Source organism: Oryza glaberrima, chromosome 1 (assembly GCF_000147395.1).
Source record: "Oryza glaberrima chromosome 1, OglaRS2, whole genome shotgun sequence".
NCBI classification, from domain to species: domain Eukaryota; kingdom Viridiplantae; phylum Streptophyta; class Magnoliopsida; order Poales; family Poaceae; genus Oryza; species Oryza glaberrima.
In genome coordinates, this window is record NC_068326.1 from 5,543,403 (window position 1) to 5,611,180 (window position 67,778).

At 43.5% G+C, this 67,778-nt stretch overlaps 7 protein-coding genes across 7 annotated transcripts; 1 reads left to right on the forward strand and 6 right to left on the reverse strand.

Moving 5' to 3' along the window:
• Nucleotides 1-10,488: 10,488 nt before the first annotated feature.
• On the reverse strand, nt 10,489-11,510 carry LOC127755433 (RING-H2 finger protein ATL39-like). The gene has a single exon (XM_052281115.1). The coding sequence runs from the start codon at nt 11,172-11,174 to the stop codon at nt 10,620-10,622; it is 555 nt and encodes a 184-aa protein (XP_052137075.1). The 5' UTR covers nt 11,175-11,510; the 3' UTR covers nt 10,489-10,619.
• Nucleotides 11,511-17,261: 5,751 nt separating this feature from the next.
• On the reverse strand, nt 17,262-18,363 carry LOC127760182 (RING-H2 finger protein ATL39-like). The gene has a single exon (XM_052284402.1). It carries the CDS (start codon nt 18,044-18,046, stop codon nt 17,546-17,548), a length of 501 nt encoding a protein of 166 aa, XP_052140362.1. The 5' UTR covers nt 18,047-18,363; the 3' UTR covers nt 17,262-17,545.
• A 1,314-nt stretch (nt 18,364-19,677) lies between these two features.
• On the reverse strand, nt 19,678-20,766 carry LOC127760470 (RING-H2 finger protein ATL72-like). The gene has a single exon (XM_052284737.1). It carries the CDS (start codon nt 20,739-20,741, stop codon nt 20,040-20,042), a length of 702 nt encoding a protein of 233 aa, XP_052140697.1. The 5' UTR covers nt 20,742-20,766; the 3' UTR covers nt 19,678-20,039.
• Nucleotides 20,767-22,882: 2,116 nt separating this feature from the next.
• On the reverse strand, nt 22,883-23,650 carry LOC127760688 (RING-H2 finger protein ATL39-like). The gene has a single exon (XM_052284986.1). It carries the CDS (start codon nt 23,633-23,635, stop codon nt 22,934-22,936), a length of 702 nt encoding a protein of 233 aa, XP_052140946.1. The 5' UTR covers nt 23,636-23,650; the 3' UTR covers nt 22,883-22,933.
• Nucleotides 23,651-26,345: 2,695 nt separating this feature from the next.
• Nucleotides 26,346-28,160, forward strand: LOC127755287 (formin-like protein 5). The gene has a single exon (XM_052280942.1). It carries the CDS (start codon nt 26,346-26,348, stop codon nt 28,158-28,160), a length of 1,815 nt encoding a protein of 604 aa, XP_052136902.1.
• Nucleotides 28,161-32,950: 4,790 nt separating this feature from the next.
• Nucleotides 32,951-34,187, reverse strand: LOC127759817 (RING-H2 finger protein ATL46-like). Its single transcript, XM_052284040.1, has one exon. The coding sequence runs from the start codon at nt 33,909-33,911 to the stop codon at nt 33,198-33,200; it is 714 nt and encodes a 237-aa protein (XP_052140000.1). The 5' UTR covers nt 33,912-34,187; the 3' UTR covers nt 32,951-33,197.
• A 10,696-nt stretch (nt 34,188-44,883) lies between these two features.
• On the reverse strand, nt 44,884-51,947 carry LOC127756210 (transcription factor PCF5). Its single transcript, XM_052281608.1, has 3 exons — nt 51,612-51,947; nt 49,683-51,498; nt 44,884-49,567 (listed from the first exon to the last, which is right to left on the reverse strand). Exon 2 carries the CDS (start codon nt 51,162-51,164, stop codon nt 49,785-49,787), a length of 1,380 nt encoding a protein of 459 aa, XP_052137568.1. The 5' UTR covers nt 51,165-51,498; nt 51,612-51,947; the 3' UTR covers nt 44,884-49,567; nt 49,683-49,784.
• Between the last annotated feature and the right edge of the window lie 15,831 nt (nt 51,948-67,778).

Here is a 67,778-nt window from a genome sequence, read left to right on the forward strand (position 1 = left end):
CTCTCTCTCTCTCTCAGAAGAGGAGGAAGCCCATTTAATTTGAGGCCTCTCCTTACTGCTCTGAGGGCTAGAGACTGATCTACCACGGCAACGCACCCCGCCGAGACGGTGCACCCACGCGGGCCGCGCAATGAGCAGCCGCCGCGCCGTGCGGCCCAGCCGAGGGACTGCGAAAGCAGCGGCCCAAGCTGCTGCTGCCGCCGCCGCGGTGAAGCGAGCTGCGACTCTGCGAGCCAATGCCAAGACAGTGCGGGTGGTGGCCGGTAAAGTTCAGGATCGCCGCGGTGGTGGCCACTGGCTCGATCGAGTGCTCGACACATCGTACACCAGCACAGGACGTTTTGCACGTCAAAGCACTGTCCGATTACGCAACCGTGCACGAGATGTCTCCTACTAGTACTGGAGTAGGAGTAGATACGTTTGCCCTGGCCGTCTTGGAAAATGCGAGGTCCCGATCGATCGATACAACGTGCTAGGATAAACATCGCCGTTGTGTCGACCATTTTAATGGCAATGGAATTCTTTTCTTTGCCTTTGCAAACCGATCAGTTTGGTTCGTGACAACGGACAAGACATCGATCAACGACTCGACTGAGATCAACTTGCTACAACGGAGGCGAACAGGTTGTGTGCATTTGCTACCCCATTGCACTGTTAGATAGATCCAGATCGAACCGACTTCGATCAGATCACTACAGTAATTTGTTATATTGGTGCTTTTCTTCAGTGCACATTAAAATCAGTCACTTGTTTGCACCACTTAAGCAAACTCAATTTACTGTTGGTTATAGCGATTTTATGCTATAATGCGATATTGCGATCCTCACTAAACTGGATAGGCTAAAGAAAATATCTTGCTGGACCTACAGGCTATAGACGCCTCCTCCTTATCCTCCCTGCCAGGGACTTTAATTTATTTTTCATAAAATGCGCTCTCTCTCTCTCTCTCTCTCTCTCTCTCTCTCTCTCTCTCTCTCTCTCTCTCTCTCTCTCTCTCTCTCTCAGTGTGACGCACGGTTTATTTCGCTACGGTTTTCGTTAATAGCATGTCGGTCCTAGCTAGCTTTTCTAATTCTGCATAACAACCATAGTAATCATATTTCGAGATCCATCGATTGGCACGAGCCAATGAAAAAAACTAAAATTTAAATTTTTAAAATTGATTTTGGAGATGATTCTAAATTATTTTTAACATAATTTCTTTTTAGCGTTGGCTTTTTATTCGATACGAACAAAATATATAATTGTTAGAGAATATGGGTAATTGATGAGGCTCATCACAGAAAATATAAGCATTATGCGATGTGTACTCTGAAGCAGGTTTTACATTACCATCGGTAACCACGCGGTTACCGTGGTTACCGGCCTTACCGTGGGGGTACGATAATAGAAAAACCACGGTAACCTCCTTAAATTCAAATAAATTTTAAAAATAATTTGAATTTTAATAAATTTTGCATGGTTTCGTACGGTTTTTCACGGTTACCGCGTGGTAACCGTGCTTACCTTCGGGACGCGGTAACCCTGGTCCCGGTGGTTTGAGAAATCCTGCAGTGAAGACAAATGGAGGCACCAGGTTGTGTGCTTGTGTTTGCAGATTACGAGAATATGAGATGGATGTAAATATGGAACAGTGCCCCTCTAATAAAAGAAAATGCACCCAGATATAGATGACCCAAAAGAACTCTCATCTCTTCGAGGAAGAAGTAATGGAAAAGAACCAGTTACTTATCCATGTTGAAAACTAAAAGGGGAGAGACCTGCAACACACCAACGAACATGGAACTGGCAGGTGGACTTTTCCACTGTAGCAAGCAACGCAAAAGCGAAGAAGAACACTTTGGAGTTTGTGAGCACAAGCTGCGACCACCACCTCAAAGGAAACAATCTCTCAATTTTACTACAAAAGCGTATCCTCCATTTCTTCGTGTCCCTGTTGTTGGAAGGATCGAATATTCGATCTGCGTACTTCAAGTCATACCTATCCATTTTTATGCTCGACTAGTAGCTAGTTAAAACTTTCGGGGAAAAAAGCGCAGTATTCGAACTTATATATGCCTTTTGGTTGATGAGAGTTTATATTTCGTATTGTCCCTTTTCCTTATTATTATTATTTTTTTTTTGCCATTTGCACCGGTAGATCGATTGGTTGATCCAACTTTTGCACTTTTCCTGTCTTGCATTGTATGACCTCAAGTAAATGAACTTCACCGAGGAACTTCTATATGACGTTTGTAATTAGTAGTACAAAGTTGATGATGGCAACGGAATGCCCGATCTTCTGTCAGGTGAAGATATCTATTAATTTGGTGGAAACTTGACACACACGATTCGGCTTCCGATTAACACGATCCGAACCCTTCAATCGCAGCACTATGTACGTCTCCTCTGGTTATCAACCATGCCGAAACCCGATTGACCTCGCCGAGAAGGCTAATCCCTGCGTATGAATCGAAGAACACAATCAAAAACAAGAAAAACAACAACTCAATTGCAGATGAATGATTATCAAGGACTCGAAGTTGAGGTTTCACAAACCGATCTAGCGGCGAAACTGTGAAGGCAGAAATAATCTAAGCAAAACCCAACCCTAACACAATGACGGCTACTGAATATATAGGTTTTAGTGTCGACCTTAGACCCATGGACGCGACCCTATTAGACTTCGACTCGATACACGGCCCAACGGGCCCAAAGACGGTGACTCAGCACCCGGATAGATTTTGAACGCCTTCTTGTTTCGAAGATTCCTGTTGACTTGGAAGGATTTTTGATGTGGGACCAAATCCATTGGAAAGGTGATTTCGTTAGCTTTCCATGCATGTGTGGAACGTCAAAATCGGAGTCCGGATGAAACCTGAGCAACGAATTTAGTGTAGACTGCTCCTGGAGCCCGAAGTGGACTCGAACTTGATATAAGTTGGATCTCCATCTTAACTTGAACATCCATAATGACTTTTTCCATCTCCTAGCCTCTCTCCAAGTGCTCCATGGCCCTCTCCATAATTCCTAATCATAATTAAATCATTAGGTAGCAATCTATCCTCAAGAGCAAATAAAGAAGCACTTAGGAACGAGCTCACCTGTAAATTTAATTGTCGGGCGTGAGCTCTAGTGATTGGATCTTCCAAAACAACTTGAGGAGTAGCATTATCCAAAGGAGTAATGTACTCGTTAGTTGATCGGGCCCTACGTGCTAGTCCCTCCGATTAAGATTTTTCATGTATAACGATCTCAATGCCCGTGTTTTTGCTTTGAATAAAAGTGAAAAAACATATTATAATAGCATTTAAAATAAATAAAAATATATTTTTCAAAAAATGCGTTACTCACCTTTTTGCTGCAGGGCTTAATTTGATTTTATCTGTGTTATTCATTTATTTTTTATTATTTGTAATATTAAAAAGTTTAAGGGTAATATGCAAAATTTACAATGGATAGTGGGGTGGCAGATTAGTGTCACCATTACTCCCTTCTTTTAAATGAGTATAGGTATTGTTGACTTTTCTACATATGCTTGAGTTATCATCTTATTCAAAATTTTATGTAGATATGAAAAAAAATATAAGTCACGCTTAAAATACATCTGATAAAACAAATCCCAACAAAATATTGTATAATCTTTTTAATAAAATGAATGATCAAACGTATGTTCAAAAGTTAACAATGTCATAAATTAAAAACTGGAGAGTATTTTATTGAGGGAAAAAGTTACATATATGTTATTTTTATGATCTCTCATGTCATTCTCTTCTATCTTATCCCTATCTTATCTATTTCTTTTTCCTTTACAACAGGTGACAGAGTGTGCTATGTTGGCCCTAGCATGGCTATGTGAGGATTTGTATGCACCAGACCACTAGTTATAGACCATTTTAGATGCATATGGGCCACTCTCTTCTTATGTCTCAACTAGAAAAAGAACAAAAAAATATATACTAAGAGAAAGATCACAAATCGGGAGAAGCAGAGACTGCGACTTGACGGCATATAACAAGTGGTTAATAATGGCAGCATGGTTCTATACATAAGATAAAAGAAAGAAAACAAAATATATACAAAGAGGGATCATGGACAGAGATATGTCTTACGGTAACGGGAAGATATTATAAATATCTCAATTCTAAACATCATGAAATATGCACGATCATGGTGCACACGACTCTCTTAAGAAACCATTCGTGAAAATACTTTTTTTGATTTTTTGTAAGTGCAACCCCCCCCCCCTTCCCCCTTCCTCCACCGCGTCCCAAAACCCAAAAAAGTAATTTGTACTCCCCTAAAGTACAACAATTTTTTCACCTACATTTTTGTTCTCAACCAATAATAACATTTCACCGTTCAAATTCTCCACTTATTTCCTCATCTCAAAATATCAACCCAAGCACATTAATTCCACCTACTTACTTAATACTCACGTCTAGCCTAAAAATTCTTATACTTTGGGACGGATATATATATATATATATATATATATATATATATATATATATATATATATATATATATATATATATATATATATATATAATTTTAATAGACATCTATACACGATTACACGTGTGGTATATAGGATCCTAATCCAATTCTTCTCCCTACACGTATAGCCTCTTTACCATCTCACACTTCATGACTGTGTGATGGATGCTAATTTTTTAATTCTCTCTAAAACTTGTAGCGAATATTTAGGCACTGAAATGATCTCAAATGTAAAAAGTTTCAACGATAAAATTTTAGATTTTCTGAACTCTAGAATTTTGATATAGAGAATGTCTCCATTAGAGGTTTTTAAAATACCCATAAATTTGTTTTTTTATATAGATATAGTCAACAAACAATTTCTATATAAGATTTTTCACCATAAAAGAGTTGTAATTTTTCATGAAATAGTATTGCTCTTATTTTCATGGGCAGTTTTTTTTTAAGAGAACCATCTATAAAAATCGACTTTTACTTGCCTTTTCATTAAGGGAACTGCCAAGAACCATCACACTTCACATTTTATTGGAAATAATTTTCTTTAAAAACCACCTCTAAAAAATAGAATTTTCACAAACGGCTCCTTAGAAAAGGGACTCGCAGAAATAGACTTGTTTTCATAGGTGTTTTTCTAAGGCAGTCATGACCCTAACACAGTAACATGACCTCGGCTATCTGTTACATACGGTTTTCCTTCTGAGCAGTCTGTGAAAAGAAAAGACTAGAGCTGCAAAATTGTTTTTTCTAAGTAGTGATAATCAAATTGTTTCATAAATACATTAAATATTTATGAAAAAAAAGGTAGGTCGGAGAGACGAGATATTCTACCGCGCTTAAAAGAGATGCACTTTAGTGTAGTGGCAAGGAGTATATGATTTCAACCCTGAGGTTCTGTGTTCAATCCCAACATGCTTATTATTTCTTCTTAAAAATATATTTGGAGGGACGTCTCTCCCTCCAAGTCTCTTTCTTTTATTACTGCGCTTGAAAAATATTAATTTTTAATTTTAAACAGCTCAGTTCCAAACACCGTAAAATATGGATGGAAGCATGGTTGTGCACGCATGAGAGTGATGTGCCAGTGCTCCCGCCAGCTATAAAGTGCTCAACTGCTCACGGTGGCATGGTACAGGCCACGCTGAAGGAATGTGTTTGACATGCAAGGCCGTAGAATAAAAGCAAAACAATTTAAAAAAAGCTGCCTTATTGTTGCTTTTCTTTTCTGAACCTTTTGCTGTGCCCAGCCTCAGAAAAATAACTGATATGGACTTCTATGTGCCATGTGTGTATGCATACGTAGGATGCGTATGGGCGCTAGAAGAGTGTTTATTATTACCACTGTACTGCCGTCCTATGATCCTACTACAAGAGACAGCAAAAACTAAATAACCTCTCGCTTGCGTAGGATTTATGAATGATTGAATATATATATAGGATCTCAATCCTACTGTCCGTTAAAGTATTGTGTTGTTTCCAAGATCCTAGAAAATCATCTCCATGCATAATCATGATGGCATAGTACGATACAAGCTAAATATGGGATCATCCCAGCAGCTAGTACGACACGACAAATGTGGTGACACGACAAATGTAGATGGGTTTAGCTAGACTTTAGACACTGCATTTCGGAGGTTAATTAATCAGAGTGAATGTGGTTCCAGATCCAGTAATCTGGGGTTGAGTAAATTAGAAAAAACAGAGCTTTAGGCATGTATAAACAATGAGTAAATTTGAGGATGATTAGAGAACTCGATCGAACACTCTAGGACATATTTGAAGGGGAGTCTGTGATGTGCAATAATAGGGGGTTTAGTTTCAAGCTAGGGTCTTGTGACATAAAAGAATATTCTAAGTGAATAATTGTGACCACTCCCACGAATATATGTTTTTTTTCTCACTATTTATATATGTAAAAATAAAAGAGAGGGTTTTGTACGTAAGAGCAAGACCCCGGCCATCCTCCCAAGGATCCAAGGCCATGTTCCTCTTTCTAACATGCAGGATATGGAGTCCTCTTCATCATACAAGCAAGGTTCGAAGACGCTTCAGAGAACCGTGGTCCAAAGATGTTATAGAATGCTAGAGAATCAAGGAGGCTTTGAGGGTTAAGATATTCAAAGACACTTAAGAGGACTCTGAGCATTTCAGCATAATTCGAGAACTCAAATTAACACTCGAAGTCATATTCGATGGAAAGTCTGTGAGGTGCAATAATAGAGGAGTTTTAGTTCAAAGGGTCTTGTGACATCAACAAATATTCCAAGCGAATACTTTCACGAAAAGCGACATAAATCACATGTTACCTTAATATTATGGTCCTAACTACTAAAGAATATATAATAGTACTCTTGGGGCATTCCACACTACAATATTTTTTTAATGTTTAGGCCGATGTAAAGGAAGCTAACGAATAGTGAAAAATACAGAACGATTTACAGATGTTTATTTGTTTTTTTCGATGAACTACAATTAGTCACAGTCACACTCAATACGCGTTATGCATAGTACACTACTAATGTTGGTACCTACATATATGATATATGAGTACATGAGAGTACATGCTTTTTCACACGCTTGAAAACTATGTCGAATAATATAAATACAAGTCCGTATGCAATATGTTTGCTGTAAAAATTTCTTGTAACTCTCTCCAAGTTCTTAACAAAATTTCATCTGTCCTGCAAAAAAAAAATGGAAGTACGTGCATCCTCTATGTAGATTCTATACAGTTAATTACTACAATTCAGCATCTGCAATTACTCCTATAAGAAAAATGTGTCAGGCCACATCATCAAGAAGATTTTTTTAAAAAAAAAAACGAAGCCAGCAAAGCTGGTGTTATATATATTAAGTAGGGGAGAAAAAAAAGTATTTACAAGATCGCAAAAAGGGTGAAAGAGAGAAAGAGAGAGAGGAAAGAAGAAGCTACTAAACAATGAAAACATCCTAGGCGGATAATCTCGCGATATTTGTTGCTCCACATATCTTTCATAGCTTGATTTCATCCTGTATCTTGTCTAGCAGCTGCGGATTTATCCTGATTTCGAAATACTCGTCTGTTCCGCTCACACCATATTTTCCATGCTACCAGTATGTCGACTGATTATTTTTTCTTTGGCTCTGTCTTTTCCACCTCGAGATGTCCTTCTGATCCACCAGTCCAACAGCGGCACATTTTCATCATGTGTCTGGTCAATTTTATTGCAGTTCAGCCTACCTAGGACCCTCTCCCAAATATGTCGCATAAAAGGGCAATCCTTGAAGAGATGTTGAGTTGTTTCTAGATTCCTGTAGCACAGTTGACAGAAATAGTTGTTTGGCCATTGCCTGATATGTAGCCAATCCGCTGTCCAAATTCTATTTTGTAGCAATAGCCAGGCACAGTGTTTGCATTTGGAGGGTGCCTATTGCTTCCAGATTAGTTTTGATGCAGCTGAGCTCATCCTTCCGTTGAATTGCGCTATATAGGCATCAAGAAGATTTGATTTACTATTTTCTTTCATTCTCGTCTACTAGCATTTGCTTAATTGTTTATTTTATGGGTAATTTTACCATTCTTAAAAAATACCGGGAGTTATCATATTTTTCTAGTGCAAATTAAATTTGGTATCTTCATATACTTTTTTAAGGACAATAAAATTTCTTATTTTATTTCATAAAAATCTCTGCAGCAACGCGAGTACTCACTCAACGCATAACCGCGCATCTCACTAGTTTTAAGTTTAGACCATGAAGGACAGTAATGCGCTTCGTGCACACCTGCACGTGCGCTATTTGGTTATGAACCAGAACCAACTTCCGGAAAAGAGGACCTAATGCATGCTACTTGGTGAACCAAATCAATTGGTTGTGATTTCCATTCTTTTTCGATTTTCTTCTTTCCCCGTTTTTTCTTTCTCCATGCCAAATTTTGTCCTGGCGCATTGACGGCATGGACTGTCGGAACTCGGAACTAGCTGCACAGACTACAGATGATACGAATCCGTGGCCATACCGCCTCTGGCCCAAGTTGCAAAGCGAGACTGCTTTGCCATCTCCACCCCTTTGCACCTCAAGGCCCAAACAGAAAGGCCACGGTAGCAGTAGCTAGGCCAGGTCCCCGCGCTAACACCCAACACGCATTGCCTGCAATGTTGCGTAGGCTGGCCAGCTGCCGAGATCGATCAGACGATCAATGCACTCCCTCCAATTAACCTAGAGAAACCGAACAAGCCAAGGAGAGGAGTAGTATATCGAGGCATTGAATTCCCCCCTCCTTTTTGTCCAACAGAAGCAAAGCAAGCACGCACACACGCACGCAGCTCTAGCTACGACCTTTAGCTCATCGTCTCGTCTCGCATCATCAACCAGGCCACAGGCCACACACCAGCTCGGTTCCAGTTGTCCGCGCGCTCAGCTCGTGGCCGCGGCCGGCTGCTTAGCTTAGCTCACGCGGGCACGCAGCCGTTGCCGCCCAAACCATTCGACGGTCGGGAGCCACACACAGGTTTCCGCCTTTCCGGCCGCCCGCGGCAACCGTAAGCTAAAGCATTAGCCCCCATGTCGTCACCGCTTGCAGTTATTGCGTTCTCGCGCTCATCCTTCCTGGCGGACCAAATTAACGAATTGCAGGAGACAGTACAGGCGGCTCTGGTTGGTTCGGTCAGATTCAGATGCGTCTCGCATGTGCAACGACGAGTGCAAAGGTGCGTGCAGCATCGTGGTATGTTCGCACCATATAAAGCATGAGAAAAGAGGCGATCGAACGAGTCGGTACGGTGTGTGTGGCTCATTGAATCGTGTGCTAACTCCAACCTACTCGTTAATTGGCTAGTACAAACTACGTACACCGTACCCACTAGTCTTCCCATCCATCGAGCGTGAAGTACTAGTAGTACGTGTTTTACGCACCCAACTAGTGAACCAATTGATGATGAGATGAGGAGGAGGCGAGTGACCACAGCTGGAGATAAACCGGCAGAGATCATAACTACACAGCGCACAGAGAGAGCAATACGCAACACGCAGAGGCAAGCTAGCTGGAGATGCTAAAGCCACGGGCGAGGAAACAAAACGAAACCGATGGAGGTGGAGAGATCAGAGATAGAAAGGACAAGGAAAGGCTCCGCCACTTTTGCGAAAGCCGCAAATGGGGTCAGCGAGAGAGAGAAGAGAGACGACCCCCTATGTTTCTTCCAGGTTCCCAACCGCTCATAAAACTCGCCTACCAGCACCCGAACCGCACTCGCAGGCAGTAAAAATTGATCTCTCGGAGCGGTGGACACATCTTCTTTTTTTAACACTGATAGACGTACAATAATTTTATTACAAAACTTTTACTAACACATATTTCTCAACAGTTTGATTTAACTAATAAAAATTATAAGAAATTTAGATTTACTAACGGCTTGTCACATCAGAGTTTGTAAGTATTTTGTAAAAAATATCTGTACGTACAGACTTTTTCCTTTTTCTTTTTTTTTCCACGGAAGACGACTACTCCACCAACCTTTCTAGCCGATCGAATCCGTTTTCGCTTTGCCTCTCGGGGCGGTGAAGGAAAGGATCGGGGGAGGCTGCGGCGGACGCGGTTTTCGATCGCTTGGCACTGGCACGCACCATCGGAATCAATGCCGAGTTGATCGGCTCCGCGAAGCGAATTGGCGCCCGGAGACCGAGAGGTATAGCTGACGGCTGACGCTAGCTGGTCGCTGGGGGAGGCGGAACCGTGCAACGGAAACGTTCGTTCGCGACCGCGGAAGTAGCCGCCACGGGACAAAAAGGTGTCAGGACGCTCGCGCCGTTGCGCGCGAGCACACGATTGCTGCTGCCTGCGACGTTTTCATCAGCACTGCTCATCAGCAAGGTGGTTGTGTGGGAAGAGACGGAAATTTTCGGTCATATAGTAGTACCCATCACTATAATAAGGAAAACGGTATGTACACGTACTACGTACAAAGCTACTTGAGCACGAACGAATAAAATCTTGGTTGATTAGGCTGCCTCTCGATCTACGACGTCGATCCTAGCTAGGTTTCACTCTAGTCTCGTCACTGTAGCATGTAGCTTTAGCTACTTCCTCAATCATGCGCTGACGCTTCCCGAGGCGGGCGCGGCGGTCCATCCGGAGGCACGTACGGCGGCGACTGGTAGGCAGCAAGCTAGACAGGTGGCAGTGGCAGTGCCTCTGCCGCCGCAGGTGGTGCTGGTGCCACGACGGGGGGCGTGTCGGTGGCGCCGCCGCCGGAGCTGGCCTTCTTGGCGATGGCGGCCGTGGCGGGGCCTTCGACGGCGGCGCGGCACATGGGGCACGTGGAGTGCGCGCGCAGCCAGGCGTCGACGCACTCGGCGTGGAACAGGTGCCCGCACTTGGGCAGCTGCCGCACCTTCTCGCCGGCGTCCACCTGCCCGAGGCACACGGCGCAATCCAGCGCCGCCGCCGCCGCCGAGGCCTCGTACCCGAACGTCGGGAGCGCGGCGATCGCGGCGGCGCTCATGCCGTGGCTGTTCGCCTCGGGCGCCTCCTGATCCGCGGACGCCGAGCCGCCGCCGCGGAGCTGACGGCTCCGGCGGCGGCGGGTGCAGGTGTACCAGATGGCGAGGTAGACGAGGAAGGAGAGGATGCCGATGGAGAAGGAGAGCCCCATGAACAGCAGCCGCGCCCGCGTGCTGTACTTGGAGTTGTCTGCGAACAGCCACGAGTTGGGCGTGTTCATGGTCCGCCTCTTTCTTGGCTTCTCACCGTCGAAGGCGGCAGCGGCAGCAGCAGCACAGCAACTCCACTCCCCTCGCAATCCAATGAAGTCCTTTGGTTTGGGATTGGAAATGGCAACTCCGGTGAAGTGGACGTGAAGGCGAAGCAGCTGGGTGTGGGGCGCTTGTAATTGGCGGCCGGAGCAAGCTGCGGGGATGGACGTTTGCTTTGTGTTTTGGTTCGCGTTTGCTGGGGCAAAGGGGGGCGCCGGGGCAATATATAAAGGAGGAGGCGGGTCAGTGCTAGCTGGTGGTGGCAGCTTCAGCTGCACGGTGCGCAACTCGCAACAAAAGGTGACGTGAGGTCGGCGGGGCCGTGAGCAAGTGAGCGCGCGCGAGATATTTATGCGACGCCGTCTCGGTGTGGCTGGCTGCTTGCGCGCTGCCCTGGCCTGTGGGAAGATTGCAATTTTCTATCAGAGCAAGTTCAATAGTAGAGTCAACTAGCTGCTATAAATCATCTATAACCAATTTAATAACCAATTAATACAATAGTTGCTTACTATAATATTAATATCTGGTCTCACCTGTCATATACACATTGCGTTTGGAATCCGTACTGCAGCTAGCTACAGATATATAGCCCGATGCTCTTCTCTATCATCTTTATCTTTTTAAAATATATTTATAGCTAGCTAATAATCTGCTATTGTGCTCTGAGGCAAATCGAGAGAATGGGGGCTGTGCCTGTAGCATGTGTGCTCCGCAGTCGATCTTGCAGTCGGAGCCCTGCTTGTTTGGGGCCGTGACTTATAATTCTGCAGTTAATTTTTTTTGTAGTGGTTTAGTTTGAAATGAGGTCGATTTTCTATTTATACCTTATTGAGTAAATTTTGTTTGATTCAAATGCTACTTATTTAGGTCCACACCCATGAAAGTTACCTACATTATTTAGCTTGTGCTATCAAAAAACATTTATCTAACAAATATTGTGAAAAATAACCAATTTTGTAGTTTATAGTGGAAAGATGAATTCCGAGCAAAGTAGATACATAGCTTTTTCCATCGTTTCGATCACTTCAACTCGTTTTATATTTTTAACAAAGAGTACAAAAATAAAAATCTTAAAGATAACATTACTTTGGGACAATCATAAATTTACCACTGATTTAAATCATTATTACAAGACTGTCACTGGAAACAAAATTGTAAAATGTCAGTAGAATTATCATTCGAGTGACATCCTTATAAAATTGAATAAACCAGTGACAATTTTATAATTGCCCCTATTATTTTCCATTGGTTTACTACGTCACGTGTGTAGTATGCTTAACAAGCACCATAAATAATATCTTTTCAAACAGGCTAGCCTCGAAGGGTTTAACTTGTTGACGGTTAATATGAGCGTGTTTGACAGCTTTTGATAACTTCTATTAGGTCTGGTTTAGTCCCTAAAAAAATTTTATTAAAAATATCACATCAAATCTTTAGACACATGTATGAAGCATTAAATATTAATTAAAAAACTAATTGCACAGTTAGAGAAGAAAACGCGAGATGAATCTTTTGAGCCTAATTAGTCCATGATTAGCTATAAATGCTACAGTAACCCACTTATACTAATGACGGATTAATTAGACTAAAAAGATTTGTCTCGCGATTTCCGGCGAGTTATGAAATTAGTTTTTTCATTTGTGTCCGAAAATCTCTTCCGACACCCAGTCAAACATTCAATGTGAAACCCGAATTTTCTTTTCGCGAACCAAACAGGCCCTTAGAATCAAAAGTTTTCCTAAAAGGTATAGCTTTCAATTCATATTTTGAAAAATTATAGTTATAGAATCTAGAAAATGAACTAAAAGTTAGAAGTTGGATTTCTCAATACCTCAGATTCTTAAACTTCTAAAAACTAATTACCAACCAGTTATTTCTCAAAATTAAGTTCTTTAAAGAGAGCCTTCGTATACTCTCGAAGTAGTCCATGCACGTAAACATTATTGTATAATTTTAATCTAAAAACTCAGCAAATTTATATATGTATTTCCTTCGTCTCAAAATAAATTCATTTCTCATTTATCCCACACATACCAATATACTCTATATATATAAAGAAAACTAAATACTCCTACTTTATCAAATCCAAATACAACTATTTCTTACTTTATTTATTACCAATATAATTATTTTCTACTTTCATAAACTCTCAATGCAATAACTATATTTGAAAATAAATTTGTTTTAAGATAAATGTGAGGTGCTAAAATTGAACGGAAGGAAACTTTATGCCAGTAGTTGAGTTGACGTGGCGTTGGGTGTTCAACCCCTTTGGCTTCTTGATGCGCACTTGGCTAACCTTGAATTACTTTGTGTTTTTTTATCACTGAATATCCTTTGCTTGGGTTAGCGGCTTGTCATGACTCATGATGCTTTGCTTGGTCATTTTCTCTATTGCGCATAAGACACGTACGCACGCATAGTACACTCACACAACTGTATGTAAATACACTCTTTAAATAACGTTTAAATAAACAGAGAATAACGATAATTTAATCCCTAACCTTACTAATACACCCATGACTTTACCATTACACCACTAATACTTTTCCATAGCTTTGTCCTTTTTGTTAACTAGCGCTGATCAGCCAGGTTTGCACGTTTATGCACGCCAGCATGAATAATATGATCTCCGTGTCAAACAAGCCGTTGTGAACTCGTGATGCCGTCAAGAAGCTGTCGATAAGTTTGGCGTTCCTCATTGCTTCCTCGGTTTCACAGCGTGAGACTTTCTAGCATTACTCACATTAGCATATATATGAATATGGATAATACTATAAAATCTGATATTGTGAAACGGAGGAAGTAGAAAATTAGCACTTTAGTGGTCATAATTTAACAAGCTGCATTATTTGTTTCATGATAAGAAAGGTTCATTGATTGCATCACTAACCCAGTAGTGGAGGCTGCTCGGCTGCAAATCAATATTCCAGTGCGGTCTCACGTACGCCTTTTGGGCTTTTTAGCCTTTTTAGCACACAGAATTAGCGAGCGGCCATCGCGAGATCGATTTAGGAATCACAAGTCGATTTGAAGTACTAAAATTCTCAATCGTGTTAACAAAAAGGAGCACTAATCTCAACATCGAAATGGTAGAGCAGCATTGCAGTGTAGCATTTTTCACCCTGTTTCCAGTACTGCCGAAGCGTCAAATTCTTGATGGTCATGTGTCAGCTGGTGACTGCAAAATGGACAGTGATTGATTCAGAGGCTGGCTGTTAGGTGCAGCACCTGATTGCCCTGGAATGGCACCACTGACGACACTTAATCATCCGTGTGTCAAAAGGGTTCGGAAAAGTGCACCCAGGTAGTCTTTGAGTTTACATCGACACGGGCAAGAGGCCAAGGAGCTCACGCAGACTTGACAATTGACAGGTTATGGAATGCAGACGAGCAAAACTGACGGCTAGCGTTCGGATGGTTATTCTTTCTTTGGGTTCATGACAGGTCCATGATGCATTTCCTGCTTCTGCTTTTAAGTGATTAAGAATGGTACAGTGATGAACGCATCAGTATCACGCGTTTACTAGTGTCCTTTTCAGACGTTAGTATGGTAAGCATGCTGATGTCGGGTGTACATGTACTGTATTTGTTGAGTTCAGGATTCCTGTGGTTCTAATCAATTCAGCAAGATGCCTCTGTTACTAGAAAAAGAAGAGAATAAACTAGCACGCAGTTTAACCACAAACACGGAAAAAAGAATGGAAATGACCTGATGACCTGAAGGTCCTCACAAGGAGAATTTAGCGACTCCGGACACTATTGCAATATGCGCTATGCTTGGTTCTCGTAGATTCAGATGCTGCACTAGCATCTCTGCCCACAGGAAGATAAGATCTGTACTAAATTCTCTTCCAGCAAAATTAGCCAAACAGAGGCCGGTAAGCCCATGTACTACTACAGTAGTAGGAAAAGATCTCACTATCTTCTTCAAGCTGCAATGATTCGACACGAAAGGTGAGGGTTAAGACCCTCCCCTCTTCTGAACATGTCCCCAAAATGTTTACCTTTTGTCGGTCAAAATCGCTTCTTTTTCTCAAAGAGAAGCAATGGATCGTGCACTCACGTCCCACCCTACCTTTCCGCCCTCAGTTTCTGGTTCCGCCGTTGTGAATGTGACGAAGGTACCGCCGGGATTCGTTGGAGGATTTGCGCACAAGCTGGCCCGGTTTATGCCCTATCAAAGTGGCATGGCGTGGCATGGCATGACATGCTGCCGCTGAATGTTGACGGCACAAGTTGAAATGGCCCTGGGTAGTAGTGGGTACAGTGAGCCTATTGCTCAGGAAAGGAATAAGTTCATCTAGCGTCCCTTAATTTTACACCGAATCCGATTTTCATCCTTAAACCTCAAAACCAGATACAACTTGTCTTTGAACTGTCAAAACCGGTGCAAACAATGTCCCTCGGCGGTCTGAAAGGCGGTTTTGGCTGACGTGGCACCTACGTGGCTGGTTTGACTAGGTCTTCATCTCACGTGGCGCTGACGTGGCAATTATATCTTGGAAAAAATAAAAAAACGGTGGGCCCACATGTCAGCTACACACAAAAAAATAACTACAAAATGGTGGGGCCCACGTAGGCCCCACACATGTCATCCTCACTTCTCCCTTCTTCCTCTCCCCTCTCTTTTCTTCCTCTGCGCCGGCTACATCAGGGACGCGTTCGACGCCGCCATGAACAGGACGAACAGGCCGCTTCCAGCTCCTGTTCTCCGACGTGGACTTCGTCTCCGGGTACGGCAACAAGCCGGAGTAGACGCTGAACAACACCAATGTGGTGGACGCCTTCGTCGCCGGCAGGTTCCGGGAGCACATCGCGGTGTTGCTGAACGCTACCGCGCACGATGGTGTACGCTCTGGTGCAGTGCACCCGCGACATGAATTTTATTTTATTTTTTTCAAATGTTCACCATATGCTGATTAATTTGTTTCTCTTGCTTGGTTGCTGCATGATTTTGGTCGTGGTGCAGAACAATCGGGTTTTGGTGTCCCCTCCAGCGTTGTCCTCCACCTCAGCGTCGCCCTCCGCTCTCGGCTCTGGGAGGCCGTCAGTGATGGGGAAGCGACGACGCCGGCTTTGGTGAAGCGACGGGACAACACGAGCTCGTGGCTCGCCACGGCTTTAGCTCCTTCGTTCCTCTTCCCCTTTCCTATACGCGCGTGCCCCGGGGGGAGTGAGGTGCGGGGACAGCGGCAGCTCCGGGACATGGAGCAGAGGGGCGCGGCGGCGGGCGAGCGGAGTCGTCAACGCCCGCCTCCCCCGCAGCGGCGTCCGGCACCGGCCGAACCTGTCTCTCCTGGCCGACCGTTGCACGACCCCGCGTGAGCTCGCCGTCGTCCACGCCGCCATGCTCGTCTCCGGCCGCCTCGCCGACGACGCCTTCGCGGCGACCCACCTTCTCGCCGCCTACGCCGTGCTCTCCCCTCCCGACGCCGTGCTCCGCCTCTTCGCCACGAGCCACGAGCGGCGGCCGGAATTCCGTGCGGAGCGCCGTCGCAACGAGCTCTGCCGCCTCGTGCTGGCTGCTGCGTCGGCGCAGAGGCAGCGCAGGGGGAGGAGGATGGAGGCGGTGGTCCGGCGAGAGAGGAGCCTGGTAGCTGAGGCGGCGGCGGCGGCGGCGGCGGTGAGGTTGCCGAGGTTGCCGCCTCGCAGCCTCGCTCGCCTACGGGAAGAAGATGAAGAAAAGGGAGAGGGAAGAAAGGGGGTGTGAGGATGACATGTGAGCCCACGGAGTTTATTATTTTTCTGAGATATAATTGTCACGTCTACGTCGCGTCAGCGCCATGTCAATGCCACATGAAACGGAGACCTAGTCAAACCATCCACGTAGGCGCCACGTCAGCCAAAACCGCCTCGTCAGCCAAAACCGCCTTCCAAACCACCGAGGGATCTCGTTTACCCCGGTTTTAACAGTTCAGGGACCGTTTGTATCTAGTTTTGGGGTTTACGGACAAAAATTGGATTCGGTGTAAAATTAAGGGATCTTAGACGAACTTATTCCCTCAAGAAATAGACTAGTAGTCACATATGGGCTTGTTTGTTAGAGCCTTTTGGGCCTTGAGTGTAAAATACAACTAGTTCTATTTTTTTAACGGAACAGGCCCAACAGTCCAAGATAAATGAAATGAAATTAACAAACAATGGCTGAATGAGTTGCGACTCTCTTTCTGTTGACCGATAAAATTACACCAGCGACAAAACGCTTTCTGTACGTACTACGAATGAGAAAGAGAAAGAAAAATCGAACTAGAATTAGAATGAACAATAGAGATCGTCGAGGTGAGATTTCTCACCCGCTCTCGCGTGAATTCGCGTGGGATCAATTTGCGAGCAAACGTCACTCCACTGTGCCACGAGGCACGTGCCTGCGTCGTGCAGCTGTCGGCCTCGCCGGCACCGGCACGTCGGCGCGGCACAGGGGGCACGTCGGCCGCAGGCGCAGCCAGGCGTCGACGCAGCGGGCGTGGAAGGCGTGCGGGCAGCAGGGGAGCGCGCGCACCGTCTCCCCTTCCTCCACGGCGCCCAGGCACACCGCGCACTCCGCCGCCGCCGCCGCCGCACTACCTCCGCGGCGGGGAGGGAGCACGAAGCAGGGCAGCCGCGCAATGGCGGCGGAGTCGAGGCCGCCTCCCGACGACGAGCCGCCGATCCCGGCGCCGACCGCCGCCTGGAGATCGCTCAGGCTGTCGACCAGGTGGTTTGCGTAGAGCACCGCGGCGTACCGCAGGACGACGACGGCGAGGGAGAACACCACGAGCTCCAGCGCCAGCCCGTCGTAGCACTGGCCGATCAGTGCGCTCACAACTTCAACGCCGTCCACGGCGCCCACCGTCGCCATCACGACAAACACGTCTCGCCCCGGCACGCCACCGTGGTGTCTGCAGCTGGGGGGGAGAGAGAACCGAGAAACCGAGGCAGTGCGCTACTGGGAGATTCTTGGAGCGCGCCTACCGGTGGTGAGATGAGAGACGAGAAATATCAACGGTCGCCGCACACGAATTGGGCGGGCGCGCGCTGCTGTTTTTTTTGCTACTTGGCTCGCAGATCGGGCGGCGCCGCCGCAGCGGTTTCGGACTCTATCTTCGAGGCAACCACGCGGCCACGCCGACTAAAATAGGTCCAATAAAATACTACTACTACTACTACTTGAGTTCTGGCGTTAAGCAACGGCAAGGCATGGCAACGTTGACGTGCAAGTGTTGGGCCGTTCGCGAGGTTGGGAAGTCAAGCCATTGCTGCCGTCACGCGCAATGCTACATGGTGGGCGCGCGCGCGCCAGCGTGCGACGGCGCGAGGAGGGTGGGTGGCCGGTGTGCGGCGCGACGACGGTTGGATTGAGGGGGGAGTACGGTGGCGCCGCGCTATCGGACAACGGGCGAGTAATGGTCGCATGAAGAGTGCACAGGACATGACAGTGTGTACAATCCTAGTGGTAGTACTACTTCAGTATGGGTCGTGCCAGCGTACTAGTACATTGGTTAGCGCTGCGTGGGCCTTTGCCAGGGTGAGGGGGAAATGAAAAAGAAAAATCAGGTTCAGGAACCCTGATTAGCCCAAAGCACAACGATACGTGTTGTAGTTCGGCGTTGGCATTCGGCTAAATGGTCCATTACTGCTACTCGCCTACTCCATTAGAGAACTGGGCCCCATAAGCCAAGGTTAGTACTATTACATATCACTAGCTGATAAGATAAAGAGGGTGTCTCCTCAATCATCACGATGAACAAAGCCTTAATTGGACACATGACAGGAATCTTTTTCCAGCTGGTTTGGTTTATTTTGATTTCGGACTACTGGGAACTGGTAAGCTTGGAGCAACAAACTGGGGTTCATATACAGTGAAGTTAGTAATACATCTTATTCCCCGCAATTAATTCCGCAAAAGAAAAGTCATTTTTGGCATATAACCGTAGCTGGAATATCTTTATTAACAAAAATAAGAGGAAAGTTTAATATTAGTATAGGTATTACTTGTATGCTTGAAATTTCCTGTACCATTTGAATTTTGAAGATCTATACATGTACAACATTCGAATCGATCGGTGCCAAATTAGTCTTCGAAAAAGTAGGGGCTAAACCACTTCATTTTGGGCTACAATCGATCTGAGGGCCAGGCTTTTCTCGGCTTTGGGCCGTAAGCACGTAAGCTTAAGGCCCCATTTCATTTTAGATGATAAGTTGAGCTTACTAACCGCACACGAAACAAGGTGGATTATTAAGAGCAAAATTAATCAAGTTTTTAATATAATTATATTTATTTGAAAAATACATTTATTATATATTTTTAAAAAACTTGTATATTTTTAAATAATGAAAATGTTTTACATTATCTAAAACATTTAGTGGTTTGAAAAATGTACCCACAATAATTCAAAGGAATGCTATTAGCCCGAACATCAGAAAATAACGGGGCCTACAGCCTACTTTCATCAAGTCCCTGACATACAAACAATGGGAATGTTCAGAAATCAGAAGCGATGGCTGCCAATTGGTACAGGAAAGCCAACACACATTTTTTCAAACCGGTTGTGCTGCGTAGCTAAATGCATCCACAGCAGCTGATGCCGAACGGAGCAATTACATTTCATCATTGATTCGTTCAAGACTTCAAATTATACACTATGTTTCTTCTTCTTTTTTACATGCAAATTCTAATGAGAATCAATCTATCATTTTCTTATTTTCTAATGACCGCTTGCGTAAAATCAAACGGTGTTAAAAAAATGATCACCTCCGTAATGGGGCGCAAAAACTACACATGTCTACCCAAAGGAAAAGGAAAAGATTGAGAATGAAAACGCAAACGCGCGGTCATGTACTCTGTCACGCTGCTATTGCGCCTCCAAGTCCCTCTCGCCATTCTCCAATCTCGCCGGCTCCAGCGCCGACGCCGGCGGCGCGTCCTCATCCTCCGGCGTCTCCGCGCACCTGCCGTCGTCCTCGTCCGGCGGTTTGTTGACCACCACCTCCGCCCGGCACACGGGGCAGGTGGTGTGCGCGACGAGCCACATGTCGACGCAGCCCCGGTGGAAGAGGTGCATGCACCTGGGCAGCTGCCTGGCCACCTCGCCGTCGGCCACCGCGCAGAGGCATATCGAGCACTCCCACCGGTCGCACTCGTCGCCCGTGCCGCGGTACTCGAACTTGGGCAGCGCGGCGATGGCGTCCTCGCCGAGGCCCGGCGCCGGCCGCTTCTTGTTGGTGACGTTCCCGGCCGCCGCCGCCGCCGCCGCCGACGCGGCTGCCACCGTGACCCGGTTCACCGCGCGCCGCATGCGGTAGCACCGTATGGCGCAGAGCACGAGCACGATGACGAGCAGCGAGGCCAAGGAGATGGCGAGGACCTCGAGGTAGGAGGTGGTGGAGCAGCACGCGCGCGGGTTGCTGCTGCTGCGGCGGCGGTACGACAGCCGGGAGAGCGCGAAGCAGGACTGGTCGACGGGGAGGCAGCCGGTGGTGGTCTGCTCGTGCAGGCCGCCCCTGTTGTTGCTGGTGGCGTCGAGGTGGCCGTCGTTGGCGCCCATGGCGCGCATGCATGCAGACGTTCGGGCGGGGGGAGATCGATCGAGTGTGGGATAAGGGATAAATTAATAGGTTGGGTGTCTTTTTCTGGGGTTTTATGCATGTTTGTGGTGATGGGAGGGAGCAACCTGCGGCGGGAATGAGGGGGGAGGGGAACAGTGTTGTGGTACATGCTGACCCTTGACAGAATTAGCTTGTTTGTGAGTGATACTACTCTGATGGCTACGAGTAAATAGGAACGTGTGAATCGTGCTTTCACTTCGCTTTCATTGTGCCACTGCTATATTATTTCTGCTGCTTTGTGGAGATGGACTGCCTTCAAATCGGCCTCTAGGCAGGATCGCTCGTCCGTTGCAACCACAGCCATCGAATCCACAGCACCCAGCCCATATAAACTTGGAGGTCCGTGACGCCCGCCCAAACCCCCGAAGTCCTTGGGGTGGAAAACTTTGGGCCAGGCGACAAGGCAATGGCTGCCATGGACTCGGTATGATCTGAACCAGTCCAAAGGAATGCACGCCGTCTCTTGTCGATCACCTCAGGAGACAAGACAATCCAATCGTCATGGATGGGTGCACCGGGATAGAAGAAAGAACGGATTGCACGAAAACTAGCCGGCCTGCCAGCCTAGGCCATGAGCTTCCCCTTCCATGACGGCTGCCGATATCTTGTGAACCATATCCACAAGCGGCTGATCCTCTAGTGTGTCTGGATCAGGTTCGAATCCACAGGTGCACATTGTAATGATTTTTATGGATATTTTTTTTAAAAAAATTCACGACTATTTGTGTGGTATTTGAGGAGTGGAGGGATACCTATTTAGCAATTGAAAGAGTAACTTTGTTGATGTGGAGGGTGCCATGGGTTTTATGAATGCAATATGTATACTCAATGACCTTATCTTGAGTACTGTTTGCCAATTTCAGATGAAGATTCACAAATAAAATTAAATAATTGTGTACTACTTATCTTAGGTTGGTAGTTTTTGATTTGTTTCCTCTTCATGATTGGTGTCTTTATATTTATTTGAACTACACTCATTCTGAGTGTTAGGTTATAATAATTGGTTGTAGCTAATTGAGTAAATATCATGATGTTTTATTCTATTATCTTAAAAAAAATACTCGATGACCTTAAATACGATGAAGCGAGGGAAGTGGAGAGGGTAGGAAGATTACATAGCCTGATCCGGTGAATTTTCAAAAAAAAAAAAATCCTACACAGCCTGATCGATGGGCTCTACCATTTCGCTACCATATGTATCAAAAGGGTAAGTGAATAGATTTAATACTACTTCAAGATCTTGCTTTGATTAATTTTGAAATGATTGAAGGGTTGAGAATTATGACAACGACAGCTGAATTCTAAATTCCTTTTTAAAAAACATATTGTTTTGCTTACGGTCAGATTTTCTTTAGCATTTCCTGTATTTTCCTATTATATATTGAGCGAAATCTGTCTCCACCAAAACAACGATATCTTTTTTTTTCTTTTGAAAGTTATATGTTGTACTATGTAAAATGGATTCAAATACTTTGGATGATCATACCCACAGATGAGTTAACAAATTCATTTTGCCAATTCACATTTTGCAGCTTCTAATGCCTGATCAGGGAGGTGCGACATGAATATGATAGCTGTGGATCAATAAAATTTTGCGAGTGGTGCCATAAAGAAAGTTGCATGACTTGGTCTAACAATACAACAGATTACAGACACCATTTATTTACTGGAATTATTGGAGAAAATTTCAAAGGGGGATAAAACAACGTGTACATGTCGTGGTTTCAAGTTAACTGGTTAATTTCATGTTTGCATGGTCAACTATGTCTGAAAACATCTTTACAAAAAACAATGTCCCTAAAAGGGACTAAAGCAACATTTTAACCGCACGTTAGGAAGCTTTTTCTTTCTTTCTTTTTTTTTTGTGTAAATGTACATACGTGCTGCCGTGTCGATCACCTCCTAGCTAGAGTCCTACTGGATCGAATCTCAATCTGAATATCTGGTGGATGATATAATTCAATCGATCAGCTGCATGCACTTCCGCAACGATGCTAAAAACTAGAGAAGAATAATAAGTAAATATGAACAAGAAGCGACTAATGTAAATTTCAAAACATATATACAACATTTCACGCTCCTCAAATTTTGTAAATCCAAAAACAAAGCAGAGTTTACAAGGCTCACCGGAAAACGACTGCTATTTACTCTCCAAGTCCGTTTCCGGGCCAGGCGCTCGCGCATCGAGCTGCTCTGGCGGCGCCGACGCGGCACGCGACGTTGACGACGCGCCCACCATTTCACCCTTCAGCATCTCAACCGGCACGACGACGGACATAGACACGCGTGGCCCGACGAGGTCGGGCGTCACCGCTATGCGCGCGACTATGGCGTCGGCGAGCTCGTCGGCCGGCGCGGCCTTCCCGCGGCACACCGGGCACGAGGCGCGGGACGAGAGCCACATGTCGATGCACTCCCGGTGGAACACGTGCCCGCACGCCGGGAGCTGCCTCACCGTCTCCCCCTCGTCGACGGCGCTGAGGCACACCGCGCACTCCACCGACGACGACGACGCCGAGTCCGAGACCTCGCCGTCGTCACGGGCTCGCACGTACGGGAACGACGGGAGGCGCGCGATGGCGGCGGCGTCTAGGCCGAACCTAGGCGGCGTCGGCCGCCGCTGCTCCTGCTCCATGACCAGGGGACGATCACGCCGGCGACGAGCAACGCGGAGTGCTCGAAGGCAGATGAAGATGGTGATGAGGAAGAAGCTCAGGGCGAACGACGCGGCCAACGCGCCGAACAACGTCGTGGTGCTGCAGCATCCGGAGTTGCCGCCGCCGCCGCCGCCGGCCGCCTCTCCTCCCGGCAAGTATGTCGTCGTGCCATTTGACGACGACATGGTGGTGGTGGTGGAAGGAAGGGACTTTTGTGACTTGTGAGACCGTGAACTTAGTAACGAACCGTATATAATGTTGACCTTCGTTTCTTTTCTGTTTAAACGAGAAGACGACGTGTGTGCTGAGCTGGCGCTTGGATTGCCACGTTGTCGCTTGGTTTGGACCAGCTAGGCCCTTGTTTGTTTGGCCCAAGTTGGCGGCCCGCCTAGCAGTACGGTCCGGCCTGCGTTCGCATGGGCCCGGCCCACAGGTTTCAGTTAGCCCATTTCCCAGTTTCACCTTTTCCTATGATGATGATATCGGTCAGCTCCGTTACAGTATTTTCCGTTCCGTTGACAGTTTTTCGGTACCTTTATTACTGGTGTGAAAGCGAATAAATGTTTGCTATAGTTAGTAAATAGAGATATGGAATGAGGTGAATTTATTTGCTTGCTATTGATTTTACGCGTCTTTTTTTTTTACCGCGTCTGGCTGTTGATTGGTAACGGGCGTTTTCGTCCTCATCCAAGCTCTGTATCTAAAACTGTATACGTACAAGATTATATTATTATATACCCTATAAAAAGGCAAAAGAAAACGTACGCGGTTATCCTCAAAAAAGAGGGGGTTAAAAACGGAGGGGAATTACGGTACAATGCAGACGCTTCTATTGTACGCAATTATCTAGTAACTGCTACAAAAATGTTGACTTGGCGTTGCAAGATTGAAACGGCTTACTGGAAGATAAAAATGAGCTAGTTTGTGCCGGCTAAAATTCGTCTGAAATGCATATGACACGTTGGAATCACACAGGCAGAACGAAATGTGGCCTCCTATTTTGTACAACACGCTGGAAGTATTGCTTGTGGAAAATAATCTTCTATGAAAATTTTGTGTATTGAATGGGGACACTGGTAGGATTTAGGCTGTGTTTGCTAGTCCACGTTCCTAACCGAAACAGTTCGTGCAGAAAACGAAGCGGTCCATTAGCGCGTGATTAATTAAGTATTAGCTAATTTTTTTAAAAAATAGATTAATTTGATTTTTTAAGCAATTTTCGTATAGAAACTTTTTGCAAAAAAGCAACATTAAGCAGTTTGAAAAGCGTGCAAATGGAAAACGAGGGAGAGTGGTTCAGAAAAGGGGTGCCAAAAATAGCCTTAGAGTGCTTGGAAGAGAACTATTATTAGAAAAAAAAAAGAATAACTTTTAGTATTGTGGCAACTTAAATGGAATAACTTTACTACGTACCATGTCTTTACGATGTTGAAGCGCCACATTATATTAACGTGGGACCATAGTTATAGTTCAACTAATCATTATACGAAACCGTTGGCTTTAGACATAACGGACTATTCTTAATAATTAGTTGCACCCACTTCATTCAAATAGTATTATGTCTTTGCCCGGGAAACCCGGCCCGACCTAATGCTGCTAGGTGAACTTAGGGTTTAAGCGGGGAGCTACAATTTTACGTTGATTTCTTCATAGAAAATAGAGTTTTCTTAGCACACTTGGTTGATCCACACTGTGATGAATTTTGAGTGGTTTAGTGTGCTCATAGGGTGAAACATTGTAATGTTTTCTTATTGAACTTATACATAATGCTACTATTCGTTAGAACCAATTTTCACTGACAAATGGACCCACCATACCCATGTAAAAGGAGGACCATCCTGTCAGTGACAATTGGTAGGATTTCTATAGTTTGCATGTTTATCAAAAACACATTGGATAAAATCTTCTTATTATGACACCCCTCATTTCCCTATATAAGAAGGCGGCCTCCCCCTCTTTGTTCTTCATCGAGCTCATTCTTGCTATAGCCACATATACCTCTTAAGAAATCATTTAGTAGTTTCTTCCATCTCCTTTTGGATGCCTGTCTCACCATGACTGGTCTCCAACAAGGTGGCAAGATGTTTGTAGCTCTCGCTTAATGGTTTCCTTCTCCACCAGAGATCTCTGTAATCTCCCTAGCTAAGGTAACATCCTGTTCTCCATTAGAGGAGATGCATGTTTTCTTCGACATGATTCATATCTATGCATAGCTATATGAACGTATTTAATTTTAGATGCAGGTCTTCATTAACACATTTTTTAAAAAGGCGACAAAAGATTTACCGTGTTTGTATTGATAGAGCAGTGGAGCTATATGGACGTAGTTAATTTTAGATGTTCACTAATATTTTTTTAAAGAGGCGACAAAAGTTTTACCATGTTTGTATTAATAGAGCAGTGAACGATTGCGGTAAAAAATATATATATACACAGGCCATCCGCCATCAAGTATCATGCCCGTAAAATGATTAAAAAAAATCAGGAGTTATCTCCTAACGAAGGAAACTCACGGAGCTTCGCAGCTCCAGCTTACCCAAGTAGCCACATCTTCCTTAATTTTGATAATGATGCTCTTCTTTAACATGAATCATATGTATGCTTAGCCATATGACCATAGTTTATTTTTTAACAAAAATGGTAGATGCATCTATATAATTATGTATATACTAGCTATTTGGAACCACTTAACATTAAAAGCAATTAAATCCAGAAACAAGAGTGTAGATCTAGCTATAATTTTTTTCCAGATCTAGCTATGTTTATATTTTTTAGATCTAGCTTATATGTCTATCACTATAAACTAATCTTTTATTAAATTTCCATTTTAGGGTTCGCCTCTCTCACAAAATCTCTTTTTGGTATAAATCTCCATCGATCCCCTCATCGCCGATCATGCCGAGGAGGGCGAGGAGGACCGGCGCGGCGTACGTCGACGACGAGAGGGAGCGCGACATCACCTTCTTCAAGCGGCGGAACGGGCTGTTCAAGTGCGCCAGCGACCTCTCCATCCTCACCGGCGCGAGCGTCGCCGTGGTCATCGAGGACCAGAACCGCAGCAAGTTCCACGCGGTCGGGACGCCGACGGTGCAGGCCGTCGTCGACGCCGCCCTCTCAAGCGACGTGGAGGAGGCGGCGGCTGAGGCGCGGCCGGTCGCCGACGAGCAGCTGATGGAGAGGATCGCGCCGCTGGAGAGGGAGCTGGCTTGGCTGAAGGGTGAAGCTGCCGAGAAGGATGAGACGACGAAAGCATCCAAAGCTCGGTTCAAGATGGCCCAGAAGAAGGAGGAGAACGAAGAGGAGGGTGACACGAAGAAGAAGAAGCTCTTCTTCTCCAAGCCCGACAAGCTCAGCTCCGACGAGATGAATGAACTGTTAGCTGAGATGCTTGAGATCAAGAAGGAACTCAACGTGCGGCTACCCCCGCTACGTCGTCGCGGTGGCAAGCGGCCAATCCAGGGCTCTAGCGTGCCACCTCCACCGCCGCCGCCGCCACCACCGCCGCAGCCGGAGCAACAGCTGCAGCTGCCGCAATGGCCGAATCTGTCCGGTCCTTATAACCAGTTGCTTCCTGTGGCGCCGCCGCCATTTGTCGCTGATCAGCCACCTCCACCTCCACCGCCAGCAGCAGGAGGGTCTCTCTGGATCCCTGAGCTGCCTCCACCTCCGGTGGAGGGGTCGCCATGGGCTGGTCTGCTTCCGCTGCGACCACCACGGTTTGCCGGGATGGAGCCATCCTTTCTTGAATCACAGCAAGCTCCGCCTCCGGCACAGGTCAGCACACAGCTAGCACCACTACCTCTGATACGGGAGGAAGCTCCATTGCTGCAGGAGCCATTTCTGTTTGCTGATCAAGCACCAGTACTTGCTCCTCTGCCGGCGCCATTGCAGATGCCTGTGGCAGAAACTCACTTGCCACTGCAGGCTCCATTGCTGCAGGAGCCATTTCTATTCTCTGATCATGCACCGACGCTTGCTCCTCTGCCATCGCCATTGCAGATGCCTGTGGCTGAAACTCACCTGCCACTGCAAGTGCAGGCTCCGTTCATGCAAGAACCATTTCTGTTTTCTGATCAGGCACCAGTGCTTGCTCCTCCGCCGACGCCATTGCAGATGCCAGTGGAAGCTCACATGCCACTGGAGGCTCCATGGATCCAAGAACCATTTCTCATGCCTGATCAAGCACCGGTCCATGCTCCTCCACCAACGCCATTGCTGATGCCAGTGGGAGCTGATCACTTCCCACTCGAGGCTCCATTGTTCCAAGAATCACTTATAATGGCTGATCAGAAATCTGTGCATGCTCTTCCTCCACCTCCATTGCAGATGCCTTTGGAAGCTCACCTGCCACCTGCAGCACAAGTGTATAACCAAGATCTGGCCGTGCAGCAGCAACCCCAAGAGTATGAAAACTATGACTACATGTTTGAGAACGTGGGGCTCTCACAGGCACAGCCGGTGGCCGCTGGCGCCGGCGACGCAGGCTTTGCAGCTATAGGCAACGACGACAACCCGTTCGGCTACCAACAGTTGGTTGCCTCTCCTCTCTATGATGGACAGATCTACTTCGGCTCCGGGGTTGATAACATGGGCGTTCCTCCTACTGGTGATTTTGGTGGTGTTCCTGAAGCTGCTTTGCCGGAAGTCGAGCATGCGTCTTCGTCCGGTTGGGGAAACAACATTACTGGTGATGCTGGTGCATGGTTCTGAGGAACTAGGAACCGACTGTCTGTCTGTCTGTCTCTTCTTAGATAGCATTTTGGAAAATGCTGATGTGTCTCGATAATTGAGCTTATTTAGTTAGGCCTCTTGGAGGCAAAATAATATTTGTTTGTCGAGGCAATGAGAATAATATATGTGGTTTTATTGATGTTGATGAATTTTAGACTCGTGGCAAAATAATATTTGTTTGTTGAGGCAATGCGAATAATATATGTGGTTTTATTGATGTTGATGAATTTTAGGCTCGTAAAATGTGTGCCTGATAACCTACTTTTTTTCTCTCTTTTTTTTACAATAAGAATGAGCACGCACGCACGTACCACTACGCATGCATGTTACATGCACGTAAATATACCTTGTATAGGGCACGTGTGAACTAAACTTGTCTCGCCTCTAGAACTCCTTTTACTGGGAGGGGTTAGAAAGGTGGGGTCCACATGATGATGCTCTTCATTGAAAACTGCTCATAGTAAACTACTTCCTCCGTATTTTAATGTATAACGTCGTTGATTTTTTGACTAACATTTGACTATTCGTCTTATTCAAAATACGACACAAAGTTCGTGAATATCTCAGATTGGATATTTTAACCAACCACAAAGTTTGTGAAACCACACAATAATTTGTTGATATTTTAATCGACCATGTTCTTAGAAACAATATGTAAATCACACAAAAAGTACGCAAATAATGTAATGGAGAATTAGAGCATCCGATGGCCATGAACTACCGATGCGGTATCAATGTACCTCCAACTAATATTACGACAATTATGTCATTTTTCATCTCTTAAGAAAATTATCCTTTTACCCTTCCTACCTAAGTATCTATAGCAATACTTAAATACCTTTTATATGATACCTTTAATTGTGGAGTGTTGGATCTTTGCTATTTTTGGAATGCTTTGGCACAAGTAACTGACAAAGCGCATGCATTTATTATCATACTTTATTTTTAAGAAAAAATGAAAGATTTTACAGAGGAAACTGCAATAATGAAAAGTTTCAAGAGACTCCATAATTAGTCTTATCCATGCAAGTGGTTGAAGTTCATCAGATAATGTCCTTGAGCCGTTTACCCTTAAGGTTAACAAGGATGAAAACCTTGTACACTCTCTCTACGAGAATTTGTCAAGTTGTTATCTTACTAAAGGAAATATAAAATTATGTGTTCACGTTTGCCCTAAAAAGCTTAGATTTAGCAAATAAACCAGATAAAAAATATATATCACTTATATTAGCATGGGGGACAATTATATATGATGGTTTAGATTAGACAAAGAATATTATTACTTTCATCTTAAAATATAGGTGTGTTTTGTTTCGTTAGGTCAAGAATTTAACCAATGATTACTTTACGATATAATTTTATCACACAAAATTAATTTATTAATATAAAAAAACTAATTGCTTATGATATTCTAATATTTTCTTTATTACACAAATAATATTCTAATAGAGCAACTGTTGATTAAATTATTGTCTTAACAAAATAAAATACGCCTTTTGAAACATATGTAGTAAATCCCTGTTGAAAAATCGATTTAAAAATATCTAATTCCGTATTAAAAATAGAAAAAAAAACTGAAAAATTCGAGCCAAATACTATATACGAGTAAATGAAAATCAGAATAAAATAAAAATTCAGAGGAAATCTAGGTTTTGCCATCGATAAGTTTTAGAATCTATGTTCTATCATCAACAAGTACAAGTTCTACAAAAATAAATACTATCATACAATCGAATCATCTCTTACTATAAAGTTATAACCCACTAACTCCTAAATCTTAACATGCAAAGATGTCACATCATCATCCACTAACAATCATCAAATTTGAACATAATGCAAACAAGCTATATTATCTATTATTTTATAATTATTAAATTTTAGAGCTTTTAAAATGAAAGCATGCTAAATCATCATCCCACATAATTCACATAATATTTCAATTTATATCTTTAATATTTTTTTATAATATGCTATGTACCTATATAGTTCATCCTCACTTCGTCAATGTTATTTCTCTCTTCTCTCATTAAGTCATATCACATCAATTGTTTTTAGTGCTTAAATGATTAATCTATGGTCTAAATTATCTCTCACCTTTTCTTCTCTCATTAATTAAGCCATATCACCTTAACTGTTTTTATCCTTTAGATGATTAATCTACGGTCCAAACTATCTCAATACTTTTCTTCTTTCATAAAGTCATATCACCTTACTTTTACATTTGAATCATCATTCTATATACTATTTAAATTTAAATTATCATAGACCACATTAACTTACGTAATGTTATGTTGTTTAGATATTTTACATATTATTTTTACTTACTGTTATCATACTAAACTCCCACAGCAACACGTGGAGTTTCACCTAGTTTTTCAAAGAAACGCAACAACATGCGGGGTTTCACCTACTTTATCAAAGAAATGCCACCCTGGTCCTCTTTCTTCATGGTATTCCGTTAGCCTATGCAGAAAGACTTTGCCCATGTATGTATGGTTGTTCATGGTTTTTGCAAATTAAACCAATTAACCTGTCAACCCAATCCAAACCAAACCACTGTAAGTGGGTCAAGCCGGTTCATTGGGTTTTAGTTAAAGGTGTAAGAATGCCAATGGGTCAAGTTGAGCTCGAGTAGAACAAGACACCAGACAAAACCAGTCCAATTCGTCCCGATTTGTGCACTCATACATGTGCACTCCTTTTTGGTGGCGACGGTAGAACCGCGTGGAGGTCTCAGTTGTATTGGTGGAAGAGGAAGGTCCTACCTTCCTTCCGATAGCTTCTGAAGTACATCCCTAATTTTACTATTGTCCATTCTCAAATATGTTTGTTCTTAGATATGAACTGATATGGTTGATTAATCTTACTTTTTCTCAGGATAGTTTCATTCGTTTGGTATCTGACAATCTGATGATGTAATAAGAAAAGAGAGGGAGAAAGAGAGAAACAGCATGGAAGCAAAAGTTTAGCTCAAGCCGGTAGCTATGGTGGTGTAGGTTTGCGTGGTGGCTAATCATCAATGTAGGCTGTGATAGGTGGTAACTGGTCAAGGAGAGGTGGGAGCATCTGAGACTATTTATAATATCTATCGATAAATTTTCTCTAAAAAAATTGTCAGATATAAGTGTAGTGCAACCATAATGCAATTATATTGTAGTACGTAACTTGCATGTAACTACAGTATAACTTATACGAAACTTTCAAAAATACCATAGTAACAAGCTACTCTTGTGAAGTGGAGGTTGCATGATCAAATCTCCTCACCCATTTGCACGCGGTGATTTTTTCCTTCCCTTCTTTCATGTATCTCAAAGCAAATCTAATAGTTCAAAATTATGTGAAAGTCACATAGAAATTATGTTGTAGTCACATGCAACTTATATTGTTTTTACTTTACAAATGCATTGTTTACATCTGACAAATGTATTTTTAAGATAATAGATAAAAGAGTGGTCCAAAATGAAACATCGGTAATAAAATGATGGCCTAAAGTGAAATTTACTCTATATAAAATCTAGCCTTTATTTCAACAGAAGCTACAACTACTAATCACATTGTTTTTGATAAAAAGCCAAACATGAAAGTATCTAACAAATAATGATGAGAAGACAAATTTGACCAATAAAAGTGAAGAGATATAACTTATATGGAAATCAATCCCTAAAGCCCTTCTATAGTCAGAATTGCTAAATGGTTGTTGGTAGAAAATTGAGACCAAAACTTTGAAAATTTCTAACCTTAGGATTTGCTTCATGATTCATGTTCCAGCGACCCCAACACTTCTCTTCCATCCGGCGATGTCCCTGCGAGTTGCGCTTTAGGGTATTGAGTTGGGGTGAGAGAGGAAATGGGGAGGGGAAAGAGGGAGAACATCGTTTGGCTTAAGAGTGATGACCATGGGAAAAGGCAGCCAAGCGTTGGGCGATCGACATGGGCAGGAGGCGAGGAGCCGGTGCCGATGATGAAGCCGTGGGGATGGAGGAAGGTAGTGGGTCGGTGTTGGCGGCAAGGGCAAACTAAAGCTTGTGCCTAAGATGAGGATATGGTTGGTGTTGGCGAATCTAGCCATGGGGGCTGCTAGAGACGTGAACAATGGCTGGGTAAGGCCACCTCGCCGCCATCAGCTTGAGAAGGATGAGAGCTATTGATGGCCAAAAGGGTCGGGGCCCGACGGCCTAGCCCACGGCATGGCCCGAATGCTGGGCCATGCCTGGGCCTCTTCCTTAGCACGACCAGGTCAAACGATCAGGGATGCCAAATAGATTAGGAAGGAAAAATAGACTTATTCCAGCCATATAAGGCATGGCCTAAAGATATGAGGGATTCAAAATAGACTTATTTATACCCATATAAGACACAACCCAAGAGATGAGGGAGGAAAAATAGACTTATTCCAAGGAGAACGATAGGCCGGCCTGTTGTGCCTTCGGCCCAGCCCAGCATGACCCTTCTTACTGAACCGTGCCTGAGCTGTTGGTGCAGCCCATGGGCGGGCACAACACTGCCCGATGTATCGATCGGGCCGTGCCTTGTCGTGCTCGGGCCGGGCCGGGCGGCCCATTTGGCCATCTACAAGGAAAGCTAGGAAAGGGGATGAGGCCGGTTGTGGGGCCTTGCTGGCACCATTGGCGCATTCTGACCGGCCAATAAGGCTAGACGACGACAGAGAAGCGGCGGCATCAAGTGGACTCTCAATTGAGTCATGGCGGCAGGGTAGGAGTGAGGAGGGAGGAGATGAGGTGTTAGATAATTGGGTATTGCACAAATGTCAAAGCTATGCAATCGTCTTGACTATATTCGATGGAACAAAACTCGTAACAATTACCACAGAAGCACTTTACTTTTGCCCTTTTTTCTTTTGCTGGGAATGTATTATGCAGTTGTTTCTTAGCTATATATGGGAAAGAAATAAAGAATCACATCACAAATGCGTTTCACAATCTACACTTGATAGAGCTCCTATAGCAAAATAAAGAATCACATCACAACTCTGAAGTTCGTCGTCATCGTCGATCCTCAATTCCTTGCAGCCTCGCAGCTAGGAGAGTTGGAGGATCCCGGTTGACCAGTCAATGCCGTTGACCTGCCACCGGCTTCGTCAGAGCCGCCGTGTATGGTCACGACCACGGTAATTCCTCCGTCACCGAGCGACGACGACGACTGCGCCGTCGCCGTCGCCGCCGCCGAAGCCCTCGCCTTGGGTACTTCCGCCTCGGCCCGGCAGAGCGGGCACGTGGTCCTGGAGCGCAGCCACGCGTCGACGCACTCCACGTGGAAGACGTGCCGGCAGTTGGGCAGCTCCCGCACCTTCTCGCCGTCGGCGAGCTCCGACAGACACACGGCGCAGTCGGCGGCGGTGGCGCCAGGCCCGCCGCGGTTGGAGCCCTCCCCACCACCGCCCCCGCCGCCGTTCTTCCGGTACGCGGTGACCGGCAGCGCGGCGAGCGCGGACGCGTCCAGCCCGCGGCGGCCGCTCACGCCGAGCGAGTTCAACGACCGCAAGATCCCCCCTGCCAGGCCGCCACGACGACGGCCTCCGCCGCCACCGCCGGGCCGCACCACGAGGTAGTACAGCAAGACGCGGGTGACGGCGAAGACGACGGCGATCACGAACAGGATCACGACGGCCGTGAGCAGCACGCGCCCGCTGAAGTTGTAGCTCTGCTGCTGACTCCACGAATCCTCCGACCTCGCCGCCGGCGGCGCGCCCGACAAGGCTGTATCCGACATGACCAAACTATCCCTTATCCTCTAAATCTTCCACTCTTTCTGCTGCTACTATTCACTAACCTAACTTGCAAGACCAGAGCAAAGCCCTACTACTACTACTACTACTACCTCGCCGCCGGTTTAATCAACACCGGATAAGCTAACCTTGGGTTAGTAGACGAGCAGGTCAACATGGGGATTCCGTCACTGTCATCACCAACGAGTACATCTGTACATGGCAATTACTTGCTTTGCTTTGTTCAACGTTAGACGTTTTTAGCCTCGAGAATGGTCGTCCGGTCTCTGTCTGCCGATTTTGCATTCGACGAACAGGAGCAGTTAATGTTGAAATGAACGAGATATTTAAGCGTACTTGGATGAGACGTCGCTGTTCGGTGTAATTACCAACCTGCATCAAGGAAGGGGACAGGAAGGTTCAATGGATTGAGGAGTCAAAAAACTCTTCTGCCGACTGTCTTGTGGTGTGCAACCGCGGACCGGAATTCGAGTGTTTTGAGATGCCTTTGGGCCTTGGCCGACAATAAGGTTTCTGTGGGCTGTACGGTCCGAGTGTTGGGCTGCGCAGGCAATACTCGCGTGCAAAGTGGGCCGGCGGGGCGACCCATGAGGGTGAATCTATTGGGCTCTTCTGCGGAGGCTGGGCTGGGCTGGAACGGGTTGGGACTTGCCTTTTCGGAGTGCCGCCGGTGACTGGCGTTTGGAGGTTTCAGTGTTTCACCCAGACTGAACGAGTCGGGATCGAGAACGCTAATACGCGATCAGTCGCGCGCCTCCTCTTCCGCGCGACTGGACATGTGTCGCGCGTGGAGAGGGGCGCGGGTGGTGGCGTGGTTTTCTTTTTTTTTTGTTTCCTTTTTTTCCGCACATTCCTTTTTTTTGTTTGTTCTGTTTTTTTCCGTGTTTTTTTTCGAACGGTTTCTTTTCTTTTTCGGTTCCCTTTTTTCCCGCACGTTCCTTTTTTTTTTGTTGTTTGTTCTGTTTTTTTCCGCATTTTTTTCGCACCCTTTTTTTCATCTAGTTTTTTCGGTTTTTTCATATGTATGTGTATAAAGTTTGTATATATGTAGGCAAAGTTTGTATACACGTATAAAGAAAGATACGGAGAGAAAGTTGGTATATGTACGTATATAAAGTTTGTATACACGTAAACAAACTTTACATACGTGTATACAAACTTTGTGTATATACGTATATAAAGTTGGTATATTTTATATACATACATATATAAACTTTATATATAACGTATACAAACTTTGTATTTATGTATATACTTTTTATACATATACACAAAAAATATAAATATACAATATACATATATATACATACATACATACATACATATATATACATACATACATACATACATACATACATATATATATATATATATATATATATATATATATATATATATATATATATATATATATGTGTGTGTGTGTGTGTGTACTGTAGATGAGAGAGACTAGAAGGCCAGAACTGACCGCGCGCCGCGCGCGACTGACCGCCGATCAGCCATCCCCGGTGGGGATTGGTTGGTTTTCTATCCTTTAATTCCCTCCGTGTTTTTTCTAGGTTAATTTCAACTGCTTCGCGTTCGGTGATTTCTTTGTTGGCTTCTGCAGGATTTAATTTACTTAAGGACCTCTGCTAGAAGGTGCATATCAATGCCTATACGTACGGAAGATCGACGTTTCATGGAGTTAGTTGTAAGTAATCTCCCCTATAATCCCCGTCCAACACAAGAAACGGGTTCATATCCCCTACCATTATAACATTATTATTATAAACACTGACAGGTGTGGCAATAGAAAGGTGAGACCCACACTAGTGACTATAATGATAGTGAGATTATGGTAGAGAATCCTCACGCATAAGAACCACACAATGCCAACTTATATATGAAAAAAGTCTTATATACTATCTATTATATTATTAAAATAGCCTTGAAAGAAGGCACCACGTTCGTTATGGGGGCTAGAAATTCCCACATTAATCAAAAGAAGAGTCCAAGTAGAAATACAATCTAAAATTAGCTGAAATTTGGAATTAAAAATAAGTAATATTGAAAGAAGTGTCCATATAAGAACCCAATACGAGATTAACTGAAATTCGAAATAAAAATAGAATAAAATCCGAAATTAGAAAATAAAAGGAGAGTCGAAGTAGGAATATAATTTAAAAATAACTAAAATAAGGAATTAATAATATTTTTCTAGAAAATAAAAAAGGATTTTTAACAAAAGTTATGTTCGATTTTTAGAATCCCAATGGCAATAAATAATAGGCGGCTGATAGACCGTAGAGGAGTATAGTGGCATCGTTTGGCAGGACTTTAAAAAATATAAAAAATGAAACCCAACAAGTCAATAAACTCTAAAAATTATAAGGTCTAATTTTTAAAGGATCAGAACTTCTAAAAAGTAAAAAAACAATGATAATCATGTTCGATTTTAAATCTCAATGACAATAAAGAAGGGAGGCAGCAGGCGAGCCATAAAGGAGTACAATAACAATGCCGCTGACGGTTTGGCGGGACTTATAGAAAGTAAAAAATAAAACCGAATGATAATTATGTTCGATTTGTAAAATCCTACTGACACTAAAGAGAAAAGACAGTGGACGGGCCATAGAGGAGTATAATGGCAGCATTTGACGGGACTTCTAGAAGTTATAAAAACGAAACCCAACGAGATAATAAACTCAAAAAACTATAAAATCCAATTTTAAAAGACTTCAAGAAGAATGATTAGAAATAGTGATAGACCGAGCAAGGAAATAAAGAAGGATATGACAGAAGTAAGGGGTAGCAGCTGGTGTGACTTTTTTTTTTATCTGTATACTGTCTTTAGCAAAAAAGTTTTTCTTCTTAGGGGGCGGGCAGGCGGTCGGGGCGGGCAGTTTCCCTCCCCAATTTCAAAAGAAAAATAATAGATAATTTGAACTAAAAATGACAATATTTACGAGAAAATAAAAATATATAAACATTGTACACATAACTTGTATAGAAAATATCTTGTATAAAAAGAATATTTTGATTCGAATCTAAATTTAAATCGGGTGCATAAACTTTCGACGTATAAATTTTAAGCATATATACTTTCGGTGTATGAATAAACTTAGGAAAAAAAATAAAACTTTGTACATATAAAGACCTTTGCGGAATAATATCATCAAAAATGCAACACAAGCATTTAACATGGACATGATACTGATTACTATACAACACAAAACTCTCGGTTGTACTTGGGGTTCAAGTCGGACATACCACAGGTATAAACTCTAATGGTGTGTTTGGATGGTGGGTTTTGGGTGGATAAGACATGACGGTCCCTTTTTTTTGGGTGTTTGGTTGGTGGGTGGAGGTGGGATAGGACGACCCGGAGGGGAATATTCCTCCCAGATGCCGGATGGAGGGATCCGGCCGATTTGCCTGGACGCAGCCGCCCGAGTGCCCAGGCGAGCTGGGCGACCGACCGAGGTGGATCGCGTCACCCCTCACCACGCAAGCGAGTGAAACGATGGCGCGAATGAGGCGGCGGCCGGCGAGCAAGGAGATGCGCCGGTGGCTGGCGAGAGGAGCAAGCCAGCGGCCGGCGAGAAGATGGAGGTTGACTTTTTTTTTTCCTTTTTCTTGTTTTTCTCCCTTTCCTCTTTTTATTTCTTCGTGATTTTTTTATTTCTCTTTAGATTTTTTTATTTGTATTAGATTTATAATAATTTTGTGGCTTTTATGAATATGAAGGGGTATACTCACCACCTCTAATGAAGGGGTGATTGTAACCATTCATCCTTCCTAGCCCTCTAACCAAACAAAAAAATAAATCACCAAATCCACCTTCATCCCTAGAACCAAAAAAAAAAACTGATTCGCCATATCCACTCAACGAAACAAAAAATAGATCGCCATATCCATCAAAATCTGGGCCATCATATCGCATCCAACCTTGACCGTCAACCAAACTCACCCTAAATCATGCACATATCGGTTGGGCATGGTATTGTGGGTTGGATTTTTGCACACTCACCTGTCACCACTGCACATAGACACCCCCACTCCCTACCCCAACTTAGTAATATATGTGTATGCATAGTATTTGTGGATACCACAATTTCAAATCTAATAGGTCTAGTTTTTCCATGACTATCATAAGGGCCAAAGTTAGGGAGGGGCGGAGGGAGGCCTGGCCTCCCCCAATGATGCATATCTATCAATCTATCTATCTATTATATTATTAAAACAGCTTTTAAAGGAGACACCACGTTCGTTGGGGGGCTAGAAATTCCCACATTAATTGAAGAAAAAGAAAAGAAGAGTCCAAGTAGAAATATCATTTAAAAATAGCTGAAATTCAGAATTAAAAAAACAATATTAAAAAAGAGTCCATATAAGAACCCAATACGAGATTAATCAAAATTTAGAATAAAAATAAAATAAGATCTGAAATTAAAAAAAAAAAGAAGAGTCCATGTAGGAATACAATTTAAAGATAATTAAAATTTGGAATTAAAAATAAGCAATATTGAAATAAGAGTTCATATAAGAATCCAACTCGAGATTAATTAAAATTTAAAATAAAAATAAAATAAATCCGAAATCAGAAAAATAATAAAGGAAGAATTCACGTAGGAATAAAATTTGAAAATGACTAAAATTCGAAATTAAAAATAAGCAATATTGAAAGAATAGTCCATATAAGAAACTAGCATGATATTAATTAAAATTCAAAATAAAAATTAAAATAAAATCCTGTATTTTAAAATATTAGAAAGAGAGTTCAAGTAGGAATACAATTTTGAAACAATTGAAATTGGAAATAAAAAAAGAAATATTAAATGAATAGTCTATATAGAACATAATATGAGATTGATTAAAATTCGAAATAAAAATAAAATAAATTCAGAAAATAGAAAAATAAAAATAAGAGCTCAACTAGAATACAATTATAAATAACTAATTTGTAGTAAAAAAAACAAAGACTGTTGAAATAAGAGACAATCTAGAACACATGACGAAAATAATTAAAGTTCTAAATAACAAATAAAATAAATTTTAAAAATATAAAAATAATTATAATAGTTCAAGTAAGAATATAATTTATGAATAAAAGTTATCAGAGTGAAAAATGTACAATTTTCAAAAAAAAAGTCCAACTAGAACACAACAATGACAAATGACAATAAAGAGGGGAGAAGCAATAGGCCTGTAAATGAGTAGAGTGCTGGCAGTTTATAGGGTATCTAAAAACTATAAGGAAACCCCAAATAGAATTCGATTAAGAGGAGTGACAATGGGTATGCCATTAAGCAGCATGGTCACGACGGTTGGCGGGACTTATGGAGAGTAAAAATAAACTCCAGTGATTATCATAATCGATTTTTAAAATCTCAATGACAATAAGGAGGGGAGGCAGCGGGCGGGTTATACAGGAGTATAGTGACGATGCAACTAACAATTTGACGAGACTTATAGAAAGTAAAAAAATACACACAATAGTTATGTTCAATTTTTAAAATCCTAGTGACAATAAAGAGAGGTGGCAGCGGATGACGTAGAATAGTAAATTGTCGATGTTTGACGATACTTCTAAAATTATGAAAACGAAACCCAACAAGACAATGAACTCTAAAAACGATAAGACCTAATTTTTAAAGTTCTAAAAAGCATGAACAGAAGTAGTGGCAGATTGAGTAAGCACATAAAAATGTGATAAAGGAGTAAGAGGTAGTAACTGACGTGACTTTTAAAACTATAAAATTATTATAATCACAGGAATGATAATTTTAAATAAAATCATGTGTAAAAAAGGATAGTTTTAAATTGATACTAGCCGTGCAATTGCGCGGGCCATCCAACTAGTTCTGTTTATATTAGAACTTGTTAATAATTCTCTAACTACATTACACGATTAGTTTAAGCATTTTGGTGTAACCATTTAAGCTTTCAACACTTAAGCATTTTGGATTACTATATTTAGCTTAAGTTGGCTCCCCTCAAATCTTAAATCCTACCTTCACCACGGTCTATCATCACACAACATGTGATTTCTTACCATGGATTGGATTGTCATCGTATACGAGAGAAAGAAGGGAATGATAGGGTAAACAGCCGGAGGTATGGATGACATGTTGTTTTACTGTTTATTTTATTTCATTGTTGTTTTTTTTATCGGTATAGTGGCATCACTGTTATTCATGTATTTAGGGTCTGTTTAGTTCCCAGCCACACTTTACCGTCAGTTACCACACTTCATCTAAGGTGAGACGATCAAATTCTTAGCCACAACTTAATTACTAAGACTAAAGGAATCTTACCACACCTTTTTAAGTCATTAACATATGATATCAAATTCTTAGCCACAACTTACTAAGCCTAAAGTATTTTTTTCACACTATTATAAGTTATTAACACATGAGATCCAATTTGTTGGAACAGAACCTTGACACAACTATGATTATATCTAAACACCTAACAAGTTGATTAAATTTTATCAAATCTTAAACGTGACAAACTATCTTCTGTTAAACTACCAACAAAATTCTCCTGTTTTCATCCATCTAACGCGTAGAATTGGGCACGAGATCCTCCATCTGACGTGCGGGAAAGAGAGGAGGGACTGGGAGCGGTGAGATTGGGAGTGGGCAAGGGGTCGCGCTCTCCCGCATATCAACAGTGAGAAGATTTCGGGAAGCGAACGAGTAGGGGATTTCTTGAAGTGGTTTTTTTTTAACTAAAATCCCTTCAAATTGGTTTTAGGGATGGAATAGGAGGTTGGTGATGCTCTAAATGTTGCATCGTCCAAATCACTCTAATTTGGGTCCATGCATGGTAAAATTATGTACTACTACTATACATTTTTTTTAATTGAATGACCAAGAACTAAAGGCAGATGAAAAGTCCGACCATAATTAAAAGTGACGTGAATGGTGAGACGTTTACCGTACACTAGGAACTGAACTCCGGTTTGGCCAATTTTCACCCGTCCAAACTTTCCCCATCTCTCCAGTCCACCTTTTTAATCACACTGCAGCTGCAGGCTATAGCTAGCTAGTACAATCGACTTGGGGAAGTATCCGGTGCAATCATCTAATTCGGTGCAATAATGTAACTTTCATCCTACACCGTTGGATCGAGAAATGGACGTTCGAGATTCGTCCACGTCACCCTGAGTTAAAATTTAACTCGCAGATCATCTCAGACGTCCATTTCTCGATCCAACGGTGTAGAATGAGAGTTGCATTATTGCACCGAATTAGGTGATTGCACCCGATACTTCCCCCGATCGACTTCTCACTCTCACTCTCACTCACCTATAGGGAAGTGGATTTTTGTCCCCTCGAGAGGACATCCACTCGTTTTGTACATGTCATTTAAAAATTTATCAAAAAATTCAAAAATATTTGTCAAGATTGATCAATATATAATATATATTTTTGCAAACATGCGAGTTAAAATTCGACTAATACAATTAAAAAAAAATAAATTTGACCGTGAATTATGCGTTATATTCATAGTTAAATTTGTTATTTTTGTTTCTACGTGTATAAGTTGAATTTGAATTTGTATGTTTGTGAAGTGACATATCATATACTGATCTATGCTACTAATTTTTTTTTAATTTTTTAGTAACTTTTTAAGTGACATGAAAAAATGAGGGGATATCCTTAAGGGACGAATTGAGTTTTCCCACCTATAGCTTCTCTCTCCCTTTCAACTGCGCTCTGCACGTCTTTTACTCTGATCCCGTTGTCCGTTGATGCGCAGCCACCAGCCAGCTGCGACGACGCCCCCCGGCCGGCCCTGTAAACTGTGCTGGTATCGTGATACTTTTGTCGTCGCGAGAGTTAAGGCGTCGTCGTCCCGTTGCTCCCCTGTGACATGCATGACAGCGATTCGAGAGGTCCCCCGGCTACACGAAAATATGCATCTTGCTGTCAACTGAAAGCCGTGCTAAACTGTACCTACCTGCATGCAATGCAAGCAGCTGCTAGCTACTAGGAGGGAACCATGTTCTTGTTGAGATGAAGCCGCGCATGATTGATATGATTTGGCACTACGGCGATCGACGGAGAGAACGTACTACGGGGGACCATCTACCAGTCGGATGCATGGAAGCATAGATGCCAAAAAAAGCTTGGACCCCATTGCCCTATGTAACCCTACAGGTTGAGCTTTGCCTGTAGATCTGATGAAATGAGGGGGTTTTTACCAAAGTGTCAAATGGTAGATTCCGGCTCGCTTCTTTAGGGGGACAGGGAGCACATTTCAGCCCATTTCTTTTTGCAGGATTCTTCGGATTAAGTGGAGCTGCACTTTGTTAGCTTTGTTAGTTATGTACGTATGTCCTCTCGGAGAAAAAGTTGGACACAAATTGTGTGATAAAGTGAACATATATGTAGGTAGGTCGATAACATCTTAAAGCGAAAGAATGGCATCCAACTTCTTTTTGCACAGGTGATCGTGGTGTGGAAGCAGAAGCAAATTAAAGAACTAACGTGTACTATTTTTCCCCCAAGATATGGCACCTTTCTGCTCTACCCAGCGCCTAGCATGATATGTCAACAAGTCGATTATTGCAGCGTGAGTTAAAAAGACCATCGACTATTTTTTTACAAAAAAAATTAATCAAATTTACCACATGTGTGTTGGAGGTTTGTGTGCTCCAAACTCTTGGATGACATCTTTTCAACTCTACTGAGATCATCAAGTTAGGGTTTAGTATAAAAGAGGGGAAGACAAATGTTTATGTGGATTTTAGAAGGATGTCTAGGGCACATATGTACCTGCGGATAGGGGCAACCATAAGTAGCGACGATAATTAGAAGGTGATTGATGGTTACGTTGGTAGAGAAGTGGGTAGATTTGTGCAAGAGGGCTCATCGGGCGACAAGACTTGTTTGTTTCTTTGAGGGTAGGGGTAGTGGCATATGTCGATGGGATTCATGGGGGAGGTAGCTAGGAGTGGGTGGGGAGGGACGCAGTGAGTGCAGAACCTACGTCGTCGTGAGGTGTTTGACTTATATTAAATTTTATCATATTAAATATGATGTGGGCCAAAATTAGTTGGTTGTCCTAAGCATTATTCTAGTGTTGAGTCCACCTTTAGGCGTGTTTTTACTTGAGGGGTATGAGATATGGCTCATCCAATGCCCCCTTGATAAGGGCAGTAAACAAGCTAAGCTCGAGCGACCCTGGTTGTCTAGCCTTAAGCTCAACACAAGCTTGAGCCCCTCGAGCTAAACCTAGTCCACTTCCCAGCTTATAAGTAGGCTCAACTTTATTGTGGACTTGAGCTCGGCATGCAAATATTACAACACACATTTAAAAAATATATTTTTATGAAAAATAAATTTCTAACTAATCTCACTAACAAAGAAGAAGTACAAAGATAAATATGTGATGCCAATATGTACTACATAGCAGGAATATAATTTATACTTGATGTACTGATTCATCACTAAATAATAAAAATTGCACACAACAATGGGCTCGCAAGATATTCGAGCTCATCCGACAAAGCCCGCAACCCTGGAGCCTTAGAGTTAGGTTCGGGGTCAGCTCATTCAAAACTCGATCCGAGGTTGAACTGAGCCTAGGATGAGCCAAGTTTGAGCTTCTCGTTAGCCTCGAGCTATGTTTCTTTACAGCTTTATCCATCTGTCACGGCTACAACCATGGGTTTAATTCACATTTTCTTCAGCAAAGCTGCCATTATATACAGTCCCTTAAATTGAACTACTCAAACATAATGATGGAAAGATACTATACACATTTTAAGACTCTTGTTTCCTTGGTGACCTACTAGACACATACCCCCAGTGCCACTGCTCAGTGGTACAGTACTACAAGTGGAACCGAATAACATGAGACAAGCTTGTGCTTGTTGCGGAGTCGTGGTGTCAGCATGCATATGCATATATGTATGTCATGTCGACGCATGTGACTTGTGAGATGGCAGCTGTCAGCAGCCTGAATCCCTACAGGACTACCATCATGTCAAGGGTAAGTATTTTTAGCATAATGACAAGTCAAATATTTTTAACATTAACTATTAATAGTAAAAAAATAAAAAAGATCAATCATATAAAATTTATGTTACTAGATTTATCATTAAACAAACTATCATAATATGTAACTCTTTTTATTTAAAACATTTTACTTTTATAGATATTATTGGTCAAAGCAGTATCTCGGAGATCGTGTCAGAGTCTAAAAATACTTATATTTTGGGACCAATGGAGTAGCTACTAGCTGCACACACACATATGAGGACTTGGAGTAAGACAGCACTGACCTGACCCTGCATGCTAGCTACCTGTCCGCGAGATCGGTACATGCAGTAGTCCCCTGTAGCTAACGCCGGTGCGGCAGTAGCCTCGTCCGCTAATACCAATGTCCCGTCCCGTCGCCATCCATCGATGGATTACCACACTGCTAGTAGGTGCTAGCTCATGTATCCACCGGCACGATCGACAGCGACGCCGCGCCGGCGCGTTTGGGCACCTCGCGCGCGGCCGTACGTACCGCTGCCGGCGTTGCAGGGGTCCAAGTAGTACTTGCTCACGATATGCGGCCGGCAGCCGCGTTCGTCGCCCGGGCATGCAGATCAATCTGCCGGCAGCCGGCGAGGGCGACGGGTGGGTGAACGACGGCAGCAAACATCGCATTTATCGTGTTTCTTCCAGTGGTTCGTCGTACGAAAATCGCGGGTGGGCAGCGTACGAGGGCGGGCGCGGCAGGCAGGCAGGCAGGGGGAGGCGCATTTATAGCCTCATGTGCTTCGCCACGTCCCGATCTGCCGATGCCGCGGACGCGCGCGCGCGGCCGGCGAGATCGATCGATCGATGGGAACATGGGCTGATCGAGCCGCCTCTCGTGCATGGGCGGCGGCCATCATTGTGTCGGAGGTGGGTGGCGAGCTAGCGGAGCTGCATGCTGTGAGATGTGGCGGCAGCGGCATCGTCGATCGCTGTCTGTGGATTGGGAAAGTTAAGCCTGGTTGGCGAGGCTGGCTGCATATGTCTCGAGGGCCCGTACCGTACGTCCTTTTATATGTGATGAGAGGAAAAAAAAATTTGAAGGGAGCTAGCTGCTCCCGGATCTGAGGAGCTGTTCACTTCAGCTACAGTCGCCGGACGGCAGCGCTATAGTCGGTTTGATGCTTGCTAACGGCAAACCGCGCTCGCCTGGACGTTGTAGAGATCTTTTACGGTGCTTGGAAGGTACTCCAAGTACCTCCTTAACGAATTGTTATCCACCATTAATCTTTAAAGACTAATTTAGGGCAAAAATTTTTATTAACATGGATAGCTTAGTAATTGCTTAATTCCCACCCCGTCGAGTGCCTAACAAATCGGCCATCCACGATGTCATGCAGGTGGCGAGTGGCTCACCTCAATCGATATTCAGAATATGTACGTAGTGATCAAATAGCCAAATTAGGCGCAGAAACCAGCAGGGGATCGGATGCGCAGCACAGGGCATTGTTGATTTGTTTTTGCTGGCAAAATCGATCTTCAGAACCTGGAGTACAACTGCTGGCTGCATGAAGGCATGACGACAAAGAACGAGCAAGGAACTAACAGAGCAGATAGCAGCCCGAGGATTCGTGCGGCGGCGGTGACGGCGACCTGCTGCTGCGTACCTCAGCTACGACCGGCGGGCGTTACGGGCACGTGCGACAGCGGTATCCGGCTGCTGCTTTCGTACGCTACGTCCGGAGGGCGTGTACGGCGGCGGCGAGCGGCAGGCGTGTGCGGCCTCGGCGAGCGGCGGGCTTTTACGGCAGCAACGATCAGCAGGTAGTTCATGTAGGTTCCTCTTGCACGCGTTCTTATTCTTCCTCTCGTTTTTTTCTTCCTCCTGCTGAAACGTTTGTAGCTTCTCTCGCTTTTGCCCTTTTACCGAAAAATAATTTAATGAAAAACAATTACCATTTTACCCTTCCACCTTCCATACCTGGCCTACCCTTTTAATACCTTTTTCCAGGTACCTTCTCTCTCTGTCCATTAGATCATTGCTGATCAAGGGTCCTAATTAATTCCAAGCATTAAAGAAGATCTCGTATAGTATATATTGCTAAGATTACTAAATTATATTGTTGAAAAACTACTTCAAATTTAGAAATCTAAACTTTGGTGGGCCGTGTACGAAAGATAGATATCCAACCGACGACATGTTCTCTATACAACCATCAGTCAATCTATAGTTATAATCTAGATTGACCATGATTAAAGGCAAATAACTTTCTCTATTTTACATCTTTGATTAAAGTGGCAATTTTTAGGCCCACAAAACTTATAAACTTCTAGAGAGTAGATCTTTGGATAATATATAGTAATAGATAGCACACGACCAATGGTTGTCCCTGCTGTTGTATCTATACTTGTTACTACAAAATTTCTGTTTTACTTAAGTTCATTTTCCGTTTTTGGAAACCATATATAATCTTAAATTAGTTCTTCATAAGTTAGAGTACACTAATCGTATTAATGTTTTACTTATTTTAACCGATTTTTGATATGTTTGCTTTATCTAGCTTGTTAAATTGGTGCTATGAATACTGATTGAGGTTATGCAAAATTGTTGCCTAAAAGGAGATTTAGATAGGTACTCCTAGTTCAGGATATGCTAGCTGTAGAGAGACTTTTGAGTAAAAAGAATTCATTGTAGAGTGTCCTATTTGTACAGTTTAAGCCACAATTTATGTGCAAAAGCCAGGTGATAGAACATTGTACTTGAATATTGTGTAATCATGGAAACACATCATTTGAATTTTACTTGAATCTTAACTAAATTAATGTTATGCTTTCACAAAAAGTAACACTAACCCCAAGCTCTATGCACATCTAAGAATATATATGAAATTGAAGTTTGATGTCATGGCAGTGTGATGATCAAACTCACTACATGTGCTTTCTTGCAATGATGTCTTTCAATTTTGTGCATTTTTCTCTCACCATTAGAATCCTAGTATAACTACAACCTACAATGCTTTCCTCATTGTAAGAATTTGGATGAATCATATGTACTATTAATATAATACATATTCCTTTACCAACCAGCCTTGGAAACCATTAAAATAATTGTTTATTTGTTTTGATATAGTAAATTCCAAAAAGATCAATACCATATATTCATCATCAAATATTATAATGGGTTAGTGATTCTACAATGATGAATTATGCACCTCTCATGGTCGAGGTAAATTTTTATGGCTACTTTTCACGCTGAATTAAGTAAAAAATATAAATACCGTTCATATAACATACTATATCATGATTATTCAAGGAGGGAGCTAGGAGAATTTTAGAGTGAAAACTGATTTATCATATACTGTATCACAATTTTGGGATTAGTCTACAGAAGAGGTTAATCAGCCAAGTGTCTAACACTTGTGTAGTCATATTTGCACAACAACCATAAATATCACATTAACAACAGAGAACCGTCGCAACAAACACCGTTTTTACATAAATAATACATTAATTGATTTTTTAGCAAAAACATGACTGACTTCACCTAAATTTAGTAAATTGATTATTGATTGCATACCAACTATAGCATGAGGACCTTTATGAACATATATATTTCAAGTGTTGTATATTTATTGACTTCACAACACACAAAGTGACAAAAAGAGTTTCAAAGTACTCTATATAAGTCTTAAAAAAAACTCTCCATATATATACTTTCGTTTTTTTTCCTGGCAACAATTATAACGACACCAATTTTCATAAATAACCAACGATCCCATTGTTGCACCACATATTGGAATTCAAAGTTTAGAGTACTTGCAAAAAATTGAAGTTTCAAATAAAAATGAAAAACCATGGTTAATAAATCTAGCACAAGAATAAAGCAAGATATTGACATGCTTTAGAAGAGCTCTCCAAGTACACACTCTTCTAGATATAAACCTTAACAATCCCAAATTAAAAAAAGTTAAGCCTTGCCTTTACCATACTGCTACTACAAATCCTAGTATTATATATGTTCTTCCACACTTTCAGCTAATAGAACACATTAAGTGCTTAATACTACTACGTGTTGTTAAATTTGCATGTAGTAATACTGATATCCACACCAAAAATATCTTCCACATGCATGGCATGAGTCATGACAAGTAGGGAGTTAGCAAATAAAGGAGGCCAGACTAAAGCCTGTAAAGTATGGCAGCATGCATGCTTGTGATAACCACTTGTACAACATACTCCTATGGTAGGAGTATAGTGGGTGTACACAGTGTTAGTCCTATCATTGCTCATTGCCTCATTCCATGATTTCCATCTTACAAGCAAAGCAGTCATTAATGGCGACCCCATAGAGGAGGGATATATAGGAGAGAGGGTTAGCTAGCTGCTCAAATCATGGTATATGCATGCCTAAGCTCATCTTCCCCTCCCCCACAAGGCCACAACTAATTACCCAGCCTTAAAGTTACAGACTTACAGTACACAAGCTAAGGTAGTGTCCATGTGGAAGCCAATCAGAGAAGAGAGCAGAAGTGAGCAATCATGGCCGGCCCCTCATCTCTCTCTCTCTCTCTTCTGGCATCTGTCACAGAGTGCTGCATCAGTGAGTGCAGGCAGCAGGCCAAGGCCTGAAGAGCCTGAGGTAAAATGGTTAAAAAAGGCTTGTACTGTGCCGCTGGTGGCAATGCAAGAGCATGTAAGACAGACAGGATACTAATGTCACACACACATAAAACCTTTTCCTTGTGGCATTCTTGCCATGCCCAGTGATGATAGGTGGGATAGATGGCAGCATGGCACGGTGCAAAGGAAAGCTGTGGCTGCCTGCTGCTGCTGATGCAGAAGCAGGGAAAGAGACCCAACCAATCACATGGATATAGGGGAGAGGGGAAATTGCAGTTGTGTGTGTGTGAGGGTGTGTGCGGCCATGGGGGGAGGTGAGTGAGGCAATTCTTTTCAAAGCTTAAAGCATGCATTAAATCCAAACCCTTTTGGTTGTTTTGAGGAAGGTATATATGAGGGCCAGCAAGCATTGTCATGCGGCTCTTTTTCTCAGTTCCAAACAAGGCTTTGAAAAAAGAAGAAAGCCCAAGATATAATAAGGATGGCTGGAGATACTTGGATTGCATAAAGAAAAACACTTAGGGCGGGGGAGATTTGTTGCACAGGCATGCATGCACCATCTGTTTCCAGCCTACACTACAGTATAAAGAAAAGAGGCCACAAGTTTTGGAAAAGATGAAAGATAGGCTCCTCTCCCAATCCATCACCATCACACTTATCAGTTTTGAGAACAACATCGATCTAGTAGCAACTGCTCCTGAACCCACAGGAGGAAGCAAAAGCATGTCCATGCATCAGCAACAAAAGAGTAAAAATCAAAACAAAGCAAAGCAAGCTCGAACCTACATCGATCAACTACACCTAGCGCAACGCAACAGCCAACAGACACAGAGGCTTGCTAAGCTAAGCTAAAGCTTGCCATCGTGTTGCTGCATTCTCACAAGCCTAATTCTAAGAAGCTCCGAGTGAATTCTTGAAACAAAAACCAATGACATGCGCAGCAGCAGAAGAGATCGATGGAAAACCAACCAACCAACCAACCGATATGTAGTAGCATCAGTAGTAGTGCACTTGTGCTACCTCCAAACTTTGCTCCTCCCGAATGCAATCGACAATTCCTGCATGTCAAGAACACCAAAACCAGCAGCACAAGATTGATCAGCTAACTAACACGAGAAAAATTCTGAACTAATGCAGGTTAGCCATGAGAATTCTCGGTTTTTTTTTTCCCACCGTGATGGAAGTGGAGGAGCTAGCTGATAGTCTGGTACATGGTGTGGTGTTTGCTCATGGTGGATTGGTGGTGGTGAAGTCATCTGCTCGCCACTGCTGCGGTCAGTGGTGAGAAGCCGAGGAGACAGATGACGGCGGCGGCGGCTTGTCGCCATTGCCGCCGCCGCCGCCGTTGTGCTCCTCGTCGCCCTGTATCCTCGCGGGGAGGCGGAAGCCGGAGAAGCCGATGCCGGGAGCGGCAAAACCGATGGCCGCCGACACGGAGGGGCTCAGCCCTCCTTGGTGGTGGCTCATCTGGTTGTCGGCTTCGACGGTCTCCGGCCATCCTCGCTCGGAGGGCTGGTTACTGGACTGAAGGGGTCCCCTCTGGAAGAAGAACTGGCTCTGGTGGCCACCCAGCGCCGCCGCCGCCGCCGCCTGCATATGCGCCGCTTGCTGCGACACGTTGAACAGGTAGGCGGCGCCGCCGCCGCCGCCGGGGTCGGGCACGTTCCACGGCAGCATGCGCTGGTTCTGCGCCTGCTGCTCGGTGGCCCACATGGCTCCGCCGCCGAACGAGTAATTGGCGGCGCCGGAGAAGAGCGCCTGCTGCGTGGTGCCATTGCCGCCGCCGCCGCCGCCGCCATGGCGATGTTGCTGGTGGTGGAACATGGGGTCTGGTAAGGACTGCAGCGACAGCCGGAGCTCCTGGCTCTGGCTGCCGGTGCGGGACAGGAGGTCAGGCGTGTAGCTCTGGAAACCCATGGCCGACGACTGCGCCGCCGCGGTGGACGACGATGCCTCCCCGCCTGCGGTGCCACCCATGGGGAAGAAGGACTTGATCGTGTCGGCTATGGCGTCCGAGTCGAGCGACGGCGGGAGGAAGCTGGTCCCGCCGCTGCCCCCGCCGGCGAAGTCGAAGGCGGTGTGCGCGACGGTGATGGCCTGCGCCTGGTCGTCGGAGTTCTCGGCGGAGTCGGGGTGGGTCGAGGAGGACGGCGGCGCGGCGGCATTGCCCGCGCCTGCGCCGCCGGCCGTGGGCTGCCATGCCGGCAGCACGTCGAGCTTGTCGATGGCGTCCTTGGCGTTCTTGATGAGCCAGTCCACCGCCTTGCTCGGGCGGTCGTAGCCCAGCCGGTCCTGCACGTCGTAGAACTGGATGGCGGTGTGCGCCGACAGCCGCACGCGGCGGTCGCGCGGCCCGCGCGCCGTGCAGACCTTGCTGTGCCGGTCCTTCCGCCCTGTCGACCGCACAATGTGCCCGCCCTGCACCGCCACGATCTCCCCGCCGCCGCCGCCGCCTCCGCCCCTCGACCGTGGAGTTGTCGTCGCGGGGACAATCTCACCTCCACCTCCACGGCCCCGCGTGTGGGACGCGGCGGGGGGCTGTGGCTGCGCCGTGAACTGATGCAGGTGGTGGTGGTGGCCGACGCCACCGAAGGAGAGGAGCTGAGGCTGGAAGCCGTGTTGGTGGTGGTGGGAGTGGCCGCCGGCGTCGCCCATGGGCGAGAGAAGGGCATACTCGGCGGAGGAGCCCGACAGCTGCCTCACGGACGCCGGCTGGAGGTGGAAGACGGGGACAGGCGGCGGTTCTTGGTCCTGCTGCACACCCTGGTGGTGGTGGAGCTGGAGAAGCCGGTGGTGGTCGTGCTGCTGCCGCTGCTGCTCATCTGCCTCCTCCTGTCCCCCGCTTCCTCCTCCTCCTACGCCGCCGCCGTCGCCGCCGTGGGTGACCCGGTGGTGGTGGTGCCTCGGATCCAGATCCCCCGCCGCCTTCTTCCCCGCCGCTACTGTTGCTGCTCCAATGCGCGTCCATCCACCTCGCCGGATCCCATAACTAGGTCGACAAGAAACACAAAAACCATCAAAAGAATCAACAAGAAGAAGGCCCCGGAGGAGGAGGAGGCTGCAAGAAGAAGAAGAAGAAGTGGTGGCCAGGGAGGGACTGACCCAGGAGAGGAGTGGGGGACTAAACTAGACGCAATCCCATGGATTGGACATCACATTTTAGCAGGGGGGACGGCCAGCCAAAGCTTTTGCTCCTCTCTCACTCTCACTCTCTTGTTGGGTTTGTGTGGGAAGCTTGGTGAGCAGGAGGCAGAAGGGAGGCAAGAAGACAGGATGATAAGAGTAGGATTTGTGCTTTAGTGAGGAGAGAGAGAGATAGAGATTTTTGCTTCACACTGCTGCTGCTGATGCTGGCTGCTGCTTTGTGTGTGAGTGTGTGTATCAGAAGCAGATGGAGCTTACCTTAGCTTGGCTGGGGCTGCAGGAGGCTGGAGCCCAAGTGATGAAGAGAGGTGGTGATTTGGGAATTGGGAAGGGATGGATGATGCTGGGGGATTGTGGGTTATGCATGCGTGGATGATTAGGACATCTGTTGTATTATTAAAAAACAGTAGACAACGATCGAATCGCGATGAAACTCGAACACACACACGTGTACGTGCCTTTGGAAAAAAAAATAAAAACCGGAGGCACACACCCTAGTCTCCATGGATAAGGAATTAAGCCCATCTCGATAGCTTTATGGTAATATATAGCAATTTTAACTATGTTTATATATACGTTCGTGTATATGTAACCGCTAGTATCTACTCGCACAATTGTGGAGTGATCTACTTAGCCGATTTTTCTTTTTTGTTGTACAGTAGACATGTTTGTCATGACATGAATATCTATGCTCTTCATAAGCTAACTTGTGATATTCTTAGAGAGTGCTTGTACTATAATTCTTATAGTTGGGCAGTTGCATAGGCAAGTAAGATGGCAACTGGAGCTTTTTCAAGGGTATATGCCAATGGTTAATGATTTTCCTTTTTGGAAAGTCGAGAGTTGCAATATTAGTTTCAAATGTGAGACCTTTTCCCCTGAGATACTTGTTTATAGATTGATGGTGTGTTTTATTTGTAGCCCCACCTTGCTAAAAGAGGGTTTTATGTGGCGTCATTGTCCAAACTTGCCCCAAGTTTGATCCATTGCATGGAAATAAGATCAAGCTATTTTTAGTTCATTTGATGCCAAAAACATAACGGGTTGAGGGACCGAGATGGTGCCCATAGATTTGTTCAAAAAAGATAGAAGGAAACACCCCTCATCGGCACATCTAAATACAGGACAGATGGATAGTGTAAACTTGTACTTCCTCCGTTTCAGGTTATAAGACGTTTTGACTTTAGTCAAAGTCAAACTGTTTTATGTTTGACCAAATTTATAGAAAAAGGTAGTAACATTTTGAACCAAAGACAAATTTATTCTAAAAATATATTCAATTATTGATTTGATGAAACTAATTTAGTATTATAAATATTACTATATTTGTCTATAAACTTAGTTAAACTTGAAACAGTTTGACTTTGACCAAAGTTGTTTTATAAACTGAAACGGAGGGAGCATTTCCCTAGTTTTTATTCTTCTTATTCTTTCTTTTTTTTTTGAGAGGGAGAGAGAGAGAGAGAGAGAGAGTGAGAGAGAGATTTCCCTAGTTCTTCTGCTTAGTTGGAGTGCTCAATTTCATGGCTGCTATGGGTAAGCTGTAGTACATCTCAAAGGGAAGAATGCTAAAAACATAATTCAGCCCTATATGAGAATGAAAAGGCCAATTTATAATGTTGTACGATGGTTCAAGAAGTCTGGTGGTGAGACATGATCATAACTATAGCTAAGAGCAATTAACCAGCTACCCAATCATGCCGAGCCCACACATGTGGTGAAGTTTTGAACCTGCTAGACATGAACAGAGTTTGGAAATGACATGTACAGTATGGAGTACATAGTTGGATGTCTTAACTGAAGATAGATTGATTTGTCATAGTTAAAGAGGCAATTATATTGAAAGGACATGTAATGCATGCGAAATGTACCACTTCATCCATTTCAGAGAGTAATACACACTCCATCAAAGTTACAAAATGGATGTCACTTGACTCACTTCTACTGTACACCCTAAAGGAATAAAGAAAAAAAACTTCTTTCACCATAGATTTTTCTCAGCCACAAGTACTTAGTATTTTTTTAAAAAAATTATTTACACTATCAGTACCGCATAACATGTTTTCATGACCAGAAGTATAGAAAAAAAAATAAAGCGATTAGTTCTCTAGCTTTGTTTGTTCGGATCAATTGAGATGCATCTGATAAGGCGTGAAAAAAATAAACTAGATAAAAAAATATAATTTATAGGTAAGAATGTTATGTATGTACTCCATCCATCAAAAAAACAACCTATAAGTTAAAGTCTTAACTAAGAGAATGTTAAGGGACGGAGTGAGTATTGTTTACCGTTTAAATTAATAACAAGTCTTAAAAATAGACTACGATGACAGAACCCAAAATCAACTATAAAATCAAGCTTTAATTATAAAATTATTTGTTTTCCCGCAAATTTTTTTTAAATTTTTGGCTGTGCATAAGAAGCCAACAAGCAAGAGCTAGCGAGAGCCCCCTTCTCCGTTCCGTTGCCGTCCCGTCCCGCCGCGCGAGATCCGTGGAACACACCAACTCTGTGCACACCATAGTAGAAAAACCCGGACCGGTCATCGAACCGCTTGGACCCTTGGTTCATCGGTTCACCGGTTGGACCGCTGGGTCAACCGGTCTAATGCTGAACCGGAACCATCATATATTATACATAACTACCTTCAAACAGGGAGCTTATGTTAGCCTAGTGGTGAGGATCACATTCTAGCTCCTTGCCAGCTAGAGTTCAAACCCCCAAAGCAGCACTTTTTCTCATTTTTAGGCAATAAAACGAACATGGGCCGCCGGAAGTGAAGTGGGCCTTAGAAGGCCGGCCCATCTACTAGCTGACCTGCCGGTTTAGTATAGCCCGGTCGCCGGTTTTAAGCAAAAACCGTCCGGTTCACCGGGTTTATACCGGTTCAATTGCATGGACGGTCTTTAGAGCAAACCGAGCCGGTGAGAGTGCTGGTTCCGGTTTTTTCCGGTTCAACCGCCGGTCCGGTCCGGTTTTTTGTACTATGGTGCACACACGACCAATAAATCTCTCTCGCGCGCGCACACACTCTCCCTCCCTCCCTGCCTTGCCTGCCAATGCATGTGTGCAGCGCTGTCCCTGTGGTGTGATCTCTTACAACTTTTGGCCTCCTCCGGGGGCAGCCTTTAATTGCTTTGCCGAAAGAGACGTGGCCTTTTCATCCCACACACACACACACACATGCATATGGCCGATCGATCACTGGAACAGAGAGATGCACTTGCTCATCAGTTTGCTCCTCGATGGCATAGGTGGCATTAATGCGTGTAGCTCTACAGCTAATTAAACGAGGAGATTAATAAACAACTCGATCAGGATCTCGCTAAAACAGTGTAGGGTTTGCCGCTGCTGCAGCATGCATGCATGCTACTACGCTGCTATGGTTGGGTGTTTGTTTCCCCCTTCTGTATCATCATGTGGTGGTCTTGTTTATCTCTCTCTCTCTCTCTCCTCTCCGGCCAGACAAGGGACATTCCAGTGGAATGAAAAACTCAGCATTAAAATCCCCAACACCCTGTCCTTGCCACATGATCGAGATGGTTATTGCTACGTAGTACTCCCCCTACTGCTGCTGCTGGCTGGCTGCTGCATTGGGCCCTCTGTCTCTGAATGTGTACGGGTCCGGCTGGCTCAGTGGGTCACGTGATCGCTGGCTGTCCAGAAAACTCACATAGGAGTAGTAATTTTTTTTATTCACAGTGATATACTCCCTACTACTACTACTACTACTACTATATTATACATCCAAGTTAATCTGCAACGAGTATCTACGGCGTGTTTACTTCGTGTGCCAAAATTTTTTTAAAGTATATAAACACACATGTGAAGTATTAAACGTAGACTAATAACAAAACAAATTATAGATTCCGCCTATAAACTGCGAGACGAATTTATTAAGCCTAATTAATCCATCATTAGCAAATGTTTACGGTAGCATCACATTGTCAAATCATGGTGTAATTAGGCTTAAAAGATTCATCTCACAATTTACATGCAAACTATGCAATTGCTTTTTTTCGTCCATATTTAATACTCAATGCATGTGTACAAATATTTGATATGACGGAATTTTTAAAAGTTTGAAGGGAACTAAACCCTGCTCTTTTTGCAAAACCGGGTGATACTCAGCACAGGTCTGCAAAACCGGGTTTCAGTCAAGATGGCTCGTACTCGGCTCGTACATGGACAAGCTTATTTACTTGTACAGTTTTATGGGAAAAGTAGTGGTAGTAGTGCAAACACTGGAGTGACATTTTTGCAAAGGACAATTCATTGCCAAAGAATTTCTGTCGGAAAGATGATAAAAATAAGTCCAGTCCTTAGTGCGCAGTCAAATCAGCCAAACCGTGCACTAACGACGTACAGAAGGTGTTAATTACACCTAATTACAGAGGCAATCAATTCTTTCTTTCATCAAGGAAAGGAAAAGGCAGAGTACGAGTACTTGCTACTGTTACTCCCAGTTGTGATAAGGGCCTTTAGCTGAAGTAGCTTTTCTTAAGGATGCGTCATGTCAAATCGATTTGATTAGTCGATTTTGTTTGATTTGATGGGTTGGACTGGACTATACTTGCGTCCGGATTCTGCACCGGTCGGTGGCGCACCCAACAGAATCCGGCCAGTACAGCCGCAACGCTGGCAGGCGCCTCCTTTTCCCTCTCTTGTCACCTTCTCCCTCTCTTTTTTTCCTCCTTTCATGTCTCGGCAACACCTGCGCATTGCACGGTGCACTTGCCAATTTCGTTGCATGTGTGGACTCGATCAGTGAAAATGACATACATAGAAAAAAAATCAGGCGCAAAATTTATTGGTACAATAATATATCCAGGTGTCTTTTTTGATTGTAGTGGAAAGGTTATAGTGACAAATAATAAATGACCACTTTTGTAAGTATTAAGCCAACAAAACCCCACCGCCTATATCGACCATTAGAGAATTGAGCATTTAGGTACTTCGATAAGATGTACAACAGAAAAAAAAACTGATGTGCTTATTCACATGAGTTCTTACTACCCGTCCCAAAATGTAACAACTTTTAGCTATAAATCTGGGGCAACATATCCTATGCACACAGGCCCTCACGTGTACACACGTGCACACCAACTAAAAAATGTCACCAAAAAATATAGAAAAAATCATACACATACTTTCAATTGTATTACACATAGGGTTAAAATGTTAACGTCAAATTCATTATATTTTAGCCGTAACAAAAAAAACAAAAAATCTGACAGTTTTAAGGTTACAATTTTGTCAGAATTTTATCTTTTTTGTTATTCTCTATGTAGAATGAATTTGAAGATGTGACTTTGCACGTAGATGTAATACTATTGAAAGTACATGTATGAATTTTCCTAGAATTTTTTGTGATAATTTTTAGTTGATGTACACGGTGTGTACACGCGAGGGCCTGTGTGCATAGGATACGCTCCCTAAATCTGGACACATGGTTGTCTATATTCATAACTAAAAATACTTATATTTTGGAACGGAGGGAGTATAAGTTAGTCATTACTTCATTCATCCTAAAATATAAGAAGCTAGGAACAGATGAAATATTTCCTAATACAATAAATCTGGACAAGGTGTATGTCCAGATTTGTTGTATTAGGAAATGTTTCATTCGGTCCCAGCTTCTTATAAGGTATTTAATATGACTACAAAATGAACTATTTAATTGATTCGCATATATTTGATTTACGCTATTTATATATTATTATTTCTTTCCATATCCTCTCCACCATTCCCCACCACTTTATAGTCCACCTAGACGGAAAGACGAGCCTAGTATGGCCTATATATATATGGTTGACGTAGATTACATATATACCTCAAGTTACACTATGACAATAACATTGATTTTTTTTCTTTATTAAAACTTCTGGCTACCACTTTATACGTACATACATTGGTTTATATATCTTGTGCACACACACGTCCGAGATGGCATTCGTTGTGTGCTCGTTGCAGAAAAGAACTAACTGGGACCATAAAAAACGAATGGATGCCGACATTCGAAAAGGAGTGTAATATTTTACATGTGGATGTCACATTAAACAAAGGCAGCTTTCAGCTCCATGCAAATTGGCCACATGAACAGTAGCATGCTAGCTTAATTTAGTCATCGACTGAACCTGCTAGCAAGATGAATGTACTCTCCGCTAACCGTGGTCGCTAGCTAGCTATTTGGGATTTTCTTATGCAGCGTGAGATTTGAGGTTGACCGAAAACCTTAGTTTAATTATGTGTAGATCCATTTGCATCGATCCTTGCATGGAGAAACGGTTGTTAATTATTGATCGTGCGTTCATTTCTTTTGTGGTTTGATCAGAATTCAGAAGTAGGCCGTGACTCGTGACTCGCGAGGCTCCTGGCTCCGGATCTATTTTGCGGACAAATACATATAGTGAACTTTGTGCGCAATGGTACACTAATAGTTCTTTGGTTACACAGAAGAAATGCTAATTTAGTTATATAGTACTGAATTTTCATTGATAAAAATGAAAAATTCATTTCCTCAAAATTGTTGTGTAAGACCTGATTAATTGGATTGGAATATCTCACATGCATATTAATGTTTTTGTGTAACAAAATTTTATTCATATTTTAGTGCCAACTTAAGACATCTGTTCCATTTCTGAGGGTATATTTAAAATGCTCCATATTACTATTATTCTCATGTTTAATTTGGACTACGACCAATATTTCTAAGATTTATTGGTTGTGTACCCATGGGCAGAGACTAGAGATGTATTTGTCAGGGTTACGGATAAGGTATACCCTCTACCCTTGGATGTACGCTATACGGCAATATGGTACATCTGCGCGTGTACGGACGTTCTCTGTATACGCTAAGGAAATTCATCACGGAGTCCACCAATGAAAAGATTCCTACCCGTATAGGACTGGGTCGTCACTGTATCGTGCAGGGTCCGATGTCTCCGAGTCCTACTTGGAGACCACCTGACCTGCGATATAAAAGGGACCCCCCGGGAGGACCTAAGGCATCGAATCTCATAGTCAATACAACGACCACAACCTACGAAGCCGAAGTCTACAGGAGCCAAGTCGCCGGGTGGTCTAGTCGAACCAACTCGACTACGATCTCGTCGGTATCGTCGAGTTCTTTTATTCCCTTTGTAATCTGTGGTTCTCACCATATAATCCCATATCAACTGGATTAGGGCTATTACCTATTAGGGGGCCTGAACGAGTATAATCTTTGTCTCTTGTTTCTCTGATTACGTACTACGTAGATCCTCGTACACCCCAATACCCTCTATATCCGGTCTACGGGTATACACCGTCGACAGTATTCCATTTCCATTATTTAAAAAATGTTTGTGGCTCACTTGCCATGCCATGTCATGTCATGCCAGGGCCACCAAATTAACAGAAGCCTCAAACTAGCTATACTGCATTCATTAATTCCTGGGTCTATTAAAATTCCCGCAATTACAAAAATATAAGTATTTCTAACATTTTAAATTTGTACCAAAGTATTAGTGCTTCAAGAACTATTTAGAGTACTATTTATCCCATTAATTACCTCACATTTAAATTTCTTTTTTTTACCCTCAACCATCTCTCATTTAATAAAGTGCACCGAAAAATTCTCCTCAATTTTAATTTTTGCTAAACAACCTAGAAATACTTGTATTCAAAATGGATAAATGGAATAGAAAGCTAGTATCACGTTAAAGGAGAAAAAGAAGATATATATATGCATTGTCAACGATTGTGATGTGCGGTCCGAATTATTATGGTGAAGAGTTAGTTGGGGTCTACATGAAAGGTTTGGAAATGAAATTGAGTATATATATATATATATATATATATATATATATATATATATATATATATATATATATATATGAACCGGTGACTATTTTTACGATAAATCAAATAGGAGTAAGTAGATTACTACTACTATATGGACACTGATGAATGTGGAGGCAACAGATCACGTACCATAGGAAGCAGAAAACTGTAGAGGGCTGAACACACTTATGCAGGCCGTTGAAGTAAAAAAAAAGCACATATCTTGATATGATGCACTATGTGACGACGGTACAGTTCGCTGCTGACATTGCTTGGTATTCACGGGAGGGTTTGTGACAAAGTCCCCTTTCTCCCCTCCGGCCTCTAGGACAAAACTTTTCTGTTCCATGCATGTATGATGTATCAACCCATATACTATATGTGTAGCTCCAGAACTTAGCCCCACAGACGCTCGCTAGCTCCAACCTAGAGGGCCTTCAACATGCTCAATCTAAATTATAACAAAGTTAGTTGATTTGTAGGTATAATTTTTTATTTGTTTTTTTATATATGTTAGTATTTTAGGAAGATGGTATTTAAATTTGTTTGATCAGGAGCCAAGAAGCCACCTTTTTTTTTTTTGTTAGGGCTTGTTCATCTTATATATAAGTCCACATTAATCAACCAGAGACTACTCCCACAAATGTGTTGGACGGACATCTAGTAAGTTCTACCAATTAGTCCATATCACCACACATATGTAGCGGATCTAGCATGCATGGGGTGGCGGGGTCTCGAGCCCCCACTACTAGCGTGAAGACTATAAGAGCCCCCACGAAGATCCCACTAAAATTTTTTACCATATGTAGATGGGAGGAGGGACTGTAACTCTATCTAGTTTGTTTAGACCCCACTGTTATTTCTTTCTGGATCCGCCACTAGGTTTGGTTTTTTTTTCCCAAGTTGTGTCTTGCGTAGCGCATCATATCTTGTACTTCGAGAGTCAATGGGCATACATGTCGGCTTCACTATATAGAGCAAATCTGCAGCCACTGTATAGTGGCGCTACTGTTTTGTGCTGGCACAGCTATGCCATAGCTATTATATGCAACGCTGTAGAGCAATATATATCATGCATAGCTGATCACTACCCCAAATATATGTTTCTCTCTCCTTACCCCCTCTCACATCCCCATCAACAAAATTGCCTACAGCTGACTGTTTTATGGGCTAATTATTAGTTATTGGTTGATGTTATACAACCCTTGGCTACTTGTATTCAGCACTTAGAAACATTATTTCTTTATGTATACATTGCAAAGATTTTGTACAGGAAGAAATATGCATGCATGACATATACTCCCTCCGTATTTTAATGTATGACGCTGTTGACTTTTTATCAACGTTTGACTGTTCGTCTTATTCAAAATTTTTGTGTAAATATAAAAATATTTATGTCAGGCCTAAAGAACATTGGATGATAAATTAAGTCAAAATAAAATAAATGATAATTACATAAATTTTTTGAATAAGACGAGTGGTCAAATGTTGGTCAAAAAATTAACGGCGTCATACATTAAAATACGGAGGGAGTATATAGTATTCCGGTATCCGTGTACCCATTTCTGTTAAAAAAAAATCAAGATGCATGCATGCAACCAGATGGAGAGGATGGTCACGAGATCATGGGCTCATGGCTCATGGCCATCCCGTTGTACGATTCACATAGGAATACTCCGTATGCTAGGCATATAGGAGTATGTAGAGCCTGCAGCAAGAGAATGATGCCACAGAAGCCTAGGCATGTTAGCCCGTCCGGCCGGACACAGGCCTGGCCACTGCATGCTGAGAAAGCGATGCCATGATCTACTAGCTATAGTCCTCATCACCGATGATCTCTCTGACCATCTGACTGCGCACTCACTAGCTAGTTACTGTCCATTCCATAAAGTATATAAAGGGGATTATAGATTTTTAGCAACGTTTAAGGTAAAGTATATAAAGGGGATTGTAGATTGTTTAGGAGAGTTTAAGGTTAATGTGAAATTTCTTTGACGACTTCGTTAGAAAAGAAAATCATGTTGTGCGATGTAACTATTACAGTGATTGGATAGATTAGAAAAACAATGCCTTCAAGTTTCATTATATTTGCGAAATGAAACTACGGAGAAGTTTAAAATCACTTGTACTACTTATGGATGATGAAGGGAGTAGTAACTAATAAGAAGTTATACATTTAAGCCTCTCGTCCTGTTTTGTAGAGCTTTTAGCAGTTGCAACTTCTTTCAAAAGCTCTAACTCTCCTAAACAATACGAATTTTGATCAGATTTACGAGAATCTGTAACTATATGATCTAGAAAATAAACTACTAATACTTCAGAAGCTAGAAAAATCATCTTCTCTAAATTATCAGAAGCGAGCATACTAAAATCAGTTTCTTCAAATTAAATAGGACCTCTGAGTCTCTGACTGTGAGCAGTTGGCTGTAGCTAGCAGTAGGCCGGATCAACACATGTGGCGCACAAACCAACTCCCCGTCCCCAGTACTGATGCTGTGCCTTCGCAGCAGAGCAGTAGCACAGGGCGCGCCGCCCGGCCGGCCGTGTCCGCTTGCATCTGCATGCCCCCATGCCTGCCGCCGCCCCCCCGCTTGTGTGTACAGTACATGTGTGTGCAGGCCGGCCTGCATGCATGCCAGCTTTCCGTGCTCTTTACAGTTTGGGCCCTAGCTACCTCCCCCCCAACAATTATCGGCGCCGGCGGCCGCGCGCGCGCGCGCGCGAGTAGTGCATGCCATCCGTCGTCCAGCCCTCCGCGCCGCGCGCGCACTAGCTAGCTACCATCTCGTAAAGTCCCATGGCTTTTTACAAGCGCCTGCCACACTGATTATTGGCGATCGCGTGCATGCATGCATGCTTGCATGTCCAGTAGTACTAATCGATGATCGATTCCGGTACAGTCCACCCCAATAATCAGCGCGGGTTATCTATCGATCTTATAGCCTGTTTAGGTAAGTTTCTAGCAACTGCAGCTTCTTTTTGTAGAATTTGGAAAAATGAACTAGAAGCCAGAAGCTGGGTCACCAGCTAGCTTCTCAGCAATTGATTCTCAGAATTTTAAGTTCTCCCAAACAGATCCTTAGCCGCCATCACCGTCGTCGTCCTTCATCGTGCGTGACAGACACCGTACGTACGTACGTACGTCCCCACAAATGTTTCGATCGAGTTCAATTCGACCACAGTGCATTGCGTACTACTAACTGGGAGTGGTGGTGGTGTACCAAACTGGACGGTTCCTAGGTGAGTGAGAGGTGACGACGGCGACGCTCCAACGTACGCCACGAACGTACTAGTACGCTTTTGCTCGCCGTGGCCGGCCACGCGGCGCGTGGTGGCGTGCGTGCATTGCAGATTGCACGGTCGGTGTCCCCCTCGGCTGCTCCTGCACCGGCCGGCCGGTCGCCGTCGGAACACGTATATGATCGATCGATCGATTTCAGTCACTGGCTCACTGACAGTCGTCACTGGTCCCGTGACCCTAGCGCCACACGCGTTACACGCACTACAAGATAATTGAGATATCGCCACCAATTTATTGCAACGAAAAATAATTCGTGGCAATATATTGTACTATCGTAATGATAATTTTTCTGTGGCAAATAACTATAATTTATTGCAATGATTTACAATCGTTGTTTTATTCAGTATTTTTGTTGCAATAGGAAATGGGCTATCGCCACAAAAATATTATTATTGCAAAAAAATATGTTCTATCGCCATAAATTAAATTTTTGTGGCAATTTACATAGTACATGGTACTTTCACTATTTTCTATTGCCATGATCAACAAATTCGTTACCATAAAAAAATTTATCATCTCATAATTCAACTTATTCTTTTCATATGGACACGGATTAGGACAAATTTTATATGAAATTTATATCTCTCGATGAGATCTACAACTTAAATTTTTCATTTGAAATCTTTTAAATACTCAAATTTATGATTCAAATCTCAGTTAAGCAGTCTCAAATGGAATTATATGTATTTTTAAACAAAATTGATGCGTAGGTGAGTTGGTCATGAAGAGCGTGCGTGAGGGAGAGATCTTGGGTTCGAATCCTAGCCATGACAAGATATCAAAAGAAAATAGTTAGGATGATAAATTAATATTGAAACATTTAATTTGGTACGTAGAACTAATGCCACACATGGAGTGGTGGCAATAGTTATTTATTGCAACGATGTGAAGTGTTGCAATATATATTTTTTGCCACATACATTTTATGGCAATAACAAAATTTATTACAACTAAATAAAAATCGTTGCAATAACCTATTACCACGCTATTTATTACCACGGCTAGCAACGATTTTTAGATTGTGGCAACATGTATCTATTGCAACAATTTTAGCATTGATGCTACGATTTTTTTCGTGGCAATAAATTATTTTTCTAGTAGTGACGTAGCAAAACATACTTCCTTCATTCCATAAAGTTAAATTTCTATCTACAAAACTTAACATTGGATATATCCAGATTCGTAATCGGGAGTTGATTTGTATACACGGCGCAGGCCTGTGTGTGCTTGAAGTCTGGACGACACACATCTTGGCAAAGCATCCTGGCTAAATTAAAGCTAGTATAGTGCGCGGGGAATCGGCTAGCTAGCTCGATCGATCGATCGCCGTAGGAATGATTGGCAGATTGGGCAAGCACGACGTCGCTGTACACATGGCGACCACCGGCCGGCCGGGCGTTGGCGCGCGCGCGATATGCCTGATGAGGAGGAGGGGTGGCGTCGCGTGCAGCGTGCGTGCATCGATCTGTCCAAATGATTCGCGACGCCCCAACCACGGCGATGGCCACGTACAGCTACTCCTAGTACAGTATACTAGCTGCTATACATGCTACTCCTACTCCTAGCTGCGTTTCTTCTTTTGCATGCTTGCATCGAATTGAATACACTCGTAGTACGGATTTCTGGAGGTGTGTGAAACAACTGTAGCTGGGGGCACTCGCGCATGCAGACCGTTTTTTGGTTTTTCTTTTCCCCTCGTGCATCCGCATGCTTTTGCGTTCTTTTTTTTTGGGTTGAAACTTCTCAGATTATTATTTGTGCCTATATTTTATGCGATGTTGTACTATGGAGATAGATGGTCATTTCATTGGATGCCTAAACAGAGGATCCAGTCAGTGGTGGCAGTGAGATCACACTACCGGTGCTCATGCAGTACTAGGATTAAACAATTACTAATCAATTAATTTTCTTTTCCCAGAAACTGTCATTTAGGATTAAACTATTAAAATAAATTAATTTTCTTTTCCCAGCAACTGTCATTTGGGAGTATGCATGGGTGCAACTGTGCCAGTAAATGAGGGGGTGGTAGTACTAGAGTAGCCAGTGGCCAATGATGAACGAACTGTCATGTCCTATTCTTATCTTTCTTCAGGCTACGGCAATGTAGCTCGCTGGCCCTAAAAAGGTTCATCTGCAGTACGGCATGCAGCTAGCTGCAGCATGCATGGCGAAAACCCAGCAAAAATATTGCAGTAGCAGCAGTGCTAGTACCCATCTTTGGTATGAGCACTACTACCTGGAACGGAACACAGCGAGGTGAAGAGAAGCGTCGTACTCACAAATTTCACCATACTCCACTTTAGACTCAAATTTTCCTTTCAAAAAAAAAAAAAACTTTAGACTCAAATTTTGCTACTCTCACTTTAGGGTGTGTTTCGGCACCCCTAGTTTCCAACCCCTCTTTATCGTTTTCCTCACGCACGTTTTTTAAACTGCTAAACGGTGTGTTATTTATAAAAAGTTTTTATACGAAAGTTGCTTAAAAAATCAAATTAATCTTTTTTTAAAAAAGCTAATACTTAATTAATCACGCGCTAATGGACCGCTCTGTTTTCTGTGCCCACTGTTGGTGTTGGGAGCTAGGGGCGCCAAACACACCCTTAGATGGCATGGATTGCGCCAAGATTTATGCACTACAGTAATCTCTCAATTATCTCTTTCACTTCCTCCACCGAATGCTACAGCATGGCTATATTCACTACTCTACCACTGTCTCAACGGCGCCAGCGAGACCGCCTCCACGCTTTCTTCCTGAGATGAACGCCAATGGGACCTCAACACCATGCATCTCCTTTCATAGCTTTGCATGATGAACTCATTGCTGTCACCACCCGTCCATCCTAGTCCACCAACCTCTTTCTTCCCAGCGGCTTCGATATAGAGCCACCGTTAGAGTTGTTATAACAGCTCGAGGTTCACAAGCCACTCGAGCACGATTTATCTTAGACTTAATTCGACCTTGGTTCAAGAAACAAGCCAAGCTAACCCTATCCCAATCTAAAGCTCTCGAGCTTTGTTAAGTCAAGCTCAAACTTTTAACGAGCTTGACTGTATATGGATTTTATTGTTTATTTATTTTTTATAATTAAACTAATAAATAAAATATATATTAGTACGTATCTACACAATGAATTAACATGTGTTATCTCCTCTATTGTTAGTGTGATTTACTAGAAAATAGTTATTTTTATCTAAAAGTATCATTAAAATACATTAGGAGAATATTAAGGGTAGCCGATGGCGCGGACGCTAGACAATGCCACGTCAGATAGCTATAGTGCAAGGGGTGAAATTTTAGAAAAAACCCTCCGGTTTGTGCGTAATTAGATCTAGTGCTATACTCCATACTACTCATAGTCAAGCTCAAGCTTGATCGAGCTCGAACTGAGCGTGCTTAAAAGCTCGAAGACGGAATAAGTTTGGCTTAAGCATGTGTCAAGCTCAAACGACAGACGAGCTTGACTTGTTGACGCTCGACTCATTGACAGCCTTAGACAACATTGCCTTACCACTCGCCTGTATCCATCATCTTCACTGCCCCTTTCCACTATCTATAACCCGTCCTCCCATTCCAATCCTTGAGCCTCACATGTTCCCGGGCCGGCTGCCAAGCATCGTCAGACAAGAGAAATTCGACTAGGGTGTGTTTAGTTCACGCTAAAATTGAAAGTTTGATTGAAATTGGAACGATGTGACGGAAAAGTTAGAAGTTTGTGTGTAGAAAAGTTTTGATGTGATGAAAAAGTTGAAAGTTTGAAGAAAAAGTTGTGAACTAAACCAGACCTAAAATCTGTGAAATTTTCCGGTGACCGAAAATCGAGCAATCCCTAATAAAAAAAACAGTAGATATGCGAATGTGTAGAGAGATAAATAATTGCTCTAGTACAGTCGCATGCATGCTTCTCCCCAGATGTGCAGCAAATCAGATGCCGGCGATAAAAAGTCCCCGCTTTCCACGACACGCACGCACAGGCAAAAGGAGGCAGAGCAGCTAGCGCCCGAATTTAACCACGCTGCGAGCTGAATCCAAAGTAATTACTCCACTGATTTACTACTGATCATGATGCTTCACAGGCCAGTTAATTAATTAAGCAGGCAAGAGCAGGAGATTGCAGCAGGGATCTTTACAGCTGAACATATTACTGGCAGCCAGGGCCCCACATGTCAGTGAGCGAAGTGGAGCGGTATAGGCTGAGCTGGTAGGAATAGTAAAAGAGATCCGCGCTTCACGAGGCGATCTTTGCCGTACACATAGGCAGGTTGTTTTAACGCTGCCTAAGGCTAAACCCTATCTTGTTTTATCGTTAGGATTTGATCAGCTTGGGTTTATAAGTTAAGTTAATCAACCTAGGCCGTAGGGATCAGTAACCCATAACAGTAGGGTTGTCCCAGGCTTTTGTTTTGTTTTTTCGCTGTAGCAGTAGTAGGCGCATGCCATGGATGATGGATCCATTTGTTCGCACCCCAGCGAGGCTGACAGAGTGAGTGACAGTTGCTGAGCATGAACGGGAATGGCCCTCTCTGCTAAAACCGCCTCTGTGTGTGTCTGTGAGACTTTCTGTCTTTTGTAAGGTGAGAGTTGGGAAAGTGACAACGGCATTGTACAGCTCTCTGGGCATACGCGTGATCGTGCCCATCTCACCACCTGTACTCCTGCACAAGCTAGATCCTCTTCTTGGGGTCCTGAAATCTTGTTTCTCGTTAAAGCCAGGGAAGATATTGTGGACTCCCAGGTGATGAGCTGGTGATTTGGATAGGAGTACTACAGGAGTAGTAGTAGATTAGTACTAATACTATACTACTAGTAGTAAGATTTCTGCTTACTGATGGACAGCATATACTTTGCAACCCAACTAGGCAACTGGGCTTCTAGGGGAGTGGAGCTCCAATGGAAATTCAGGGTACACCATCTTTTAGAATAAGTTCACTCTAGGTCCCTCAATTTATCGCTCAGTCTAATTTCGTCCTCGGTCCAGAAAACAAGATACAATACATCCCT

Excerpts from the sequence above, each read along its gene's own strand:
- LOC127755433 (XM_052281115.1), bottom strand. The coding sequence starts at position 11,174 with ATGAACACGCCCAACTCGTGGCTGTTCGCAGACAACTCCAAGTACAGC.
- LOC127760182 (XM_052284402.1), bottom strand. The coding sequence starts at position 18,046 with ATGGCGACGGTGGGCGCCGTGGACGGCGTTGAAGTTGTGAGCGCACTG.
- LOC127760470 (XM_052284737.1), bottom strand. The coding sequence starts at position 20,741 with ATGCGCGCCATGGGCGCCAACGACGGCCACCTCGACGCCACCAGCAAC.
- LOC127760688 (XM_052284986.1), bottom strand. The coding sequence starts at position 23,635 with ATGTCGTCGTCAAATGGCACGACGACATACTTGCCGGGAGGAGAGGCG.
- LOC127755287 (XM_052280942.1), top strand. The coding sequence starts at position 26,346 with ATGCCGAGGAGGGCGAGGAGGACCGGCGCGGCGTACGTCGACGACGAG.
- LOC127759817 (XM_052284040.1), bottom strand. The coding sequence starts at position 33,911 with ATGTCGGATACAGCCTTGTCGGGCGCGCCGCCGGCGGCGAGGTCGGAG.
- LOC127756210 (XM_052281608.1), bottom strand. The coding sequence starts at position 51,164 with ATGGGCGACGCCGGCGGCCACTCCCACCACCACCAACACGGCTTCCAG.